This window comes from Lepisma saccharinum, chromosome 7, assembly GCF_977018435.1.
Source record: "Lepisma saccharinum chromosome 7, izLepSacc3.1, whole genome shotgun sequence".
Classification (NCBI taxonomy): Eukaryota; Metazoa; Arthropoda; class Insecta; order Zygentoma; family Lepismatidae; genus Lepisma; species Lepisma saccharinum.
In genome coordinates, this window is record NC_139235.1 from 34,037,390 (window position 1) to 34,109,478 (window position 72,089).

The following is a 72,089-nucleotide window of genomic DNA, read 5'->3' on the forward strand; positions in this document are numbered from 1 at the left end:
ATAATAATATTTGTTGAATATAAGAAAAGGATGTTCGATTCAGTTGAGGAAAAGCAAAGTTGCTGGTGATATTATATGAATGTTACGTTATAAGTAGTAATAAATCTTGCTTAAATCTGCTTTGGTAGTGTCATTCAAAGTCGTATGATCACAATATAATCCTTGCCTTCCAATGAATTTGGCCGAAATAAATAACCCTGGATTAAACAACAAATATATTTTCATTATTTAATTTTAGTTATTTTATTTTTTCATTATTTTCATTATTTAATGTATGCACTTAGTAAATCTTTCAGGAGGTGGAGTCCGGACCCCCTGGACCCCTCCCTTAAATTCGTCCTTGCCCAACAATTAGAAAAGCTACATGACATAAAGAAAATGCCAGCGTGAGTGATCTAAAGTCAGAATTTTTCCGGCCTTGTCTCCGCATAGAGCGGCTCCGGGGCTCACCCAGCCTCAAATCAATGGGTACCTGGGGTGCTGATCACATCACCTCTAAAATTTGCCGAGATCGAGAATGCGTGAGGCTCTACACTCACATCCCTTAGTAGTGTCAATATGTGCCTTTGAGGCCAACCCTGATTTTTTGACCTCTAAGAAAACCGCACCAAAACCTCAAAAACTCACTTTCTCTCCACGTTCCGCGCCTCATTTATTGCGCTGACGATGTTTCACAGCGAAGAAAAACAGTGATGAGTAAATGCACTTTCTCATCCTTGAAGGATGAATGCGCCTTATCGTAATTTTCTAAGTCCGGCCATGTTTATATATCGTGACCTTTGTAAACCTCGGAACGATGTGATATTTCTGCCACACACGCGCGCGCGCCTCTCATTATTTCTGTATTGTGACGTGTTTTTTTTTCAAGCAAACAAACAAATAATAATAATAATAATAATTTATTTTTTTAGGATTCCTGGCCCCTAACCCCGCCAGGGTGCGTGGTGCCCAACCAAAAAAGGTTCTAACGGCTGCGGTTAGATAACCACACCTCTGTAGAGTTTCACGTGTTCTTTTTTTCTCAAAGGTCCTATGGGACACCTCTGTTTGTCAAAAATTCGAGATATTTGCAATTTAACGCAGGATTTGGAAAATTTTCGGAAAATTTTTGGTTCCATGACGACCTATGTTTATTTTGGTATGGGAGGACAGAGGACACCGAGACTCGACCAACGCACTAAACCCGACCTTTCTACGACTATTCGTTCAAAAGTTACGAGTGATCAAAGTTTTGGAGGGTGGGTTAACTTCTTACCCCTTGACCCCAGGACCACCAAAACTTGGTATACGTATTCTACACCTCCAAAATCGACAGGGGGTATCTAACGATACCGGATGGGGGTGTTTTTCGATATATTTTTTCGATAACTCTTACCATTTTCGAGATATTTGCAATTTAAGATTTTTTTAACGCTGGACTTAGAAAATTTTCGATTGATGAAAAATTGGTTCCATGACGACCTATGTTTATTTTGGTATGGGAGGACAGAGGACACCGAGACTCGACCGACACACTAAACCCGACCTCTCTACGCGTACTCTACGTCACCAAAAAAAAAAATCGACAAGGGGAGATTTTTCGATAATTCTCACTGTTTCCAATGTACTTAGGTTTTTGATGGACGACAACGACGGAGTCATCAATGAGTAAACATCTGTGAACTTGGTGAACAAGTCAACTTTTTTCAGTACGTCAATATTTTTTTTTCTTATTTCTTAGTGAATGGGTTAGGTGACTTGCAACGACGAAGGCCTTCTAGCAACACGTACTTAGCTTATGCCGGCGTAATTCGCTAAAATATGTTAACTATTGTCATTTAGGTAGTGTAATTGGTGGTACTACTGGTGCGAGAAATGAAGAGGTTTTTGAGAAATGAAGAGGTATTTTTGACTGTATAGAAATACTTAAAACTATGGCAAAATGTCTATAAAATGTTATTGCTACTGTGTATAACCTACGATTTTTGTAAAAAAAAGCTTCCGATAATGTATGACCCCCCTCAGATTGATGTGGCTAAACTTGAATTTGCCAAATTGTTGTTTATATATTTGTTAAAAATATGTTTTTTTTTCGATATTGTTTTGGCATCACTTAAAACTAATCCAAGATGCTCATATGAGCCACACCCACACACACCCACACACACCTACACCTATATATATATTTACCCACACATACACATACACGTCGACTTCTGGTCTACTTCTATTGCATCATATTGTGCAACAAATTATTATTCAATATTATGCAACAAATTATTAGACGTGTGTTGTTTTCTGATTGGTTGGTTATGATGTAATGGGTGTTTTCTGATTGGCTCACTGTTTCAGATGCGATCTGCGCTTAGGCTATTTAAAGAGTTCTTGCATTACAGATCAGTTAATATTGTGAGAATAGTTGAAGAGTACAGATGTGTTGTTCCAGTGCTCCTCAGTAGTCAGAGAAGGGGGTATGAGTAAACACCCCTCCCAAAATCTAACAATTTCATAGTGAGCTCTCTTAGTGTAATTTAACTGAAAATCATGATTTTAGCTGATTTTACAAGTATAAAAACTGAAAATTTGTTTTACGCAAGAGTTCAAATTCCAATTTTATTGTATAAGAATTTTTTATAGTTGCAGAAGTTCAAAAAACACAGTTCTACTACACTTGCCTGGCGCTGGGATGCACCTGCACTCCACAATATGTCTAAAAGTGTATCGAACTAGACGGGGCTAATAATTTCTTAATTGCAATTATTTTTCCAAAAAAAAACTTCTGCAACACAGAAATGTTGGCAAGAATTGTCATGTAACCTAGTTGTTTTTACTCAGACAAAATCAATAGTTTTGCATTCCGAACATTCCTCGAGTGTGCGTGCGTGTGTGTATATGTGACGTCGACCTGTTAAGAATGTCACGTCAATAATACTAGCTTGGATATGTCATGACCTTCTTTTTTTTATAGAGAAAAGAGAGAGAGAGAGGGTTATGTAACTGGTGATTTGCTTGGCTAAGGGGAATTTTCTGAGAATTTTTTCTATTCCAAATATTCCTGTATATGTGTGTGTGTGTGTGGTTGTGTAGAGATTGATTGATAGAACATTTTAAAATATATCCTACCATATTCTACATATTCAACGAATTCATTTGATTACAATGCAACAACATTTTATTATTACGTCATATGTTTCAATATTTTCATAGTCATCCAAACGTTTGACAAAACTTTTTTTTAGTTACGAAGATAGGAAGAGCAAAAAAGTGGTTGAATAATTTCGAGAAGTATTTCCAAATAGGGGACAGTGTTTTAATTTTTTTTCTTTCTTTCTTTCGTGTAACCACTATGTTATCGATGGGAACAAGGCAAAACCAACATTATCACTATGTTATTGTGTTGAAAGGGATTTTTCCGTTATCAATTGTGTCCACACACAAAACTTAGTACCTGTCTGCATCCATAGCTAGATCAAAAAAAATTGAACCATGTCTCACCCCCTTGTAACTTACTTAATTATTTACGCTTGTGCTTGTATTTGCTCTCTTCGGGTTTAAAAAGCCTAGAGAGTTAGTTAGTTGATTGTTTCCCACTGCACTATTTCAATTTTTGAATAATCACATGTTAGTTATGAATGCATTGTTGACATCCTGTCTGATCATATATGTGTTTGGGTTGAGGCTCCGTATCTACCTGCAACATTTCTTTTCTTCTTTTTCTTGTTATCTGCTTTCTATATTGAACATTAGAAACAACACATTCCCATTAACAGTATTTCATGTTATGGAAACATTTAAGTCTATACGCCATCAGGGTGTGGGATTGCAACAACGTTACCACTACGTCATCCGACAAAAAGCCAGAATCGGTATTGTTATATTTTATTGCTCAGGTCATTTCTTTTTTAATAGGTAAACATAGTAACTTAAGCCCTCAGAGTCGTAAACCAACAAAAATACACCTCTGTTAACTGCCTTGTATGGGGGTAGGGGGTAGCTGTTGGTGCAATACACTTTGAAGTTTTGTTTTCTAAGTGCCACACATCAATTTCATCATAATTATCATTATTCATCCTCATTGTTGCTATTAGCCAAAATTGCCTCTTCCTTTTTACAAATTTTCGTACTGATATCGCCTTAGCAGATTAACAGAAATCGTCTGAAGTTTGAACTCGTGACCCCTCCCAATACCGTTGCAAGCTTATTTGTGATTGTTCTCCTCAATTATTCAAAGTACCTCACTTTCATATTCAAATACACTCAAGTAAAAAGGTTCATATCACATTAGTGATTTTAAATTGTATTCTGGGGGGCCACTTTCTAACATTGTTGCCTGATATTAAAATAAGCGAAAACACACTGCTATGCTTAATAATAATAAAAAAAAAACATCCATTCATTGCCAGATTGTACACTTGTATAGGTCGAGGTTCATAAGCCTCGTCCATCTCATTCCAGGGACTGCATATTTTGTATACAGTTTATAGTTACACAGGTTATAACTTATTATTAGGTTGTTAAGAATATCGTCAGTAAATATGAGAATTCTTGCTGTGAAATTTCTATGCTGTTTAACCTAATAGAATTCGAATCCCTGAGAGAGCCAAGTACTGAGCTTTAGCATTCCATATTAGCAAAACCTTTATACGAACGTATTTATAACCTCAATTTACTAATGAGGAAATCCCTCTTAGCCAACCAATTAGCACATTTATATGACCTTCTATAGAGGAAGAGGACATGACATTTCCGAGCCGGTATTATTGATGTGACATTCTTAACAGGTTAATGCATCAATCTTTACGCAAACACTTAGGAATGTTTGGAATGCAAACAATTCTTGTGACAAAACAAGTAATTGGGAAATTCTTTTTAACCAAGCAATCAACACAAATCTCTCTTTTTTATAGAAAAAAAGGAAGGGCATAACATTCCCAAGACAGTATTATCGATGTAACATTCTTAACAGGTCAATGCCTTAATGTTTACACACATACATAAGCGCATCAATCTCTACACAACCACACACACACACATATACAGGAATATTTGGAATAGAAAAAATTCTCAGAAAATTTCCCTTAGCCAAGCAAATCACCAGTTACATACACATCAATCTGAGGGGGGTCATACTTTCTCGGAAGCTTTTTTTTACAAAAATCGTAGGTTATACACAGTAGCAATAACATTTTATAGACATTTTGCCTTAGTTTTAAGTATTTCTATACAGTCAAAAATACCTCTTCATTTCTCAAAAACCTCTTCATTTCTCGCACCAGTAGTACCACCAATTACACTACCTAAATGACAATAGTTAAAAACATATTTTAGCGAATTACGCCGGCATAAGCTAAGTACGTGTTGCTAGAAGGCCTTCGTCGTTGCAAGTCACCTAACCCATTCACTAAGAAATAAGAAAAAAAAATATTGACGTACTGAAAAAAGTTGACTTGTTCACCAAGTTCACAGATGTTTACTCATTGATGACTCCGTCGTTGTCGTCCATCAAAAACCTAAGTACATTGGAAACAGTGAGAATTATCGAAAAATCTCCCCTTGTCGATTTTTTTTTTTTGGTGACGTAGAGTACGCGTAGAGAGGTCGGGTTTAGTGTGTCGGTCGAGTCTCGGTGTCCTCTGTCCTCCCATACCAAAATAAACATAGGTCGTCATGGAACCAATTTTTCATCAATCGAAAATTTTCTAAGTCCAGCGTTAAAAAAATCTTAAATTGCAAATATCTCGAAAATGGTAAGAGTTATCGAAAAAATATATCGAAAAACACCCCCATCCGGTATCGTTAGATACCCCCTGTCGATTTTGGAGGTGTAGAATACGTATACCAAGTTTTGGTGGTCCTGGGGTCAAGGGGTAAGAAGTTAACCCACCCTCCAAAACTTTGATCACTCGTAACTTTTGAACGAATAGTCGTAGAAAGGTCGGGTTTAGTGCGTTGGTCGAGTCTCGGTGTCCTCTGTCCTCCCATACCAAAATAAACATAGGTCGTCATGGAACCAAAAATTTTCCGAAAATTTTCCAAATCCTGCGTTAAATTGCAAATATCTCGAATTTTTGACAAACAGAGGTGTCCCATAGGACCTTTGAGAAAAAAAGAACACGTGAAACTCTACAGAGGTGTGGTTATCTAACCGCAGCCGTTAGAACCTTTTTTGGTTGGGCACCACGCACCCTGGCGGGGTTAGGGGCCAGGAATCCTAAAAAAAAAATATTATTATTATTATTATTTGTTTGTTTGCTTGAAAAAAAAACACGTCACAATACAGAAATAATGAGAGGCGCGCGCGCGTGTGTGGCAGAAATATCACATCGTTCCGAGGTTTACAAAGGTCACGACATATAAACATGGCCGGACTTAGAAAATTACGATAAGGCGCATTCATCCTTCAAGGATGAGAAAGTGCATTTACTCATCACTGCTTTTCTTCGCTGTGAAACATCGTCAGCGCAATAAATGAGGCGCGGAACGTGGAGAGAAAGTGAGTTTTTGAGGTTTTGGTGCGGTTTTCTTAGAGGTCAAAAAATCAGGTTTGGCCTCAAAGGCACATATTGACACTACTTCCCTTACATGTGCCTTCATGGCATGCTGCTAATGCACAGAGAACTTTATCTTTACCTTATATTTAGTAAAGTATGTTTGAAGTCAAAACAAATTGCTTATCTTTGTTGCTACAACACAAACTCTTCCCCACAAAAGAATTTGATTGGGAAGGGGGTGGTTTTAGAACAAACTCGTTGGTGAGAAGGTGGGAAAACCCCTTTCCCCCATGGGAATTCGTAACCTGGATGTGGGGGCCTGCCTCCCCGATGGCGCAGTGGTAACGTCGTCGCCTTGTAATCAAGGGATCCCGGGTTCGATACCCGGTGGAGGCACATGGCACAGTGGTTCGGATCCCACTTTAAACCGTAAGTCCAGTCCCGATTAGCTTTACTGTGCATAAAGTGGACTTCAAACGCCAACTCAAGCTAAAAAAACGTGGATGTGACCTCCAATGCAATGCTAGTGTTGCAGCTGGGCGTACAATTGGAGTGTTGCAATATCATGGTCCGAAATAACCTCCCCTCTCCCTGACCCGACAATCAACAGTACAGTCGCTTACAGAGAAAGGGTGTCACACGGCGTACAGCTTGCTTACATTCAATTCTCAAAATTATTCTCACAGTACAGTATTCCAAATGAACGATGTTTTCAATTTTCCTTTGATTGTTTTGTACCAGCACCACTGAACAGCCATGATTTGATTTGATTTATAATAATGATAATCTATGTTTACAAAATAATATAAGTATTTTTAAGTTAAATAATTCGCATTAGAAATTATTCTTACAATGACGAATATGTCTGAATGTGAATTTACCAAAAAAATGACATTTTCTCGTCAAGACTGCAGTTCGAAAAAAGTCAGGCCAGGGATTAAAAATAGTGAACAGTCCCGACCAAATTGGGACGTTTGCTAGCTTTGCATCAATGGTTATAAAAGCAAAATTACTACCCCCCCCCCTTCTTGGGTGCGGGCCTAGTGTCATTTTAATAGAGCCGACGGACCACAAAAACGTATAGAGGACATCAAAACAAACAATTTTTCTCAGTAAAATTTTTCTCGTTGGTGCGTCATTTTGGTGCTACAGTCGTTCAAAAAGGCCGTTTTGCCGCCTGTATGCTGGCAACCCAACACAACATTTCATCGCATTTGTGACGTTATTTCCTGTCGTGAAGCGGTGCGTGCCACGGTTGCAAGGAACACACATATTCTGTGAAAAATGACATTATACCCTGTCACAGCTAACTGTAGAACAGGGCCGCACATATCGGCAGAGGAGGAGGAGGAAAATCGAGTGGTGAAAGCGCAGCGTTGCCAACCGCACGGTCCTGACCGTATGTACGAATGTACGGTCCAGACCATAGTCCGTACGGTAAATGCACGGTTTGTCAAAATTTGCTCTTGCGGTTTTATCCCTAACATTACCTAAGAGATTCTTAAACCAATCGTACGGACCTGGAGACAAAAATACGGTTCGCTTGCCATGTGCGTTCGGTATTATCCTTTTCAAACGTTTGCAACGCTCCACAGCGAAGAATGAAATCGGGAAAACTCCCGTCGCCCATTACACAATCCGTTTCTCTCACTGTTCATTGGTGGAGCCGTCTCGCGTCACTACTTGCGCAGAGACTTGTTCTCGTTCGCCTGGTTTACAGTTAGGTGGTATGGATAATATGTACTCTAAAGTGAAGAACGCGTTTAGTAACCCAACGGGAAGTAAACCAGCGATGCAAGACACGGTGAGAAAACAACGTATTCAAAAGGAAGCGATTATATCGGATTTCGTCTCTTAAAAAATTAAGAAACCTTAAATTCCAAAGATAAGTTACACGCAACTGTGCTTTTTTTAAACTTCTGTAGCGCCGAAATGACACACCAACGAGAAAAATTACTGAGAAAAGTTGTTTGTTTTGATGTCCTAAATACGTTTTTGTGGTACGTGGGTGCCCTTAAAATGACATCCTATATATTGTTATTTAACGCACCAACTCTCAACAATAGGTGGGTTTCATGTGACGTCAGGATGCGAATAGCCGCCATGTTAACGGCCAATTTTATTTGTCGTTTGCAAAGAAATATCCACCACGTAGCGTTCGTTACATCTGCACTAACTGTTGTTTTAAATCACGAATGCGTATCCCCCCGCCTGCTTGAATTCCGTATGCTTACAAAGAATGGCCTCAGTCATGTCTGCTCTATCCCACAATGCAACAGTTTGTGACGTAGGTGAAACACACTTATAAAACAAATAAGTAACGTAAGGCAGTACGTTTGATTCGATTGAATTCGATTTTTGTTATTTAACGTCGCTTTTCTGCCACATTTGGCTAATCGCGAAAATGAGGATGAGTTATGATGTGATGAATGGACATCACAAAGAACACCCATGCCCAGGACAGGATTTGAGCACGGGACCCCTGCCGCCGTAGCCTTCTGTGCTAACCACTCTGCCACGGAGTTTGGCTAGTAACGTACTTAAATATTTTGTACGTATTATTATTATTTTATTTTAGTTTAGATATTAGCGATAATGGTTTCTATTATTCCATTTCTTGTTTTAAATCGTTAATTATCAATTATCGTGCTGCAGTGTCATTTCTCAAGTTATAATAAAACGTGTAATTTAATGTAATAACAGCATGTCAAGCGTCGAGATGGCCATTTATTTAAATGTGAGAGATAACTTAAGTGCTGCCATCTGTAATCAGATTTTCCTGAACTGCTCCATTACAACCATCTATCCACATACACAACATCAAAGAACCGTATTGAACAACAACAAACTAATAATGTCCTTCGAAAGCAGTGCGTGACCAAAGACCATATCGTTGAATAGTGGCAAATTGCGTAAACAATATCTTCTTGTTTCTTTTCTGTATAAATCCTTAGACATACACGGCACTTACAAATTAGTCAATATTTCTAATAGTGTTGAGTCAATTCATACGTGTAGGTTGCTCCTGAGAGAACAGCATTCTGATATGAAGATATACTTCTTGCTACAAATCTTAGCAATGTGTGACGTCACCAATGCTGAACGTAATATTAACGACAGCACGATAATTACAGGATCACGTATTCTCCAATATGAGGAAGTAGTTTTTGATTTTGTAAGAAACTCCTATATTGATGGCATCATATTTCTTCATGAAACTTCACTAAATGGTGAGTCAAATTCTTACAGCTTACTTATATACAGAGCTCTTTCTTATCTGATAATCTGTTCAATATTTCGAACTTGGAGATTTCTTTCAAAGTGATGTAATTTTCCCAGAAACGAACGGCTTATGTGATACTTCAGAAGTGAAACTTTTTCAATGTAACAAAAGGACCATTGTATTTAAGAAAGGGGGCTGTCGAGATGGATTTGGTTACAATAGTAATCTGCACAACTAGATAAATAAACCCTCGAAATGAACTATTTTCAAATTGAAGAAAATGTGCAAGGGGAAAGATTCATCACACTCTCTTTTCGGTCTCAGATACGTAATACAGGGTGATTCAGTAAAATCATGCAAAAATGAAACAGGAAATATGTGATTCACTACTGAAGAATTTGAGATAGGAGTCATTCCATGCCAAATCAACACAGATATGTGCAATTTTTAACCTGACCATCTCCGATTTTCATGAAATTTGGGGAGTTGAAACTATGCATAGAACTTAGTAACTATAAAAGTTTTTAGTCTCGTGCGTCTTGTAATTGTTAAATTATTCAAGGTCAAAGTTTGCAGAAATTGCCTTTTTTGATCCCGCTTAGCTATACTAAATCTGCTGTAACTCCGCCACTATTTTGCCTAGGAAGCTCAAATAAAGCTTATTGTACAGGGAATTGAACAAGCTTTCCAGTGATATATAACAAGCATACCTTTGGATAAAAATATAATTTTGTCACGTGACCTTGATTTTTGACCTTGAATATCTCAAAACATGTTATCACCAAAAATCGTGAAAAAAATATATTTGATCCCTCATACCATACTCTAAAACATACCAAAAAATCATTCTGAGACTGCAATGGGATCAGAAGATACAAAATACTATGTGTAACTATGTGACTGATAAAAGCCCCATTACATGAACTATGAAGAGTCAAATGTCCCTTAACACCCCCTACAAAATGTGAAGGAGTTATCCTGGGTATAATTGGTCATAAAAGAAATAGGTTAGGCACAGGGAGATCCCTAGCCGTGTGTGTCAAGCGCAGGTCCGGCAAATTGTTTACCGCCATATTGAATTCAACGCAAAAATTTCAAAGGAAATGGGGTGATGTGATATATCAAATGAGGCTAGAATTTCACGAGAAATGATGTGACGAAGGTTTATCCAACATATGTTTAAGAAGCAAAAATTTATTACTGCATGCTTGTAACCATTTTCTCCTTTTCGAGGTGTTAAAAACAAAGCATTGGAATGCTCCTAACGTGTTAGGAAATCATCGAGATCACTCTAACATCTTGGGAGAGAAAGAAGTATACGCACCATTGCATATGATTTTAATCAGCTACATTCACCAAATAGTTGAATAGTGAAGAATATTGGGAAACGTATCTCAAACAATTACGTGACACTTCCTTTGGAATGAAAAATTCTTCAGTGACGTGGCAAATTTTTATGTTCACGGTGAAGTTAATAAAAATAATATGAAATAACTGTGATTTGCTCAGTCGAATGGTTGTTGCTGGTAAGCTAATTATGTTGTATAATGTATGGCGAACGGAAATGATTGGTCCATATTCAACAACGGAACCTTAAATGGTGAGGGCTTCTTGGATTTGTTAAGTGAACAGGTTTTTTCACCCTTGCTTACGGGATATGGCACTTTTCGAGAGTTTTGAAACAGGACAGAGTGTGACCACACTATGTGGATATTTTCGCAATTTCTTCACGGTAATTTTCTAGGTAGATTGATGGGCACACGGGGATCTATTAAAAAGCCTGCACATTCCCCAGATATAACATCTTAGGAGGACTTTTACCTTCAGAAAGATTTGAAGAGAATGGTGCATGCACTAAAAGTCCCTGATATCGACCATCTGAGAGAAGGCATAGTTGCTGCTTCCGATGTTGTTGCACATGCTACATTACCAAATGTTGTATGCGAGTGTGAGAGACGTCAACGAGTGTGCTCACAGGAACATTGACAACATTATAATGTGCATATATCGTAAGTGAAAGATATGTGTATAACTTTTTGCTGGCGTAAGATACGTTGGAAAATCCTTCGTCACTTCATTTCTCGTGAAATTCTAGCCTCATTTGATATATCACATCACCCCATTTCCTTTGAAATTTTTGCGTTGAATTCAATATGGCGGTCAACAATATGCCGGACCTGCGCTTGACACACACGGCTAGGGATCTCCCTGTGCCTAACCTATTTCTTTCATGACCAATTATACCCAGGATAACTCCTTCACATTTTGTAGGGAGTGTTAAGGGACATTTGACTCTTCATAGTTCATGTAATGGGGCTTTTATCAGTCACATAGTTACACATATTATTTTGTATCTTCTGATCCCATTGCAGTCCCAAAATGATTTTTTGATATGTTTTATAGTATGGTATGAGGGAACCAAATATATTTTTTTTACGATTTTTGGTGATAACATGTTTTGAGATATTCAAGGTCAAAAATCAAGGTCACGTGACAAAATTATATTTTTATCCAAAGGTATGCTTGTTATATATCACTGGAAAGCTTGTTCAATTCCCTGTAGTACAATAAGCTTTATTTGAGCTTCCTAGGCAAAACAGGGGCGGAGTTACAGCAGATTTAGTATAGCTAAGCGGACTCAAAAAGGGCAATTTATGCTAATTTTGACCTTGAATAATTTAAGAATTACAAGACGCACGAAACTAAAAATTTTTATACTTACTAAGTTCCATGCATAGTTTCAACTCCCCAAATTTCATGAAAATCGGAGATGGTCAGGTCAAGGGCTGTGTTGATTTCGCATGGAATGACTCATAGGGAACCTAGGGTTGGAAAAGTCAGCGTAACGAAATATGGGCTGAAACATGTCGAGCTCCAGCATGTATTATAACTATGGTCTGTAGGAATGACAAATAAGTGGCATGTTTGGACTCGTAGTGACACTGCTGACGTACAAGGAGTAGCGACTTTTATTGACATTAATTTACGCGTATGATTTACACACTATACATGCTTATCATTTGGACACTAATTCCAAAGCATTGACAAACAGGTGTTAGCAATGTACAAATAACAATAGTTGTTGAAAATGACGGCAACCAACCCGAATGCAAGTATGACAGAAATGCACGAGATTCTGCCGCGTCCTTTAAAATGTCCCTGGTGTGTTACGAATCACATCGCAAGCGATCCCAATCCTGGAAATTAATTCCATGTCAATGTTTAGTGAGATAGATTAATTTGAGATGTCGCCATACCAAAAATCGAGTAGATTCAGGTCAGTTTACCACGCAGGCCAATGAATAAAATGCCCCCATCTAATCTAGTGAGGAGAAAAGGTAAAATCCAGATCGTTGCGGACATCCAAACTGAAGTGAGGCGGTGCTCCGTTATCTCTGTACGCTGGCTTCTCCGAACGTAGGTTCCCTATCTCAAATTGTTCAGTGGTGCATCACCAATTTCCTGTTTAATTTTTCAACGCATTTATTGAATCACCCTGTATACTCCACATGTAAGTAATAATTGCCACGTTCTATTTGACACGAGCCAGCTTAGCTCAGGGTAGAAACAAAAGATACCTAGGGCTATTAGGATTGAGTAATAACGTTTGTGCTTGAAAGAAAACACAAGGTTTACCCACTACGGAAGGTCTAAATCGAAAATATATTCTGGAGAAACATTTATAGAATTTATATGCTGAATAGTATTCTTTTTATTAATAAGTTTATCTTTCCTTCTACGTTGTAATGATTCTATGTATTATGCTGCTTCTTCTCACATTCCACAGTCTTTGCGATTCTGAAAGGCTTCTTCTTCTTTCAATCAATAATTGGAAACTTCTTCTTCTATTGTGAAATGTTTCTTCTTTTAATCAATCATTGGAAACTTCTTCTTCTATTGTGAAAGGCTTCTTCTTCTTTCAATCAATATTTGGAAACTTCTTCTTCTATTGTGGAAGGCTTCTTCTTCTTTCAATCAATCATTGGAAACTTCTTCTTCTATTGTGAAAGGCTTCTTCTTCTTTCAATCAATATTTGGAAACTTCTCATAATCAATCATTATAAACTTCTTCTTATAATGTTGAAAGGCTTCTTCTTCTTTCAATCAATCGTTGGAAACTTTTCTTCTTAATTTCTATTTACAATCAATCATTGGAAATTTCTCCTTTCTATTTACAATCAATCATTGGAAAATTTCTGTTAAGGGCATATAACTTGCAATCATGTCATCTTTATATTATCTGTTAAAGATGAGTATCTTTTCTTTCTTTTCTTCTTGGGTCTTCATCATTGCTTCCTTTACTATTGTCATAAATGCCCTGTGCTGACGTTGATTCTTCTATAGCTACAAGCTTAAACTCCTTCTCTCTCCTTGATATGTCATATTGGAGACCTAGCGAATCTCGGTTAATAACAGGAGGTTGAATCGTCTCTCCTCCTTCTTGTCATCGGCGTTCCAAGATGAATTCACGTACTCTTTTGCCAGCTCTCTTCCCTCTTTTCTTTGGCATAACGACCTAGTCAAAGAACTATACTCGAAAAAGTTAATTTTAGGGGCGTCTAATCTTAGAACTAGCGCCGCCTCCTAGGCCAAACCAAAGGGAATATATCACGGATCGCTAACATGAAGCGCTCACATTGGCCCAGTTCTACTAACAGAAAGCGCAGCCGGAAAGTGCTTCGGGGCGACTAACTTATAATAGCGCCTCCGGAGACAGACAACCAATAACAAAAACTGAAAACTTTCACCTTGTCAGAGGTAAGTATAACGATTCTGATTCTCAAATCAGAAAGGGACTCATTTTCATAAACGTTTCCTCAGTTATCAACTTCTTCAATTTCATTCATGTTAATATATACTTTATCTTAATAGTTTATCATTTACAATCTGTCTATTCTTTAAGATACATAATTTTGTATTATTCATTCATTCGTTTCCTAATTATTATTATATATACACAATCATCTTCCTTCTCATCTCTACAATCTGTTTCCGTTTTCATACTACAGCGCGCTGACATCTATTGTCGCTCCCGCGAACTACTTCATCTTGCGACTTGATTGTGTTTGCCGTTCTGGCACGTAACACAATATACATAGTCAATTGAGGACTAAAAGTGGTAAACGTTGTAAGTGCCAAAAGCGAAAGTGTTGGGAAATAGCGTTCCGCACATCAGCCCGTAAGAACGTTCACACTAGTGACCTCTTTACACGCCCTTTGAACTACTTACAGGGCTACCAGCCACTTTTCACGTTTACCACATTATAAAGCATGACACTTTTCACAGTTTAACGTGAAAAACGGTGTTTGAATTATTGTGGCACTTACAGCGTTTACCAATTTTAGTCCTCAATTATAGAAGTGCTTAGTTTGAGGGACGCTATATGGCTTGAGCTCAGTGTTTTATTTCAGGCACATGTGTAAAAGTCAGTACATCCAGTAGCGTACCAAGGGTTTCATTTGGGGGCGAGGAGCTGCACCTTGGGTCTTATGTACAGTAATCAGATCACTGTCCTATCCAATGGCGGCAGCAGACATTCTGCTGTGGGTGGCAGTCAAAGATTTGGGTGGACCACGTCTTCAAATAAAATGCAAGCCTATATTGGTATTCGCATCATCACGTGATCCAATAATAGGAAGATTAAATATTGGAGTAAAAATTATAGAAGTTCAATGTTACACTGACAATGTGACACCTTTTACGTTTAGAACTCCATGATCAAGGGATTAGTAGACATCGGAAACAAGACATTCCCGGTTCGAATTTTATTCATCATTATATTGTTGTTTTATTCTTATCACGAAATCTACCAATTGTTTTTTGACAGAATGGGTCATGGGCCGCATTTTGTACTTATTTTGATTCCTATAAATTCTTCATACATGTACGAGTATATTTTTTAAACTGGTGCATTTTTACGTCACTGGAACCTCATCAGCCAACCCTTTCGTTACGCCCTTGCATACATCATTTTAAGATATGCATTTGTACATATATCTAAGTATTTCTAGATTTTTAAAATTATTTTTTGTGTCACTTTGTTACCTGTTTAACCAAATCTACAAGATGATGCAGGGGTGTACTAGCATATACGGCGAGGTGACAGTTGCTGGTTATCTGCTGTAGGAACGTAAGCGAAAATCGTATTTGCTTTTTGTGCGTGTGACCTTTTTTTAAAACGGAATTCGTTGTGCATTATAGAGATACGTATGACTCTTCCTAAAATTAACATTTAATTATATTTCTGTTTTTGGTGTTTTACGTCGCTTTTCTTGAGCCTTAATCGCAGCGATGATAATGAATGATGAATATAATGAAACCGTGCATGCCTTGATTGAAAGCTGGGACGTTTTACACTGGCCATGGAGGTTAGCGAAAATATTCGCGGGTAAAAAATCAGGCTTGTTTCACTTCAGTGCGAAAATTTTGCTGATGATTCTTATGTTCTTACATCAAATAAACGACGAATTTCCTCGTGGGTCACATACAATTATAATATTTTGACCTTCCTTGAACTTCACATCACAAAGAAAATAACAGGAAAAGAGTATGCGCTGCATTCTTTGGTCTGCGGTAACAGAGTTGTCTTCGAGAAACCATCACGATATTCCAAATTGTGAAAAATTATATCGGTTTAGAATTCCATGTAGAACATTCAAGTGAGTCTTCGTGTGGTTTGGATTCCGTGTTCTCTAGATATCGATTACAGTCGTGGTTCAGTAAGCCTTTTCTTTTAATCACAGATATCTATTAATGTAGACTCCTCTCGCAGTCACGGGAGACGAAAATGTTTCCCTTCGCTTGTGTCAGTGTCTCCCTGTTTAGCTATTTTCATAATTTCTCTCCCTTGCCCCCTCGTCAAAAAATTCAAGTGCGTCTATATTTTCACTGTGTACGGCTTTCCCCTTCGTGATGATGAGTGACGTGCGGTGACCTCGGCACTTAGGGTCGCAACTGATTATGGGTAATCCTTAAATTATCCTTTCTTTATGTTCTTGTAATTACAATCCTTACTGGAGAAAAAGGAAATGTTTCCAGTAATTTGTCCGCCTCAAAATACTTACTTTCTCGAAGCCATATGCTATTATACATAAATATAACGTGTAAAATTTGTGGTGTAAATATTGGAAATACTCCTCCGAATTTCTCAGAAGAAGTGAAAGGGAATCGGGGGAAAACTATCCTCTATCAGTCGATATACGTGATGGACTGGTGTGCCTGAAACCATGAGCTTTCAACCAATGCACTGACCGGCGGGTTGAAGGCGTGGGGAGGGGTGAGTAGACACAGAAATCTTCCCTTTCCCTTTCCGCGGCAGCCTTAACCTGAAACTCGAAAAGCCTGCCTGCAAGGAAATTGGAGCAAGAGGCAGGTGAGAAAAATATTGCATATGAACTGTGGCTTCGAGAAGACAATAAATATTGCGATTTGAAAATGATTAGATGCGTGAGATCATTGATCTATCACTGCTAGACTCGCTCAATGCAAGTCACTGGTGATGATACAAACTCTGATAGAAATCAGGAGCTGGCCCAGAGTGGTGCAACAATGAAAGATGCCCACAAGAACACTGCACCCTGCATTTAGTGCAGTACACCTCAGTGTTGGATCTTTTCTGTTTGAGCAGATTCAAAGGGTCATTTTTCACGGCTCGCTGCTGAAAGAATCTGCACAATATAGCAGTGGGGCATTAACCACTTCTCTTGAGCTGGAGGGCAGGATTGATTTCCTCACCCTTTAACTGAGATTGAATGAAGTTAAAATTAGTGCTGAAATAATGACCATAAAATAGGTTCTTATGAAAATTTGAGAAGTGTAGTAAAAATTTGGGGTGTAGAGGAGGGATGTTGGATAAACCACTCATCCATGTAAATAAAACAACTGCTGCAATTGGAGGGAAAATGTTATATTTTCCACATGAACAGCTTCAGGAATTAATATCATACAGTTACATTCCCGGTTTTTAAATTTCATACATTACACATTAAATCTTCATAATCCAAACAGAGGAAAATGCTGTAACACATTCTGAGTTTTTTAACCTTATTCCCTTAAAAAAACCAACGTAAAATTGAGTTTCCTCTGTATATGCCACAATGAGAGAGAGAACTGTGATAGGATATTACAACTGTAATATTTAGTATCACCATGACCTCATGTACCCCGGTCCTCCCCCAAACTATTATTTTTCTCATTATTAGGGAGGACTCCCCTTTATGTTACTACTTCTAAGGCCATGGACATCGGGAGGGGGGGGGGGGGTCGAACGGGTCGGTTAACCCCCCGGGAAATGGACATCGTTCATTTAAAGATACAAGAAAGCCGAAAGTTTGTTACTCTTATTGTTAAGAACAGAAATAAAGTTAATTTAGTTAATATTTGAACGGAATAATCAAAGTAAAATTGCATTGGATGGAAAACATTGAGTGAAAAATAAAGCAACAAGGTCATATTCTACCATTTCTTTCTTCCAAAGAACAAATGGTTCCACAGTTTTCAAAATTCTAATAATTACAGTTGTAGGTGAGAGGTCACACAACAAACTTTATGAAAAACAATTCCCCCTAACATTTAAAGCCTTGTCTTGAACGAGACATGCAAAAGTTAATATCAAAATGCATTTCAGATACTAACTGCATAAATTGCAAAGGAAATAATGGAAAATAGTTGTTCCGTTATTCACTTGTTTGGTGGATAGAGTCTCCCATTTATATAATAATAATAATAATAATAATAATAATAATAATAATAATTATTATTATTATTATTATTATTATCTATTATTATCATTATTTTAAATACAATTTATTTTTGTTAGTTCATTATATTTATTATGGTAATAATACTTACTTATTATTTTTCTACTAGTCAACATTTATCATTTGCCCGACCCCCTTGCAAAAATTTCTGGCGACGCCCATGTTTAAGTCCCATGTTTTTACCATAACACACAAGCTGGTATGTGTAAAATGAGAGCTAGCATCCTTATTTGAAAATATCTGGCATCAAACCATTTTGTGAAATGAAAAATAAATGTAAAATGCTTGTTTTGTAACAGTTTTCTGTGGCTTCAAACTAAAGATTCTCATAGTAAAAATATGAAAATTATTATGTTCAGTTCTCTGCATATATGATCCCATGTACCATAGCCAAAAGTGGTGGAAACAAACTTAAAATAACAAAAAAATGCAATGTGGTATTAACATGTCTGTGATGATGAAAATTTCTATGCATATTTTTTTTAAGTATATGGTAAGGCATTTTGTACATTTCTTTCATGATTTCCTTCTAACAGTTATTATTTTTTTCTTCAGCAGGAGGTGATATCCATAAATTTCATCGGTTAGTAAAAATACTATCTACTTTTTGGAAACAGAGCTTATGCATCAAGGTTTCATTACACAAGGAATATTTCAAATCACTGAGATCGCATGACCTGGTAGTTAATGTAGTTGAAAATAAAGAATCAACAACTTCCTTGCAAAAGGTAACTAAGTGAGTATTTACATATTAAGAATATTTAGTATAATGTCATGTTATTAGAAATTGATTTGGATTTTTTTCCTATTTAAACTTAGCTTTTGTGTTTGGGTGTAATAAAATTCTACTAGTTAGCAATTTGGAAAATTGCTTAGCTTAGAGATTTCTTTCATTATGTTTAGTACTGCATGTAATACAAAGTTTCTTGTTGTCTTTTTTAAACTCAGAAACTGTATTCATTGGTAATTTACATTGCCATATTGGATGTAATAACCTGGTTGGATTGGTGGAAGCAATTTAACTGGTATTGTTTTCGGAGTTGAAATTTTCCTGCATTATACAGGTTGGCTCAAAAAGTCACTTAACACCCCTTGTACAAGGCCACTGCAGCGCGCAACATGGAAATGGTGATGACCAATCGTTATCAGGCCAAGGGAGAACCACATTGATGCCACCCGTTCGGTCGGCGGCCATCTTGATGTCCACCATCTTGAATTCAACTTCAGAATTTGAAATGGGAAGGGGGTGATATGTTGTATCAGATCAGGCTAGAATTTCACGAGAAATGCAATGGTGAAGGTTTTTTCGACGTATCTTTAACCAGTAAAAAGTTATGACTGAATTCTTGTACCAATTTGCTCCTTTTCGAGGTTTTACAAAAATGCCTTAAAATTTGTTTAGCGAATCGGTAATGCATCGAGATCAAAGTGATGTCTAGGGAGAGAAGTTCGCATGCCATTGCACACGATTTTAATCGGATACATCCACGAAGAGCTGCGCATTATGAATGGTTGTCGCGAACAATTTACAGTGTGACGCTTCCATTGAATTAAAAGTCCTTCACAGTGAGAAGGCTAATGTTTATGTTCATAAGGAAGTTCATAAATAGAATATGCGACCCTTGTCATCTGATAACTAACTTTGGACAGAAACTGCTTCACAACGTTCCCATAGTGTTCTGGTGTTCCTCCCTATTGAAAAAAAACCTCTGTAAAAAGTACCTTCTTCCACAAGCAAGGATGCATTTTTCATGAAAATACCTGTTTATTTAACAAATCCAAGTATCCCTAAGCATTTACGGTTCCTTTGATCGAAAATTGACTAACCAATCGTGTTCCACACAGAACGCCACACCATTAACTTACCAGAACTAACCATTCAGCTTTGATCTGTCGAAAATCAGTTATCAGATAAAAAGCATCGAATATTTTGTTTATGAACTTCCTTATGAACATAAACATTAGCCTTGTCACTGTGAAGGACTTTTCATTTAATGGAAGCGTCACACTGTAATTGTTCGCGACAACTATTCATAATGCACAGCTCTTCATGTATGTATCCGATTAAAATCTTGTGCAATGGCATGCGAACTTCTCTCCCCAGACGTCACTTTGATCTTGATGCATTACCGATGCGCTAAACAAATTTTAAGGCATTTTTGTAAAACCTCGAAAAGGAGCAAATTGGTACAAGAATTCAGTCATAACGTTTTACTGGTTAAAGATAAGTCGAAAAATCCTTCACCATTGCATTTCTTGTGAAATTCTAGCCTGATTTGATATATCATATCACCCCCTTCCCATTTAAAATTCTAAAGTTGAACTCAAGATGGCGGACACCAAGATGGCCAATAGAGCAAAAACCAGTAAACTTTTCCTAGATTTTATATTTTCCTGAATTTTAATTTTTTCGCCTTGTTTCCTTGAAAAACATAACATCGAGTTTCCACTGTAAGACTGTTAAGTATAGCATCAGATCAATTATGGGTGCCCGAAAGTTTTTCTGTCTACGACCATGTAACAAAGCAGTACTTCTAATAATCTTAAGTGGAGCTACGTTTTGGCAAGTGAGAGGAGCATTTATGTCACCAGGTGGCTGTGTATGAAGATTTCCATTTCTGTTGGTGGTTCAACAGTGGCTTCACTTGGTGGCTTCATGTGAAAGAAATGCACCTACGTGCCAATGAAGTATCTGAAAGAAATATATATGTTCTGTGGCATAAGCATATGTAAAATATACTTCTATAACAAACAAAGAAGCTCTTCATTGTACAAATTTTCCTTGTTTTCCTTATTCTTTTGTGAGACTGACATTCCAGGGGATAGCCCTTCCCAATGATTGGTTACAAAGTCTGTCTGTAGCTTGATTGGATAAATTCAAATGGAAAGGAGAAGTTGTACAAATCTAATATACAAATCTATTTTTACTTCCATGCATTTAGGTGCTTATTATCACTCACTTTATTTGAAATTTACAATGGCTGTTACAATTCATAACAAATCCTTCCACAGTGGAGCAAAGATGTTTCTCATGAAACCTGCTTCTCCTTCTTCCTTCCACTTACAACTGTTACCTGCAATTTGCTACTGGGTTCATCGAGTTAGTGCCTGCGCACTTTGCATTGATAATCACAACTAAATATTTTTGCATTTATTGCAGAAGTACAGGATAAAAATGCAGGATTTTGAGATGTGCTGAAACAAGGCCCAACTAGTGTGTCAGTGTTATGTGAAGACACCATGTGTATATACTTATTGCAATAAATATGTATTTTTCTTTCAGATGTTGTTACAGAAAAGTCAATTAATAAACCTACTGGTTTTTGAGCAGAAAGAACATCTAGTTGAATATATGTCTCATGTATTCTTACCAATATCTAGTCAAGTGTACTGTACAGGGTTTCAGAATGACTTGAAACTCTTTGAAGTATACCACTTGGAACAAAATGGATCTCTACAGCTGAAACTTGTGACAAAGGGAATGGATTATGTGTCTAGAGCAAATGTATGGAGGCGTCGCAGAAATTTACAAGGAACTCATCTGCAAGTTACTGTAGCAAATGCAAGTAATCAGTAATTACTATAAACTGAATAGCTGGTTGTAATATTAAGAAGATTTATTTTAGAAATGAATGAAAAGAAGAAATGTTGCACTCACACAAAGGGATGGTAATTTAGATTGAGACTCTTATGTATTGAATAGTTACCACTCTCACCATTGGTGAGAGCAGTCCTGGGTTCAATTACAGGTGAGATATTCAAATTTCCATATTGTTCCAGCATTGTGAGAATAACTGGGGAGCTACTTGAAACAGAAGGAAGTAAACTCCAAGTCTAGAAACGAAAGTAACAACAGCGACGAAGCTTACTGTAGTGAACACATCATCTGATGAAAAGCTACTTCATCTTAACCCCAAAAGTATGGCACACCATGGAGTTCCGTTACATGATATAAATTAGACGCTAGTTTCATGGCAGTGTGAAAAGCAAGGAACAAAGGATAAATATTGGCAGTTCGAGTGTCAAAGATTGACAATACTGCAAAATTTAACAAAATATTGTTTTCTCATATTTGTTTTTCATGCACAAGAATTTGAAGGTGGTGATCGTGTAAGATTTATTTTACTTGTATTTTGTAAATTAGTAAACAATTAATTCTTTCAGTCATCAAATCTTTCCCTTAATTCTTTCAAGCAAAAATACTTGTAAAATTTTACAAAATAGAAAATATTTATAGCTCTACATAAAAACAAAATTTAACGATAAGTCATAATTAATTCAAATGCATTAAAAATGAGTTTGCTTTATGATTTTTTAAAAGAAATAATATTAGAACTCTCGGATGGACTAGGATAGAAAATGAACGACAGCGAAATCTTCATGAAGATTTTATGCCAATAAACTATTTTTTTTAAAAAAATATAATTGTTCCAAATCTACTTGTCTCACATTCATACTCAAATCGCAAATGGATTTAAGTTACAATTGAAAATAAGTTATTATAAAGAATATAAATACCATTATCTGCTAACACTTGTTACTAATCACAATCCCAACTTATTTTGCAGGAGTTTCCCCTAGTTTACTGGGAGAAAAAAGATAATGAAGAATACGTAATCGGTGGATATGTTGGCGATGTCTGGGCTACTTTGAAAGACACATTAAATTTTAGGCAAGTCAAAACAAATAAAATTGAACTCCATTTTTAAATTCTTAGATTATATTTTTTTTCTGCACAATACCTTTAAACTTCGCAGTCACAGTGCAGTAAAATGTCAAGATGCTTTGCCAGATTCAAGTTTTCTAATCAACATTAGACATAACTCTGTGATCTTCTGCCTCTGAATGATATGTCACTTTAAAAATGTTGCCGATACACTCCGGGCACAAGCAAGAAAGAAAGCTCTGGCATGACAGCATGGGGAAAAACCCATAACATCAGTGATTTATCCAACCCCTTCCAAAAATATTTTCTCAACACTCCTAAAATTTTTCACAACACCCAACTTGATGTGATTTTCGGTATAAATTTACCCTTACACTCCCCCCCATGAACATTTCTGGAAAATCCCCGCATAACTTACAGAAGTCCTTAACAGGTGTGTAGCAATGTTTGGCAACTGTGCTGGTCAATTCTCTTAGGTGGTTGGTTTTTATCAGAAATTCCCCTCTCTCGGTACTGTCATCTGCAGCTGTGGCTGGGAACACTAGAGTTATGCTACCTACCCTACAGGTAGGTTCACTGTATTTGGTTCAAATGTACAGATCTAAATATGGTGCTGTGTTTCGGGGAGTTTGCAAAATACTAGAGAAGTCTAGACTTTACAATAACCATCAAATCAGGGTCATCAGGAAGTGCTGAAGTCTGTCATTTGCTTTATTCTGTGCATATCACTACCCAAGCCCAGCCACGGTATCACACTTGAAGACAAACTGAACATGTGTGCTATGGGGTTTTCTTTTCCCCCCTCCATCCCTCACAATTAATAGTGGTGAAGAATTGACAATAGGAGTTGACCGGTATTTGCTGGATTTTCGCATGTTTGGCCAGAACCTTTCTGTTAACTGCCTTCCTAGTTGCCATTTCATCTATAGATCATAGTCTTTTTCTTTTCTTTATTTTACAGTGACCCATTTTTCCATGGTTATTGATATCGTCAGATACATGTGAATATGAAGTCAAAATTTTGTTTTCGCGAAAGGAAATTCTGCATGTGGATCTGGATGGTATTTTGCATATAAGTCTAACAGCCCTTTTCTGTAGTGTAAATACTCTTTTTGTACGTACGTGAGCTGCTCCTGCCCAAGCTGTATTACAGTACTCTAAGTGAGGATAGATAAGACCATAATGTAAATTCATGTTGATTTCGTTGATATGAATACTGCGAAAGGATTTTTAACAGGTATAGGTTTTGGGTGACTTTATCAGAGAAATAGTCAGTATGACATGCCCAATTTAGTTTATCATCGATAATCAATCCTAGAAATTTTACCTGGTTAACATACTCTATTTCATTTTCATCTAAATAGACCGTCAAGTTATCGAAGTTCTTCTTGTTGCCATGGTTTAAAATCATGAAGTTTGTTTCTTGATGGTTCACATTTAGGCTATTAGTGTTTAAGTACTGGGTTATTGATTAATTAAGATGTAAGTTTGGATTTCTAATTGTTCTTTTGTTTTTCTCCTACATATATTAGTGTCATCGATGTGCATAGGTGATAGTTTGAGTCATATTGTTTTTTGGTATGCCATTGATATAATGGAAGAATAATAACGAACCAAGCATAGATCCTTGAGGGACACCTATCTTTGACTATTTAAAACTGGAGTAAAATGTTTTGATAGATGTATTATCTATGTGCTAAATTTGAGCGCATACCCAGAAATTTCATAAAAGGAGACCTCGTGTCAAATCATTAGTACTTTATCTGCATTCTGTGGTGGTGTTTTCTATTTCCTCAATGCTTGGATGCCACAAACATGCATTTTCAAGATATGTTTCCATAAACATAAATAAATAAATATGTTCGCAACAGAAGAAACGTTGTTTATATACAAATCAAAGCACACAAATAAACACTGTGCAGTAGGGTGTATCGAAATTTTTTCTTTCGACATGTTAAGGTGGGTAGTGCGGAAAAGTGGCCATTTGTGACCAAAAAGATGTCTCATTTTTTTCAGATTTTTGGAGGTCGTTTAGGTGGCGCGCATCGATCTTGAAGTTTTGATAGTGATTTGGTTATGCAACACGCACAACAATTTCACAAAAATGTCATTATTTGGCCATTTTATGTCTTTTTTTCTGCATTATTGTCGTATATTGTTTTGTTTATGGCAAATATGTTACATTAGTGCCTCAGGGGTGGTTTCCTATGCTGTTTACGTATGCTTTTGGTCAAACATTGTCAATTTGAGGCTAAAAATTCCTTTTCTTCTATTGATGTTTTCCAATTGGTTTCGACTTTGTGTTTTATTCGAAAGTTTTTCGATATAAAAGACTAAATAAAAGATTTTGGCTTTATAATTGCTAACAGTTACTCAATTACTGTCCAGCGCTTCGCTTATTTTCATAGCTTATTATGCTTTGAAAATAACCCAGAGCTCACCACGAGGAGGTGGCTGGACTGCGAGCTCCACCCACCCACTTACCCTAATTATGTTGGCAAACATAATTTTACTAAGGGGCAGGCCAAGATTTTCTTCTAGTTTTCTCCTTGAACTGTATAGTCTCTTTTTGTTCGAAATGGCGGCATATGTTCTCTAGATTCCAATTTCGCTTTGATGTAGCCATCACGTGCGCTGGCGCCGAAAACGGAAGAAGCAGCCTCTGTGATGATTTTCACAAGTCGCTTCACTCCTTGTGTGTGGCAGGGCAAGTCTTGAATTTCCGCTATTCTTTTGCCTTTTTTCAATCCTCTTGCTTCCTTAATTGTTTGCCAACCAATACTTCTTATTTCTGGGTTTTGGTCGGTTATTAAAGCCAGCAGGAGATTTTCAGGATGGGCGAAGAATGCGTTTTGTTGAATGACCCTATCAATCAGATCTCTCAAGTGATGTGGGAGAAATCGGGACAAGTGGATCATATTCCAGAGGTGTCGGGCACCGTCAGTTATCGATGGTTCCTTCTTGATCCCAAACCACACCGGTGCGTACAACTTCATTATGTACGTTGCAATGAGCTGCAGTTTTTCAGAGGGGTGGGGCATGCCGTCGTTAACCACCGCGACTGGACAAGTGGCCCGGGCTATTTCCTCGCTAGACTGCGCAGACAAGCATCGCTCGAAACAGCTGAACATATCCAAAAGATATTGTTTGTCCGTGCTTAAATCTGTTATGCCTGACATTTGTTCCATCCAACGGACTGTGATAGGCTCAAACGTACAAATCGGAAGATTTTCACAGGTTTGTATAGCTGTTCCAATCGGTCCTGAAAGTTTTGATGGACCTTCCGTGGCACCATCTAATGTTGTTAGTAAATGGCGAAACGGCAATTCGTTTAAGTGAAGAAGACAAACTGCGTGTTGGAGTGGCTTGCCGACTTTTTCTTCAATCAAACGCACGACACCACCTTTCTACCCTACGTTTACCGGTGTGCCGTCACACCCGATCACTTGTAGATCAGACAAGTCGATGTTGTTCTCTTCAATGAAATGGAAAATACTATTTTTAATCATCTCGGCAGTTCCAGATAAGGGCGTTGTGTGGCCTAAATAAATGGATCCCGGTTCTTCTACCAAACACACATGTTCTTCAAAGATATCTTTGCGGCAAAAACGATCATCTTTTTGCTCCTTCGCTAAAGTTTTATCTTTACGTCCATCAAAGTAAAGTCCACTGATACGTTTTTGTTCTGACTTTTATGTAGACTGAATTTGAGCTCGAAGATTTTGCATTTCTCGCGTCACTTTGCTTTTATCAACAACACTGTATTTATTGTCAGGTGAAATTAATCCCACACCTTCCAAAGTAGCAGATACTATAAGAGGAACTTGTCTCCTCGAAGACCCTGTTCTATAGGCAGCTGAAGCAACGTTTTTTAGATCGAGGCGGGTCTGTGTTTCTACTGGTTTTGAGGTTGATGCCACGGGCTCAAAATCTGCATCATTTTCGCTAGTTCCAGAAATTTCAGTTGTACTCGAAGATTCTACCGTCGCCAAGGATCCCGTCCTCCTTCTCTTCATACTGGTATCCGTAACTTTTGTCTTGGACGCAGAGAGTTTCTCCCTTCTTTCAGCCTTTTTTCGAATTTCTTCTGTCATTTCAGAATCCACCTTTCCAATTATCATTTTCCTATTCGTTCGCTGATCCATAAGAAGTGCTTCTGACACTTTGTTCACTCTTTCACAGTTGCATAACTTTCCTGGGTCGGCACACTTGCACGAGCAAATATCAAAGAGTTTTTGTCCACTTTCCTTAAAACGTCTCACCTTTTCTTCAACCGAGGCACGTTTTCCAGATTTACGCAAATTCATTGAAGATTTGTTATAATCCAGAATTATGTCCAGCACTCGTTTTTTTAGACACTGTAGCAGGCCCGTAGCTAGAGGGGGGCAGGGGGGGCAAGTGCCCCCCCTGAGAGGCTGCTCTGCCCCCTCCCTGTGAAAAATACATAACACATTCCTACCTGGAATTCTCACTAATCTTTACAATTATATCATGTGTTACTCTAGCAACATTACAAAGACACACTTATTGATTTTGTGATTTATTAGGGTGTATGGGATTCCGTATAATGACGTATCAGGATTGGGGGAAAAATTCCCTTCCAGATTAGACTTCGGGAAATTATTTCACAATTTTCAGTATCTAGAGCAGTTGTGACATTTTGAGTAATATTGTATTAAAGGTGTTTGGATGTTTTTCTTGGATGTGTTGCTATGAACTTTCAATTGCTTAAATTTTTGTTTCCCAAGTCTATCTTTTGGTAATAGTGTGGTAGAGAGAGGGAATGGATATTTGATTTTTGTTACTTAGCGTTGCTTTTCTGCCACTTATAGGTAATCGCAACAATTAGTGATGACGTGAAATTAATGAAGAGACACTCATAAACAGTGCCGCAACCACAGGGAGGCAGGGGGCATTGTCCCCTCCCCCTGACCTTGGACAGAAGTCCATTCTAGGGGAAGCAAACATTTAAGGAAAAAAAAACAAGACTAGGAGAATCTAAGAATAGCAGGACAATTGGATACTCATGATGGAATTAGTTTTGACGTGTTCCTTGCATTTTTCTACCAGACGGCCAAAGGCACTTGCAGGGGGCACAGAGGTACAATTGCCCCCCTCGATTTCAAATTTTATACAAATAAAAAACATTTCGTAAAATTTTCTAGCTCGCTTCGCTCGCATTGTCTCCTGTTTTTATAGTCCAAGTTCAGAGCTATAGCTATGGGGCGGCAGGAGTAGGCCCTGGGAGCCAAACGAGATATATGAAAAAAAAAATGTTAAAGAGAATGCCATGGTGCCCCGTAAAATTATTGCACCCTATTAAAACAATTTCTTTCTACTATGAAACTTATATGAAATATTAATGATGACACTGTAATCCGAGAAGTCATTGATCAATTAAGGGATTTATATTTGTTTGTCACGTGTCAAAACATGTATTTCAACTATAATATAATACAATTCAAACAATATTTTTCCAAATGGTTAACGTAACCAGTAGGCAAACGTTGTCTGTAGTGATGCAAGAGTCTCCCCTTTGAAAGAAATAGAGTCCGTGGTGGAATAAGGGACCCATGTTTTAATGTTTTAGCAAGTATATAAAATATGTATTAGCTACAAATTTTTACACAATTCATCACAGTGTAGGTAATATGTAAGCATTATTATTTAATTAATTCTATTTTTCTTGCATAACACAATACAATGGTGTTGTTGGATTCTCGTTTGATTCCTTTGTGCGTAAGAATCTTGCATACTGGAAACTAGAGGGAATCATTATGAAGCATGATTTATAAAGGGCTCCCTTAATCAGTTCTGCAGAGAGGCCCAAAGTTGTTGGTGCATATTAATCATCTATTAACATTATCCACCTGTAAATATCAAGTAGATACAGTCCCTATTAGCCTATTTATGTTAAACTTTATATTCTTTGGCAATCTGGAAAGGTCATTACCGAAATATTGCTATTTGATGTTGCTCGAAGTTCTTTTGTTCGTTGCAGCTTCAAGATATCATCCCTTTTCTGTTACTTATCTCTTTTTGGGGGAAGGGGCAAGTGCCTCTGTGTACCCTGTTATATGTGCCAATGCGACACAATATATTAAAAATTTGCCCCCTCTAGGATTGACTTCGCCCCCCCTACAAAGATTTTCTGGCTACGGGCCTGCACTGTAGGAATCGAAGCCTTTGTCCAGATTTGCATCGTCTTATTCGCGGTAGCGTTCGCCAAATCTCTGAGGCGGGGATTTTCGCCTCTTGAATCTTTTCTGCAATTTTTTATCCCAAAGAAAATGTTTCATAACATCACAATAACTTGGAAGTCTATTGTCCGAAAGCTCTTCTGGCCACCCAAATAAGAAGTCCTTGTCAGTTTGACGCAACACTTTCTAACAATTTCAAAATGGTAGTAACTGCGCAGTAAACAACGACAAAAATGCACGCAAGCAAGTAATATTCAATTATCGACACACAAGCGCAACACGCCAAGCAGTTTACAGCCGCAAAGAACAAGGCAGACTAAGCGTCTCATATTCAAAACAAACAAACCCCTCCGCTCCGGCAACTCCCTCCCCTCCTCTTTCCACTCCAAGAGCACCAATGATTGCCGACTGTCTGCCGCTCTCAACCCCTTCTCCCCCCTCTCCCTCTGCCATAACACCGAGAACACATCCCCTTCCCCACCTAGTTCTGTTTGGTTCGCTTCAGTTTCTTCTTCTTTTGTTTTCTCCACTCTCCAGCAAGAGCATACGTAAACAGCATAGAAAACCACCCCTGAGGCACGAATTGAACATATTTGCCATAAACAAGACAATAAACGACCATAGTGCAGAGAAAAGACATAAAATAGCCAAATAATGACATTTTTGTAAAATTGTGGTGCGTGTTGCATAACCAAATCACTATCAAAACTTCAAGGTCGATGCCCGCCACCTAAATGACCTCCAAAAAATCTGAAAAAATCAGGCGTTTTTTTGGTCACAAATGGCCACTTTTCCGCACTACCCACCTTAACATTTCGAAAAAAAGTTTTATCGATACACCCTACTGTGCAGCTAGATATTTCTAGAAATTCATAAATTCACATTTTCGGAATTCAGAAACTCACAAATGTCCTGGTTCTCACTTATTTTTCCAACTACATTTCTGCTATCTTCTTTCAGCTTCATGGTAACTCCTAATCATGAAAATATTTGGGGCAAAGTGAAAAAGACTGGAAAGGCCTCCGGAATGATCGGAATGTTCCAGAGAAATGAGATTGACATGGCAGTTGTACATTTCTCCATAACAAGAAACAGGAAAAAAGTTGTGGATTACACTCATCCATTTCTTTTAGTAAGGTAAATGTTTTATGTAATGTAATTTCACTAAAATATTGTCTCTGCAAATTTGTAGTTGAGATTAGTTTAATGAATATCAGCCTTTATGGAAAACCTAAATCGTCAAGAAGCAAGTTTTGTACACAAACACAGCAGAAAATGAATTCAAGTTTTAATACTTGATCAGACAGGGTTAGAGCTCACCTGCAAAAAAATCTTAGCCCATCCATCCTGCTCATCCAAATATTCTGGAAACTGTGAAACAACAGAAAGACAAATTAAGGGCATGGGGAAGAAAAAGGGAATGAGAAAGAAAATAGAAATAAGAGAGAAAAGGAAAAATATAATAGAACAGGGAAAGAATTGGAGAGAGAAAAAGAGGGGGAAAGAAAGAGTGAAAGGGAGCAGGGGTGGCTCAAGATAAAATTTTCACCCTGGTAAGGTGAATTTTTGGCGCCCCTTACTTTCCACCCTGCTCCCTCATCTTTGTACCCTGATCCTCCCAGTTTCCTTCCTCCAATAAAAACCTTCACCATCAGGCCCGTACCGAGGGGGCCAAGAGGGCCGGGCCCCCCTTCAGCCATGAAATATTTTGATGGAAAACCTACGAAAATAACATCGATAATTTTTAAGCTTTTGCAAGAATTTAGATTTTCTTCTTGCATAAATGAATGGGTTGTCTCTGGAGAGAGGCAGACACCAGAAATCTTAATCTACTATATTTAGTAATTTTAGTTTTATAACCATTTATGCGAAGCTACTAAATGTTCCAATTTGGTCGGGACAGTTCACCATATTTACTCCCTGTTTTGACTTTTTTCGAACTGCAGTCTTGATGAGCAAATGTCTTTTTTTTTGTGGTTAATTCACATTCAGACATGTTCTTCATTATAAGGATAATTCCATAGCGTTGGTGGTCACATTCACGGTACGAATTCCCATGGCGGAATTCTCTTCCACCTTGCCACCAACAATCTTGTTCTATTAAAATTTTTCCCGCATTAAAATTTACCGAGGGTAAGAGTTTGTGTTATAACAACAAAGATAAGCAATTAGTTTGGACTTCAAAGATACTTTACTAAGAATAACATCATAAACACATACAAAGAAGGAATAACAAAGAATGATGTCAGCCTGTGTGTGAATGTTGCATACATCTCATGTTCTCTCTCTCTCTCTCTCTCTCTCTCTTTAGGGCATGTAACAGCATTGGGTTAAAACGTACTTCTACAGTCATTGATAAGATTTTAAAATTATATCAAATTGGACTAGTAAGAAATGGAACCGTAGCTGCGAAGGTGGTTGTCATTGTCACCCTAGGCCCCTGGAACGTAGGAATTAGACCGACCTGTACCTGTCATTTCTTCTCACCTCCTATCGTCGGGAATAAAACATAGCACTTGCATGTTAATTTAATAAGAAACTAATGTCTTCTTAAACTTTCTTATTTTTTGTCCCTCCACCTAGTTATCTTTAATTTGCAATCGATTTTGCAGATGTGAACAATAACACACACTTATTTAAAAATAAATAATTAAATAATATCTAACACTTATTAAAAACATTTCACCTATTTTCTAATTTCTTGACAATTATATATATAAAAGATATTTCGGGCTTGGCCCCCCTAAAAAAACCTGGGTACGGGCCTGATCACCATGTTACATATTTATGGTTTTAATGACGAGAAATACTAGCCTTACTTTGAAAATATTTTAAGGATTACTGTTAAAGAACACGTTTATTGTAGGCATGTGTTGATTCAATAACTACATAATGACATCAAGATAACAGTAATCTGTTGGCTTAAATTGCGACATGATTTAGCTATCTGCTTAATGTTATGCAGGTTTAGAGTACGTGGAACATGTGTTCAAGAAAAAATCGTGAACTTCCAGCACAGAGTAAGAGTTAGAAGGGAGAAAGGACTAACACCTGCGATGTGGAAAGTGGCAGATGCCGTGGCATTTGTGAACGTAGCAAATAATGGAGTGAGCAGAACGATGTTTTCAAAACGTAAAGATGTAAGAAACGTGCTAGAGAAGAAAGGCTGATCCAATTCAAAAATGTACAAGGATAAAATGAATGTGGTCACGATTGAGGATTCGATCATGTAGCTAGTGTTACAACTTACGATCGAGTGAAATCCGGACTTCATATGATTAGAATGAAGACCCTTGGTACATTGCAATATCCTCCAATAACTGTAGATGTTGTGTTTCTGGATTCATTGTTTGGACTGAATAATGGTACCAGTTTTCTGCAGATTGATGACTGTACCAAAGACAGAATCCTGATTTTTGGAGTTTTATATGGATGGAACCTTCGAAAGTCGCCCAAGACAATTTAAACAACTGTACACTATACACGCTGATACAGGATGAACTCAGAATGTAACAGCTGTTGCTCCTCTGGTGTACGCTTTATTGCCGGACAAGACCAAGAGTACGTACGAATGCCTTTTGAAATTGTTAAAAGAATGGGCACCTAAGAGTGATCTTGAAGTTATCAGGGTTGATTTCAAAGCGGGTGCAATCAATGCCCTCAGACAGTTTGTGAAAGTTCGGCCTCCCAGTCCCTTGTTTTATTCCGGCCCTCTGGATTACTTCCTGCTTTAATCCTTCAAATCTCTCCTTTCACCTCACCCTGGGTGCCAAGAGAGCAGATTATATTTGCGCCGGAATTACGAAAGGGGGGTTTCACATAACAATTTATATTTTTTAGTCCCTGGTTCGTTTACACATGTACAGAAAGTGAATATACAACTGGTTTAAAATGGACAGTACAGTATTTCTTGGAATCATAACATTTCTAGTAGGATATATTGGTTTATTATACGTAGTTATATATATACATATTTACAAAGCGTTTCCATGTGTGTCTTGCATAGACCAAATTAACAAATCTATAAATCAACATAATTGCGCACCTATTGCATACACCATCGGCCCTTCCCTTACCGCAGAGTTAGCATAACTATCTCTGCGGGCCTACTCTCAGCTTAAATGATATTCCGTCCATTACCAATGCGTTTCCTTACGCCTTCACTCTTTCTTTTGGGCAACAATTATTCAATACGGATATATCCACATATTCAAAGCTTTTTCTAAAAGGGGACTTGGGACAGCAACAGGGGTTGGCTTACACCAAATGCTACATTATTATAACCAGTCTAGCCACCATAAGTGGACTAAACTTCAGAAGGCGTTCCTCTTTCGTCGATCAATGGGGAAAAACTGTTTTTTGCTAAAGCCCACTGACCTTTTTTATAGTCAGGGTAAACGTCCGTGGATGTGGACCCCGTAGCGTTGGAAAAATTCCACTGCCAACGGTCTTTTGAAAGACAGCTCGCTCCCCCACCCGGGGAGATAAAAAACAGGGGAATCTAATATCCAGTAAAGCACAATCCAATAAGCACATACACTTACATGCAATAATAACATAAAAGTACACTCATGGAAACATATTACTTAACCCTCCACCTTGTAGCTGGCCAGCAATTAATTATTACAATATCAAAAACCAGTAATGGTCAATCCGACCATTACAAGGTATGGAAATTTCACATCACCTGCTACTTTCATCAAGGCAAATGTTAACTCCAGCCGTATTGTCTCTCTTCTGCACTTGAAATCCATGAATTTTGCTTGTACTCATATTCCATGAACGCAATGTACCTGATAGTGGCGTAGCATTCTAGTACGGCCAGCGTTCCCTGATTTAAAATTTTTAAAAAATGTGTAAATACTGTAAATATAAAGTAAAACTTGACTAATTATATATATGTTTGATATTTATGGCATTATAATAGCTATTTTTCACGACCTGCCTACAACGCTCCACTAACAACTCTCGTTTTTCTAATGCCTTTGCTGGCCGGATGCCGGCTAGGTTTGGAGTACAGGACTCTGCCTGTCTTCTCTACAGTACGCGAGAAAGGCTCTTTTTGACGCCGGCATACAGAGCACCTGATTGTGCTCATGTGACCCTTCTTGCCTTCCGATGCAGACGACAGCGGTAGAATTCCTACCCGTTTCTTCACGTTCGTGCTGTGTGATGCTACAATATTGACTGGCGTAACTTTACCAAAATCAAATATACCACTTCTTAATGCCCACTGCATTGTACAATTTATTGCACAAACAGCGATGTGCATTAAAGACTAAAAGAACAACACAGTTTTTGTCAAACAAGTTAGTTAAGTTCTTGTGGTAGAAGTTTAGCCTGCTCTACCACCTAAAACGCAAAACTAATTTTAATTTCTTTTTTTCGTTAGTATCTAACTGCTTTATATTGTACCAATGGAAATGTTTAGCATTCGTTTCAAAACTCTTGGTCTCTGAGCAAAATTATTTAAAAATGTTTATCAGCATTCTCAAGATGCAATAAACAGTGGTCTGAATTACTAATCGGCACCGTTACGTCAGTAGAGTGTACTATATTTGAATCATCCACCCACCTCCGTGTCATAATGTTTTGCACAGCATTCTACTACACCAGAGATCCCTGGTTTGAATCCCAGCCTGTGCACAGGTGTTCCTTCATCAAATTCATCAGTATCATCACTTATATTCATATTTGCCATTGGCCAAAAGTTGTAGAAAAGTCAAGTCAAGTCAACCAATTCAATCAATAGTTGGATCATCCACAACAATGACGTCTACTGTTGTTCTAGAGGTGATGGTTTTTTTAATGACTCATGTCATGCCGAAAGGTTCCCTTGATTGTAAAAGAGCTGTAAAACACCAGAGTTCCAAACATTTTTTGCATAATGAAGCATTTCATTTTCTAGCTAAAACACGCATGGGACATGCTTTATCGGAACCCGACTGACTTCAAACAAATAGACAATACCCATAGAGACTAATTCCATAAGTATACTATTAAGCAAAACCTTTTTTTGGACTTGGCGTTCCCACCCAAAATGCCCATGCTACGCCACTGGTACCTGACGCCATAATGCAGCAGTAACTTCAATTAATTCTTGTAAACAATAAATCCAACTCTTAAAAACAAATCCAAAAAAAGGAGTAAAATATAGAGAAAGAAAGAAAGGGGGAACAAAGAAGGGGCGGGGGGAGAATCTCATGATCCTCAAAGTAGAGATCACCTGCCATCCTTCAGACCACCTAAACAAAGTTCTCTGGAAACGTCACTTACATAGTATGAATGTCATCTTGGTTATCTCAACTAAAAACGAATAAAGAATGCATTTTGAATCATTAAACATACCTCGCACATGTACAAGTATGTTAAGGGCATATATTTAAGTTCATAACATTTCTAGGTGTTAGAAGAAGGTTCACAAAATTGCCTGCAAGTACACTTTGCTACAGCCAAGCTAATCAGAACAGGACCTACTGATTAAAGTCCGATCTGAACCAACAAAAATATGACCCCAGAGCTATCTACTCTAAGCTTCAGGTGTTAAACTAATACACTTTGACACTATGAGCGGGACTTTTGTGCACAGACAGGCTAATGGGACAACGTAAGAAGTGCATGCATCATGAATCAAATCCAGAAACGGGTGTTCAAAATTAGAGTCTGCAAGTTGCAAAACCATATCCATCAGGTTACAATTTTTAGTGACTGTACAATTCTACGATGGAGACTAGCACATATTTTTGATTTTAATGACCACAGTGTGGTGGACTATCAATAAAACTAGAAGTCCATGATGCTACAAAAAAAACAAGAAAACATACACTCCGTAACTCATTTAGCATTAGAGAAATACAATTATGTACATGTAATGTAATGTAATGTAATTAAGGCATTGTAACATCCCAGAATTCAAACAAGACATCGTGTGCTGTATTGGTACAATATCAGATAGGTAAGTAGTAGGAAACGGGGGTCGAGCGATCACCCCCCTCCCAAAATCTAACAATTTCATAGTGAGCTCTCTTAGTGTAATTTAACTGAAAATCATGATTTTAGCTGATTTTCCAAGTGTAAGAAACTGAAAATTAGTTTTATGCAAGAGCTTAAATTTCAATTTTATTGTATAAAAATTCTAAGATTTAGATAATTTCCCCTATAACATCCAATTTTTTAAAATTTCACTTTTTTTCAAATAACTAAAGCGAAATATATTACTTTTTAAACTGTAAAAAATAATTGTCTGTCATGAGTCAATTTTAAATTATTTTGCAAAATACCCCAGTATACATTCGGTCCATTTATATCTGAACCGAAGATACCGTACTTGCATATTCTCATATCCTCCAAGTGTTATGACATTGTTATTCACACTGTTTGTGCTTATAACTAATCAGTAACATCATGGCGGTACAAGAAATATACAAGTTTAAGATATTCTAGTATTGCGGGCCCACAAACGTAGCTACGTCAACTTAAGAGCTCTCTATTATGGTCTTCAGCTAAATCCCGTTACTGCTTGATCATGTTATAAAACATTAGGTAATGAAACTTGTGTCTGACAAGTACATTTTTGCAACTAGATGGCGAGCACTTACACACACATACTTCTATTTGTTAGTAACCCCCTTTTTTTCCTTCTCTCTCTCTTCTCGAAAAGTGTAATATGCAAGTGTATGTACAAACATTGAGGTATTGCTAAATGTTACTAGCTCGGAGAAAGTTACGCATGCTCAGTTATGAAAGCTATATTAGTACTCTCTATTGCAACTAGATGGCGAGCGCTTACATATATACACACACGCACACGCATGCTTCTATTCTGTTTTCATGTTTCTCCAAGTACAATTATTTGCTACTAGATGGCAATACTGTGTAAAAAATAACCTTTTTCTCTTCGGAGGCTCTGTAATATGCAGGTATATGTAGAAACAACGAGGCAATGCCCTGTTAGAAATATTATTGATTTGCAAAACAGTGTTGTTCGGAAAATCCAAAGGTTCCCGAGGGAAGCATGTTTTTGTTTGTGCAGCTTGCTTAAGGTTACATGATTTATTGCAAGGCGAAGATATTGGCTAGTTAGGGAAAGTTATGTTAATAAATATTGTCTTGGGGGGAATGTTAACCCCTCCCTCTCCCTCTTTTTTTTCTCCTTCTAAAAATCAGAGACATAAAAGCTGAATAAATACTTGAATGGCGAGGTCATGTTGTGCGAAAGAGAAATCAATATTAGCGTGTAACACAGACATATGTGGTGTGCGAAGAGGGGATCGATGACAGTTTGTGACATGACACGCTAAACAGATTGAACTTGGAATAAAGATTGTTATCTGTTTTTTTGCGTGTAATAAAGAAAGATAATAAGTAATAGATTTTGTCTTACAGTTTTCTTAACCCAGTCTTCACTTGCAAATTATTAAAACACTCATATATCGAAAACTATACAACGTAGAATGGTGCGGTTTTTTTATTCGCTTCCTCTCAACGTACTCTTTAAAATGAGACCAAAGTCGACATAGCTTATCATAAATAATATTCTATGTTTTAAGACTTAGTAAAAATATAATATATTAAAATGATAAAAATATCCCAAAAGAAAAAAAAATGCCAATGAATGTATTTGGCTATAAGAAGCGACATATTCCCCAAATAGAGAGAAGTTCAGACAGCAGCATGCAAGTGATTTCCGATCTTCATCGTAAATTGAGACGGTTGGTCATTATTCAAATTAATAGTATATGGTACGAAGTTGATGAGAATACCGGAAAGCAACTATATGTTTTTAACAACAACCATCCATCATACGAAATCCCTGTGACAGGAAAGACCCAAATAAGTATCTCTCCATCCAATGCAGCAGTTGTACACATAGGTCGAAATTTGTACAGGATTAAACACAATAATATGATTCCCAACACAATATATGATGTGGAAGCAGGTGATTTTCTTTATGCTGAAATAATTGGCGATTATGATAAACTAATTCCTCTTTTTATCGAAATAAGAATAATATATCTTCTTATGAATATATAAATACCAAAATAAAAATAAAATAATAAATAAAAAAATAAAACATAAACAAATAAACAAAACAAAATGGACATATTTGGAAACAGAAGACGACAGGAAATACCAGATAATTCCAGCGACATTGCCAGATTAGACGAACATCTTAAGAAACTTAAATCTGATTTATTAATATTACAAAATTCTTTGAATGTAAGCTTACATGCTGAAATTACCAATCTACAGTCTGAATTAATTAATCCCATAGTAAAATTTGATGTAGAACTCAAGTCTTTTCTTCAAAAACATACTAATTTACCGTTTCTCGATAATGTTGAAAATTTAAAAGAGAATTTAGCTAAATTAAAAATGATCTTGAGAAATTCCGTCAAATTCAAACAACTACTTCGGAACATCTAAAGCAAGAATTAAATAACCAAGCGAATACTATTCGTACCGAACTACTTTCCATAATTAAAACTATCAAGACTCAAGAGCAATATGAACTGCTTAATGCAAGCATTCTTGAATTACGGGACCAATTTTTATCTTTCGAAATTCCCTCACTGGAAAATATTAAATCCGAACTGCAAACAGACCAATTACATGCTGCCATAACAGAAGTTCAATCCAAACTACAAATATTAGAAGACTTTATTAATAATTTACCTTCATCTTCCGAATTAAATGCCATCGCTCGCAGTGTTGCAATCATCAAATTGCAATTAGAGACTTACGAACATTTTGGAAAGATACAGGGTACCATAGCTCATGTTGAAGATACTTTGACAACCATGAGAAACGAATTGACGAATGTACAGGAAACTCTGGAATTTAAGTTGCCAAGCATAACCGAACCTTTAAATGTAATTCAACGACAGATCACAAAATTAGAGAATCTCAACACTGAATCTGAACTATCTCATTTTCACCATCTCATAGACGACATACAGAACAAATTGCAAATACTGCAACAGTCTACCCCTACGCATGATGACAAACAGCAACTTAAAAATGCCTTAACCAGTGTAGCATCTGCTACAGAATTAGATGTAGTTAAGCAAGCTTTAACCTCACTTCAAAACACAGTATCCAATTTACCCACTTCTCAGGAGATGAGATCTGTAAAAAGAGCAGTAAATATAATATTGAAGTCGGAGGACATTAAGAATATTTAAGCGGAAATTGCCATAATTCAAGATACTATTGCTACTTTGCCTACCAATCAGATTGTGAATAAATTACATGCATTGTTTGTAGAAATTAGAAGGCAGGTATTAGATCTTACAAACCAGAGCACTAAATTGAAACTTGTAGAAAGTTTACTGGAGATTACTTCCAACCCAGCTACGATGAAGTGGTACGCACCATAAACGAATATCAAGAAACGGTATTAAGCAGATTAGACGATCTCGAATTACGTCAATTTTTCATTGTTGAGATAGTTAGACTTGAGAGCGTACCAAATGTACGACGGCACTGGACTTATATTAATGCAGGAAATGTTTACAAAATGTACTCTTACAGTCAGTCTCATGAATTTTTCCTTATGGCGAAATTAAATTTTTAAAATTTGGCTATGCGAAAAAGGGAAAGCATGTGGAAGTACCAAATTTCACCGTACAGAGAAAAGATGGCTTCTACAGAGCACTACAGATACCTGTTGCATATTGGGACGAATCTGGAAATAAATATAAAATACATGAGGATCAAGAATTATCTGTTTTCCCTGTGCAAACTAATGACAAATTATTATTTGAAGTGAAACAAATATACCCCGAGGATAATGCATTTTATGTCATATTTTCTTATAGAATCCGATGTCAAGACAAGATATAGTTAATGAATTACACAGACCAGCTCGTCGTAACTACAAACGACTGAGTGTGGTAACAAAAGGTGTGAATGATTTGTTTCAGGCTGATCTGATTGAGATGGCTACAGGAACTTTAAAAAATTTGAATTAGATAAATCATGGTTACAAATATATGCTTACAGTTATTGATACATTTAACAAATATGCATGGGCTGTTCCCGTAAAATCCAAGACTGGTACTTGTGTTACCGAGGCTTTTAAGTCAATATTTAGTGAGGGAAGGATACCAAAATATTTACAGACAGACAGAGGGAAAGAATTTTACAATTCTACATTTGCTAAGTTAATGCAACAACATAATATTAAACATTATTCTACATACAGTGATCTGAAAGCTAGCATAGTGGAACGATTCAACAGAACATTAAAAAATCGCATGTGGAGACAATTCACTCTACAGGGCAATTATAAGTGGGTGCAAATTTTACCCGAGCTAGTGCATGATTATAACAATACAGTACACAGTACTATCCACATGAAACCTGCTGAGGTAACCAAATCTGATGAGCAACGATTGATTTCTACTGTTTATTGTAAAAAATATACATACACTACCAAGAAGCCAAAGTTTAAAATAGGGGATCAGGTAAGGGTTAGTAAATATAAACAGTTATTCGAGAAGTGATTCACTAAAAATTGAAGTACGGAGTTATTCTCAGTGGTTCAAGTTTTACCAGGGAATAGAAATACATATATCATAAAAGATAATCATAACAAAATATTGAAAGGGAGATTTTATGAAGAGGAACTTAGTAAAACAAAATATCGAGATACATATCTAATCGAGAAAATGTTGAAGAAGAAAAATAATAAATTGTATGTGAAATGGTTAGGTCTGCCAGACAAAAGTTGGATAGAAGCAAACCAGGTGATTCTTTGACACCAACATGGAGTGTGGTACAGCGTTTACCAGATGTAGTGGAAACTTATAAAAAATTGGAGAGTTGTTACCTAATAACATAAGATGCCTCATTGCAGGCCCATCAGGTTGTAGAAAAAACACTCTGCTGGTTGATAATTTCTTGCTTGCCCCCAATTGGCTAGATTGGAAAAATAGACACTTGTATGTATTCTCAAAGAGTTTAGAACAACCGAAATACCAACAACTCATGAAGCTGTACGACGGACTGGGCATAGCTACATTTGCATCAACAATAAAACCTCTCGACCAATGTTTGAAAAATTCTGTTGTGGTATTCGCAGATGTTATTCTGGAAAATCAGAATGGAAATGGAAATCAGAAATTTTTTTTACACAGGGTCGTCACAAAGAAATAGACTGCTTTTATTTAGCTCAAACTTATTCCAAAATTCCCAAACAATTACTACGAGATAATACAAACTTAATCTGTTTGTTTCTTCAAGATCATACTAGTTTGAAACATGTATACGATAATTATGTGGGAGGGGATATAAATTACAACCAATTTTCAAAATTCTGTTCATCTTGTTGGAACAGCGACGATTTTGGATTTGTTACTATGGACATGACTCGGAAACCTAACAATGGTAAGTTTAGAAATAAAATCAACGACTTTTTAAACGTTGAAACGATATAAAATAACCATTAATCAAAAAATAAATATGACGAAACATAAAATAGAAGATAATTCGAAATTACGAGAGTACTTGTCCAAACGTTTCAAAGGTTGGAAATCAGAGAATGGAGGTTTTTACGAACAACACAAGCGTCAAGACCAACCTATTATCGATGCAATCAGTGGTCTTGGTAAAGAGATTAAGGGTGTGACAGAACAAAATAAAAACCTCATCAATGAATTGGTACCTCTTACTGCTAAAAATTATGCAGATTTCCCTCCTACGCCATTATCTAGTATCCACACTCCTCTGGTACTTAAGGAACCACCTGTTAAAGCAGCTATAGAAGAATCAGAGAAAATCGAGTTGGGTCCCCTGGCAAGGTATTATTTGAGTACTGGAAAATTCGAAAAAGATGAAGTATTTGGATTGTATCCAACTATGGAGAGAAATGAAGGCGTAATATGGAAAATTGGCAAGTCTAAAGTTACATTCGAAGGGGATAACATAAAAATTAATTTGGGTGGGAGAAACAGCTGGTCCAGATATCCTGGTACCGTAGGGCTATGGGAGCTCATTACCAAAAAACAACCAAAAATTTTTACAGAAGATGATTATCAAAGTTACTCTGAAATTTTGACACTCTCTGATGCGTTGTACCAAAATAACGATGCCATGCCAGTCAAAAGCGTGTGAAATCGAGCAGCGGGGATAAATACAAAAACCTATCTGGAATCAACTAAATACCGGCAGTGATATAAAACAATACAATACTCTACCTAAGGAATTTGTATGGGTAAACGATGTGAGAAAACTTATAGATAGGTTGCTGGTTATAGCAGGGGAGGAAAATGCTGGGAACAATAATTTCCATCATGAGAAAATGGGTGGGTGAGGCCGCGGTGGCTCAGTCGGTAACGCGTCTGACTACCATGCTCAAGGTCCCGGGTTCGATCCCCGGCCGGTTCAAATCCGGGAACTTTTCTAACGGTGGAAGCGGCCCCGGCGCCTACCCAGCGTCGAATAACATGGGGGAAACCCTGGGGGGTAAAGGCGGTCAGGGGCGTGATGCTGATCACCCCCACTCACGACCGGATCAAGAAAGTGTGGGGCGTTACCCCCACACCCCCTATACGCCTTCATGGCGTGGTGCTATGCACAGGGGAACACTTTACCTTTTTTACCTTTTTTTTACCTTTTAGAAAATGGGTATTGTAAACATATTGTAAATAATTATTTTTGTTTTCGAATGTTAACATTAATTTTGTTTCTTCTGTACCTGGAACCTTTTGAGATAGTGGTGCCATAGCTAATCCATGGTGTTTCTCATGACACCAAGGTGGGTATAGCATATCAACTTCCAATAAACAACCTTTTGGATGATCTTCAGGCCATTTAAAGAAATCCCTGTCTTCAAGTTCTTCCTGAGTCATCCGTTCGTAATTACCAATGGGGAGTGATTGAGTCATAACATACGCATATAAATTGTTCATATCAATATAGTGAATATATTTAGATTTTTTATTAGCATGATAATCAGATAAATATTTATTGTTTGCTTTTATATATCTCAAAGGACACTGTAATATACCGCCACGTATAGCAGATTCAACAAATGTAAACTGTTCACTATCTTCGAGAAGACCAATTTCAACTCCAGTATTTAAAAGCATAGCTTGCCAAGATAAACCAGGTGTTGTACACATAAAAACAGGATCCAAATTATATTTTTCAAAACAATTTTTTCGAAAAGTGTCGAACACATCAGCCAACAAGAGAACATCTAATTTCAAATAATAATCATGATAATCTCCCATTGTTTCGAAACCTAGCATGTCCCAAATTGTGTGTGCAAGTTGATAATCCTCCTCCCTACATTCTTTATCTTGAAAATGGTTATAAAATGCTTCTCTTCAAATTTTTCAAAATCATCCATGTATTGATAGGGGTAAACTCCTTTTCTCATTAGCAAATTTATATCATATTGCCCAAATTCTTTTTTTGTATAAATAAATTTGTCTTCGGTTAATTGTTTGACCAGAGTAGCTAAACTACTGGAAAGAAACAGATATGAATCAAAAATTTAAGAACAACTGTTCTTTTATTTTCTAATCTGATAGTTTTCTCTACAATAATATATTTTTCTTTAGTCTGTGATATAATATTAATATTCTCTGCATCATAATCTAATTCTTTAATAAATAAATGTGCATCAAAATTTTTTGAATTGTGAATAATTATTGGAATAAAAAATGCTTTTTGTATTTTCAAGTTACATGAATTACAAATCGTATGGATATATTCTCCATTAAAATGGTTATGGTGTAAAAATTTTCGATTATCTAAATCAAAATTACTTTTACAGTACACACATTGTATGGCATTATTATATTCCCGTTGTTGTTCTGATGTAAGATCCTTCATTGGTTTTTCTGTATGTAAGAATGGAGCAAGAATTTTTACCCACTCTCGAAGTGTTTCAATAAATTTTTTGGCTGCATCTTCACCTCGATATATAAACGGTTTTCTTAAGTTATCTGGTATCTGGATCCCATAAGTATTTATTAATTTTAGTCCAAAACTACAAGCTTCATGCTTAGCTATATGTCTTGTATGTGATGTACTTGAATCTTGGTTAAAGTTGTTTGCTATTAGCTTTTATATTGTTTCCAAATCAGCAGAGATTATAAATGGATGTTTTAGCAGTGCCCTAAACATAGAAAATTTTATACTTTTCTTTGGAAATTTGTAAGTTACATGAGGATGAGTATTACAATTTCTAATATGTTGCTCTAATTGTTGTTCAGTTGATATTTTACCCCTTCCATAAAATATTTTCAGACATCTATCACATATAGTAATTTTTCCACGATGTGGTGTTACTTGACTTTTTGTCAATTTTTGGAGATCCTGTATGAGACAGTCGTGTTTTTTGTTATTTTTTTAACATATAATAAATTTATAATATGTATATCATGTGATGAATAATTTTGTTTGAGTACATAAATATCATAATTTTTTTCATTATAACCATAAACATGAACAGCTATCGATCGATTATTGTGTTTTTTGTATTGTTTTTCAAATTGCACAATAGCTTAAATGTCTACTGGATATTTTATTCCTTTCATAGCTTTTTTAAATTCCATTTCAAATTTTTTATATTGGGAAACTGGATGAAAATGTGCTATGAGGCACCAAAGAAAACATTTATTGTCATTAATTTGAACATTCAATACACCTTTTTTGTTTCTGATCTGTTCTGGTAATGTAAAATAACTAGATCCACTTCCCCCTCCAAGAGGGTGATATTTTGCTATTTTCAATTCAAGCTTATGGTCTGTATCACAAAGTGACCATCCTGAATTTCTTTTTTCAAAATTTTCAAGTTCTTCACAAAAGCTATCATAAATATCATCTAATTGATGTTTGTTACTATAGTGCAGAATTTTTGTAAGAGTATAATGATAAAAAATGTCTTCTTGATTATTAGAAGAATTTCTATAGTTTGATGATAAAATAAAATTTATTTTGAGAGAACATATTGTAATTTGACTATTTATTTTATTTATAATTTGGGGTTTAAGTTTAGTTAGAAAATGGGGAATATCTAATGCTTCAATTTATATCAGTTGTATCATATATAATATGATCTAAAAAATGTTGATTATTCATTTTTTTATAATTAAGTTTCTGGAATTAGTTTTAAATATACAAAAATTATTATTTCTGATTTCTTAAATTAATTTTAAAAATTTATAAAATTTGAGATTGGTTTTATATATACAAAAAACATTTTTTAAGATGACATATTTTTAATTAAAATAATTTAAAAAATATGTGATTTAAAAAACACAAAAATATAAAAATATACTATATACTGTATTAAATATTGATTTTTTATATATTAGTATACAAAACTATATATTTTTTGGTAATTAACAAACCTCTTCTCTGTTCACTTTGATCAAAAATCTGTTTTAAAGTTTTAACAACTGGAGGATATGAGAATATGCAAGTACGGTATCTTCGGTTCAGATATAAATGGACCGAATGTATACTGGGGTATTTTGCAAACATTTTTAAAATTGACTCATGAGGGACAGTTAAAAAAGTAATAGATTTCGCTTTAGTTATTTGGAAAAAGTGAAATTTTAAAAAATTGGATGTTATAGGGGAAATTATCTAAATCTTAGAATTTTTATACAATAAAATTGAAATTTAAGCTCTTGCGTAAAACTAATTTTCAGTTTTTTACACTTGGAAAATCAGCTAAAATCATGATTTTCAGTTAAATTACACTAAGAGAGCTCACTATGAAATTGTTAGATTTTGGGGGGGTGATCGCTCGACCACCGTTTCCTACTACTTAGGTACACACTTTTTTTTAGCAGTGAAAATTTCATTTTGGAACATCCTTAATAAATGATCATCATTTTGATTAAACATATTAAACATTTTCAGATTTTGCAAACTTTGCATGCAGAATTAAATCTATTTTGTTATTGTTGCATTATTTTATTTCTGAAAGGAAACGGTTCTACTTGCGGCAACCCGAGGCCGAAGTTAGGTGGGATGTTCTCCTGTTTCCATTTTCTACTCCACTTTGGATGAACTTATGCCTAACAATCGTTGGCATTTTTGCATGCCACTTGATTGCAAGCTATTTTAATTCGGAATGGCATCAAGATGAATATTTTTCATTTCCTTGGAGTTTCATCTGCATTATTGGAATTTTCTCCTCTCAAGGTAAGTTTGAATATTATTAATGCTCGCTACATTGGAACCTGTTTATAATGATGTTAAGCGTATGTAACTAATAAAATATTGGATTGAAGGAAAAGAGGGAACAGCAGATAAACAAGCTAATGGTTGTATTATTGCCACGTATCAACATGTTTATATAAAAAAGAAAAATTCTATTTAACTATGTCTTTTTATTTTGGTTCAAAATTTTGCAACATTCACATCATTCTGCTTTCGTAGTTCCAATCACTTCCTCTGTAACTTTACAATCTTATGAAAAAAGGAACACATTTTAGTTTAGAGATTGCCTCGAGAGCTGACAGATCCTTGTCTATTATGATACTCACTCGCTCACGGCCCCAGATTTTTGCTTATATAAATCAAAGAAATTGTTGTAATTTAATAAAATTTGCTACGAAAACGGACATACCTTGGTGTGTGAGAAGCATGGTGAAACCATGAGAATGAGCGCTACAGTCATTCTAGGCATGCGCATGCGTGAGTCGGCCATTTGATGCACTCTTACGGACGCATGCTTGTCGCTGTGTTACAGTTGTGAGATTGTGGGCGTGTGCTCTTGTTGTGAAGCGCCTGATACAGAGTACAGTGTGGTTTGTGTTTGTGTTTGTGTTTGCAGTACAGTACAGAAGAGTATGGTTCAGTATACAGTGAAACAGCGTTGGATGACGAGGAACTTCGTACTGGCTGTTTTCAGCAGGATGGCGCCACATGTGATACTTCCATCATCATGAATGAAACTGAGTCGTTCTTTGAAAATCGCGTCATTTCAAAGGGACTTTGGTCACCAAGGTCGTCCGATCTTACCCCACCGAACTTTTTCTTATGGGGAATGCTGAAAGGAAAAGTGTATCACAACAAGCCACGGACACTTATGCAACTGAAAGACAACATTCGGCAGGAAATTGATGCCGTGCCTCTCGATGTGTTGGCAGCACTCTTCCGTAACATGGAGAGACGTGTGCAGGCGTGCCTTGATGCTCATGGCTATAACTTCAAACATTTTCTTTGATGTCACCATTCTTCACACAGACCAAGGTATGTCCGTAGCAAATATTGTTACATTACTACCATTATTTTGTATATGCGAAAATCTGCGGCCAAGAGTGAGACACCCTGTACAATGCAAAATAGAATAAAAGTTATTTCAAATACGAAAACAGTTATATGTTAGGCTTACTTTCAAAATACAAGATAGGGCTCCCCGATGGTGCAGTGCTTGCGTCGTCGCCTTGTAATCAAGGGGTCCCGGGTTCGATACCCGGTGGAGGCACATAGTGGTTCGGATCCCACTTTAAACTGTACGTCTAGTCCCGATTAGCCTTACTGTGCATAAAGTGGACTCAAAACACCAACTAAAAAAAGAAAAGAAGAAAGACAAGATATCAAGGAGGGAATACAGTATTTAAAGTTGTTCAAAATACAGGGTGGCTCAATAAGTCACTTAACACCCACAGTACATGGCCACTGCGGCATGGAACGTGAAAATGGCGATGACCAATCGTTGCCTGGCCAAGGGGGAACCACATTGACGTCACCCGCATGGTCGGCAGCCATCTTGATGTCCGCCATCTTGAAATCAACTTCAGAAATTTAAATGGGAAGGGGGTCGTGCGACATATCAAAATGGGCTAGAATTTCACCAGGAAAACTACTGTGACATTTGTTTTCACCTAACTTTAATTGTTGCAGAGTTAACAATACCACAAAGTTATAACACATGCTCAATATGACGTCCCTCTTGCGCAACACACACGTGTAATCGTCTCTCCCATGACCTTAGAGCATTCTGAAGAACCTCAGGAGTTATTGCAGTACAGGCATCTACAATGCGTGTGCGCAAATGGCCCAGATCCCTGATTTTCGTAGCATACACCATGGCTTTCAGGTGTCCCCAGAGGTAAAAGTCCAATGGTGTCAGGTCAGGTGAGCGTGCAGGCCATTCCACAGTCTCTCGGTGACCAATCCAGTGGTGAGGGAATTGTTGATCCAGGTACTGACGGACGATCATCCCATAGTGCGGTGGAGCACCATCTTGTTGGAACCATTCAGGATAGCTCCCATCCTCGGACAGTAAGGATGGTAAGATCTGCTCCCGTAGCAGAAACAAGTAGCCCTCTCCATTTAAGTTGCCCTCAATGAAAAATGGACCAACAAGTCGGGAACCCCAAGTACCACACCACACCATTAGCTTCCTGCCTCCCGTCACCTTGCTGGGATCTGTCCAATGTGGATTTTCTGGTGACCAGTACCGCAGATTTTGCTTATTCACCTCCCCCGACACATAAAAATTAGCCTCATCACTGAACAGAATCTTGCTACCGACGGCAGGGTCACGTTGCAGTTGTGCTATAGCCCACCCACAAAACTGCAAACGCCTGTCTGGATCGTCCTCACTAAGGTGTTGCTGCAGCTGTATCTTTTACGGATGCCAGTGGTGGTCACGTACAATCCTTTGAATTGAACCCCTGCTGACACCGCTTTCCAGCGCCAGTCTCCGTGTGCTATGGGTTGGGGACTTTGCAAATGATGCCAACACCGCTACAGCAGTACTCTCATCCGTGGCTGTTTTCGGGCGTCCATGTCGTGGCTTGTCGTCTACAGATCCAGTATCTTGAAACTTTGCCAGCAAAGGGCTGACGGCCACATGTGACACCGGTTGTCTTGCAGGATGGCGGTGATTGAAGTCTGCGGCAATGTCACGCGTACTTCTCTCCCCTGACATCAATATGATGGCAATCCGTTCCTCACGTGTTAGTGGCATTTTCGTTCAGATCAGTGAAAAAGGAAATGTGCTACTCTTGACACGATCAATTCACATCATCATTCTTTTAAACTTTTATGTAAAGACAAAACACAATCGTAATTCCCATGTCAACCAATACTACAAGATATGTACATACCGATAAGTCAATATCCGGACATTTTCAGTGATTGGTCTAAACAATAAATACCACATAATCATATACTAACGATAATTTGAACGATAAACATTTAAGCAAGAAGGAAAGAACGTGTCACTCTCCCATGCGGGAATCGCCCTTAAATTTAAAGTTAGGTGAAAACAAATGTCACAGTTGTTTTCCTGGTGAAATTCTAGCCCATTTTGATATGTCGCACGACCTCCCTTCCCATTTAAATTTCTGAAGTTGATTTCAAGATGGCTCCTTGGCCAGGCAACGATTGGTCATCGCCATTTTCACGTTCCATGCCGCAGTGGCCTTGTACTGGGGGTGTTAAGTGACTTATTGAGCCACCCTGTATATTTTAGATTTAGTATGTAACTATTCCACACTTATTATAATTATGTACATCAATTTACCAAGATTTTCCCCTTGTGCATGAGAATATTAAATTACATGTTATGTTATCACAAAATTAAGTTTTTTTGACACAAAACTGGTGCAAAGTTAAAGAATCTGGAATTTTTCATTACTTCCAGGATAATTACGCTCGTCGACAGTGCCACACGTCATTTTTGAGGACTCGTGAAAGGCCAAAATGTCAGAAAAGTGTCGGCAAATAAACTCCGACCGATACTTTCCAATACTGAGACATTGTCATCGGTATTGGCTCAGCCCTAATATACGTACATGAGCCAGTGAAATGTGAACTTCAGATATATATATTCGCATGTTTAGCCAGAGAAGACATTAGAAAACGAAGCTGAGGCTGATATGTTTCAAGGAATAGAATTAATGCGATTTTTGTAATATAAGGGCTGTTCATTATACATATATGGAAACAAGACCTGTCACTTGTCACCTTCTTTTTACATCCCTCATATTTTATAATCTGATCTTTTTACATAAAAGTGACATGATGTAATATATTGATAAAGATAAAGAACACATTTTCCCCAATATCAATGTAAACCTAATCACATTACTGCTTCATTAACCATGCTTTAAGGTCAATCAAATTACATTTTATACTTGAAAGCAGTAATTGATTTTTTAACACATTTTGCATTTTGCTTTCAAGGATTTCCAGAGGATCCAAGATCAACATCATGTAAGATAATACTCCTTACAGCTTTGATATTCTCAATGGTAATGCACATTGCATATGAAAGCATGCTTCTATCGTATATTGCTATTCAGAGAATACATCTTCCTTTTGAATCTTTGGAAGACATGCTATTAAAGAAAACCTACCAACCACTTGTTGAAAGAGACTCGGCGACTCAAGATATGTTCCAGGTAAGATGTCCATTTTGTTGTTACAGTAGATTGCCCTGAAGAAAGACACTGATAGATTTTTCAGGAGTTCAAGAATATTTTCATGTATTTGTTGCTTTCTGAATACTCTATGAAGGGATAAAGTGTTCTCAAAATCTGAAGCCACGGCTCTGCTCCACTTAGACTGTTTTTGTGTTTCATTTTCAACTCTTCTAGTTGAAGAGAGAAGCAATCCTCTGTTCACGTTTGCCAGGCCTTCTGCCAGCCACAATGCAATCATGAAATCACATTTTTCGGGTGTCTGCAAGAGTTGCAAGCTCTACTCTCTAGTTCATCTATCTTATAAGAAATAAAGCCATCTATGCATGAATACAACTTTCTTCGCTTCCATTAATGATAGGGAAGATCAGGGAGAAAACCGTAAGCTTTGGAGTGATTTTACTTTCATTTTTCTTTCTCTTGTTTTAAAAATAGGCTAATGCTACAAACGTCGACGGACCTTGCTACAAACTTGCAACGCCTAACACAAATACAGTTGACATGCATGAAACACCACTGTTTGCAGTGGTAAAAGAAAATTACAGTTCCTAGACAAATATTATGATGAAAAAAGCGCTATATGCTTTCATTAAATCTAACAGTTAAGGACGCAGTTGCAATTCAGTTTTATGCTTGAGCAATGCAGTTCATTAAGCGGTGTATATAGGAGGTCCAGGGAGAGCCACCTACTACACTGGTTTGGGTCGCTTTTGAAACTAAAAGTGCAGTACCTATTAGCACATTTGAGCATAAAGTGGACTAAAAATTGTATAAAGTGAGAGGAGGGTACCTTAATATAATGAGAATTTGTACTTTCCTAGTTTTGCATCGCTGTTCTGCCACTGGTGTTGTCCTAATTCCGAACAGTCCTATTTTCAAACACTTGCTGCCTGAACAGCAATAACACTATATTACTCGAAGGACTGTGTTCTAATTGTGAACACATTTTTCTCCCTTGGGACCTGCAACTTTTCACACTTCTTGTATATCTTTTTAACAAAGGTTTTAAATAGACTCAGTTCCACACTTGAGACTGGTCAGTGGCTTGCGGGTCACAGTTCGATCATAGAAAATCAGCATTATTAAAATTGTAAAATATATATAATTTAATAACAAAAGTGCAACCTATTTTTTAATACGTCTACATACTGCAGAATTCTTAAGTGAAATGAGCCAATTTATAATGCAATTATTAACTTTACCTAAATTTCAAAATATATGTCACTGTTCTTAAAAATTAGGAATATCACCAGCCTTCTTCTACTTGTTAGTGCTCCTCGCAATCCTTTTGTCCAATAAAAGAGATTTCTTCTTCCGCTTTACACCTTTGAGGTTCATTTCCATCAAAGAATCATGTTATTAGATTTTTCTGTTTCAGCTTTTAAGTTTTTATGAGGTCTTTGATATATATTATAACATGTATTATTGTACATGGTAAACTGGCGGCTATGGCAAATGTAATAGTTTGTGCATAGTAACGATTATGCACCTTGTTTATGTGTCTTATGTATGATTTGAAGTTTTAAAAATCTATTCCACCTTGTTATAAGTTTGAATATACCTATTTATGAAGTTCCACTCTTGAGATGTATAATTCTGTTTATGTCATAAATATAAGGACATAACAGTCTTCCTTCCACTCTTGGATGTGGCTTATCTAGCTCACTGTTGATTTTGTGGTTCTATCCCTCAACTGTATTATTGGTCCGGTGCCTCCTGTTGAAGCAGTTCTACATCTCTTTTGGCACTAAGTTTTTTTTGAGACATTAACAAACAAATGAAAGTCTGATTACGTCGATATACCGAAAGGGTGAAGTGACTTTAGAGGAATTTACAAAACAGAAGGCCATGATAAGTCAATCAGGCTGGAGTGGTGTTTCCAGCATTTTCGAAAGGGAGGGGTTACGTACACACACACACACACACACACACACACACACACACACATATATATATATATATATATATATATATATATATATATATATATATATATTGTAGTCAGCCTTCATTTACCCATCTTTTCCAACCTTTGACGTTCTTCTTCTTCTTTTTATTTTTTTTATTTTTTTTAGGAATACTGGACCAAAGGGGGATTATATGATCCCCACTTTGGGTACTCCATTGTTGGCTTTTGTTGCTAGTCAAACCAGCTGTCTCTTTGAGTCACTACCCTTATTTGCTTTTGAAAATAGGTTTTCAAGTTTCATGTATTTGCAATTAGGATATGTAATTATTTCTCACTTCTATGTGTACGAAACTATGACCATTTAAGCATTGTTCGCAATTAGGAATGTTCGAAATTAGGACACAACTATGCCACTCAGGCAGTGTCCACTGTGAAATGGTAATTACGTGAAATTGATAAGTAACATTCATGCCCAGACAAGAAACGACCAGGACCCTTCATTAGTGAATGCTTTGACACCAAGGCAGCACCTTATTAATAATGTAGCATAACTCTTTCAGAGAAAATTGTGGAAGGGTGGCCATATTTGACTCTGACATAGGGATTTTAAATTAGGCCTTGATGATATCTATCTCTATTGACGTGAGCATTCAGTATGTGTGTACAAATACAATATCATACTCTTGATCTGAATTCCAACATTTCATCAACATATTGCTGCAGATCATATGGTATAAATTATAGAAACATACAAATAAATTTGAACCTTCATGTGACATATTTCATTATTTTTTCATGTGCATTTTGTCACTACATATGCTTAATCTTGCATACTAGCACAACCATTTCTTGTTGTATGTCATAAACCATATATTTTTTTTATTTTTCATTAGGAACTTACAAGCATAAAAGAGAACAATTTATTCCACACATTAGAAGAGGCAATGGAAAAAGCTTGCCTGGAAAAATATGCATTTGTCAATAATTATGAAGTCATGGTTGTAACTAAGAAGACTGCTCCATGTCAGCTGGTAGATGTAAAGCAAAACTATCTGAAGACTCAAAAAGCATTTCCTGTGAGGAAGAAATTCCCATACACGGAATTGTTCGACTATTAGTAAGTATTTCAAACAATGCACCTGATATTGAATTAGAAATGCTGTATGAAGAAGACCCTGAATAATTCGTTCATTTCATGCTTGTAATCATCTGACTCGAATGGGCTTTATGTGGAAACATGAGCATTGGCAGAAATTTTTGTAAAGGATATCCAACTATTAGTAAAAACTTGAACAGTAAAAATAATAATAATTATTACGGTTAAGATTAATAAAATAAACCATATTTCTTCCAATTTGATATGATTATTATTAATGCACCAGATGAGTGAATATTCAGCAAAACTGATTCTCATTATGCCTTCGTTTCCAGGGAGGTTGACAAAAGGGTGGGATTCGAACCCCCTCCAGATCCCCATGCTTGGAAAAAGAAATAGCCTAATTTGAAACTTAGTTACTTTAAAACACCAGGGTGAATCAGTGGCTTATTCTGAAAATTTGATCTGGCTTACCACAACAAATCTTATTTATTGTACATATTTTTATACCCCATCGAGATTAAATAAAAGTAATAAATAATAAGACACCAATGCAGGCGTCCAAGTAAAACAAAAAAGAAGTTCGACAACTTCAAATTTTCCTAGTATTTCTAAATTTTTCAAGAAATCTCCCTTTTTACCTAAAATTGTACCTGGATTTCCCTACACCGAGGGAAATTTCCCTTCATGTAGCAACACTGTTACTGCCAAGTGCAGCACAGAGAGCAAGAAGGAAAAAGCAGTGTTCTCCCGACAATGCTGTTTGGAGCAGTGGCAATGGCCTTGCAGGCTGCGTGTTTTTAAATAGCCATTCGCCCTCCCTGTGTACAATCGGGGAGGAAACCCGGTCATCAGCAGAGCGCAATGGAGAACGATCAGTGGTGTATGCAAACCAGTCTTTAAATTCTTTAAATAAGTTAATTCATTTCTAGTTTACAAGCTTATTTTAATAGTTTCTATAATATATAATGAGCAATTACCTATATAAAAGAGCTAAATGTATAAAAATACACGAAGAAGTTAGTTACTGGCAATAAGTGCGGTAACATGGGGAAAACGCCACCGAGATATACATGAATTATACATATGCATTCACAACAACAATGCCTAAGAGAATGGCAAAACTTTAGACTCAATTAGACTACATACTATTTTATAGATATACCAAATTGATGAAATTACTGGAAGTGCCACTTTATCTGTCTCATCCCTACTACATAGACTCTCCATTACATCCCTAAGCATCATGGGTGCCCATCCCCCCCCCCCCCAAGGCCAATGGTGCATCCCTTCAAAATCATGCCATGTGCCCTTCAAATCACATCATGCATCCCACCCAAATCATATCACTTGTGCCCTCAAACTATGTCGTAATCCCCCAAAAGTATTTATAGGTAATTACGACAGCGTGTCTGCCGAAAGTAACTTTTCCTTAGCATACTGGATCTGCCCCTCCTCCATAAACAGGGGGCCCATCGCTGAAGACCACACATAAAATCGTTCATCATAATCCCCCCCAATATAGTTTGGATGAATACGTAATAATTTATGTCTATTTGAATGAAATACCTTGTTAAACTCTCGATATTTTTAAATTGTTTGATTTTCGAAAAAAATTTAAAGCTAGCACATTGAATGGTTAAATGTAGTAAATGAAATTATGTAAATATGCATATAAATAGTGTTTGTAAGTGGGTTTATAAAACTCACAATTTGAGTATTTAACACTAATTGTTACACAACTTAAGATAGAATGATATAAAATTCAACCTTGGCAAACCAAATAACATGGTCCAGCCATATGACTGGTTCAATTATTGTTTCACGAGACATTACAGAACCCTATACAGAAATTCTTAAGCTCAGGTCGATAATATAATACTGTTCCTCTTTCAAAGAACTCACCCCCAGCCCCCATTTTTTGTTCCAAATGACGCACTTGCTTTGAATTAAGCAGTATACCAGCACTAAGCATTATGTTTTAAGTAGTGATGTTATTAATGAATATCAAGAATATCGCTTATGCCTTATAATGCAGCTATAGTTTAAATCTTCTCATTCACCTAAGTAAAGTGATAAACACGCATTCTCGCAACACAATATTGTGAGCAAAGCGAGCAAGAAAATTTTTACATCCATTTCTTTTCAGGCTTTCAATAATATCAATTTAATAGGGTGTCAATACTTTCTTAGGATCCCGAGATATTTATTCTCTTTTGACACGCTCGGGGTCGAAAATGTGGGAATACCATGTCGCTAAATACAGTCTCTAAATTTTAATGTTCGAACTCTCTCTCCACTACAGAAATCCCTTGGCAATCTTAAGATTTAACACATTATCAAGAGCTTCCTTCTCCCCCTTGAAATTTAATACTCAATACTACCACCAAAATTTCCATACCAATTTTAGACTTACTGTGGATATTGCCTCTTCCAAAAATTTAATTCTGTCTCCACACCAGAATTTCCGCAACAGTCGATGACAATAGTCATACACAAGAATTAGATACCCCCTCAATTTAATGCTCAATCCCCCTCTAACTAAAATACCGCCATAATCTAAGACCTAAAGTTCGATACTGTCTCCCGAAAGTTTCATTCAGAATCCCCCCTGAACCCACCTGTCAGTTAAGACCTAATATGTAATATCCCCCCCTCGTTAATACCCTTAGACACTTTCTTTTCTTCATCTAATGGATTAAATATGATGCATTAAGGTGTAAAATTTGACACGCACCTTCTGCCTTTAGGGCTTTTTTATGTTAGTCAGTTACAACCCTTTATCGGACTTCTCAAAGGCTTCTAAGGGCTAGTAGGACCAAGCCCTTGCGAGGTCTGTGGTGCAGGATTTATTTTTTAATTATCACCTATGTAGGTTTGAAATGAAACATCTTTAAGACCTTTTATTCGAAGGTTTATTTAAACTTCTGATGTTATACAAACACTTTTCCAAACAGACAATTCACCCGGTATAACTTGTAGGCCTAAACCTATTAGTTATACCGAAGTTTATAACCCTGGTCTTTTGATGATGCAAGAGAACGCCTTATTCAGAGTTGGGTTTGTGGAATATCTGCCAAATGGAGTACAAGTACACCAGCCAATCCGAAGATTGAAGCAAGATATTACCCAACGTCCCCTGAACCATCAGCCTTTCGGCAACCAGGAGAATGTCCCGTAGACTTACAAAAGCCTATACTACACATCACAAACCCTGACACCTTCTGTAAACAAAACCACCTGCATGCAGAAAGCATTGCAAACTCATAGAAGTAAAATAATCCACACGAAAATCCAGCGATGTTACAGGATTCATTACGTAAGGTAAAACAATGGCAAATTTGTAGTATGGGATACGCTGCCGCAAATGACGTCTCACTTTAAACCCAATGCTCTTTCTTTTTTTACTTATTGCTTCACCTTTATGGTTAACTCTTTGCACCAGTAATCATTTCCCATAAATTTGGCTTCTTTCTTTGAATATATTTTACTTGAATTTTTTAGACAAAATGATATAACATGGTAATGTATATTTCTAAGGATGATATAGATAGGAGTGTATTTGAAATTTGTTTGTACATTTTATGTAAATTGTATCTTATGTAAATAAAATATATAATGGGCATAAACAGCCATATGCATTGCTGTAAGTCCAATAAATATATTGATGATGATCAAAACAAGACAAAAAGTTCGTAAATTTATTGCGGTTGGAAATTTTGACAAGCATCCTAATAACGATTTTTGTTCCGCCAAATATAGTGCACTTCGTAAAATAACTTGGTGACATGGCAAGGCAAGATAAGTTTGAACATTTTGTAGTAATATAACTTTCAATGAGCTTAGAGACTTGTGTACATAATGATATTTCATAACATTGGTTATTTTCTAAAAATAATCATGTGAACAGCAAGGAAATAGTGCAACTTAGTAATATTGCCTGACTTAGCCTTAGAAAAATAACATGCCGAGTTCTATGCGTGAGGGAAAGTCTCCGTGTTCTCCTAGCTTGTTTTCAAAACACCAGCAAGGACAGCCTTTGAAAAGGGGTGAGAAACAGATTCTACTCAATATTTATGTAACGTTCTGTCAGTATTATCCTGAGAAACCAGTAAATGAAGTGGTTAAGTTGGTATCCCAGTGCAGTGGTGTGTCAGTGTCTGCAGTTTTAAGGGTTATGAAAGAGAGAATGACCGGGAGAGTAACAATGTATGCGGCTGCATATTCGTCTGATGTTTTGAGAACGGGTTCTCACATTCAGAGGCTCTTATATAAAATGAATAGGTGCGGCGAACTATGAGTGTAACAGCAGATGATTGCGGTCATGGATCAGCTGACGCGGAGTGATACATCGAATCGGTCAGACCGTTTGTTTACAGAAGGTCTTAGGGATGGTGATTTAGACCTTAGCTCTTTTATATCACAATTTTGTTTACAATTTACCAAGGTTACTACATAGTTGTTTAATATTTCTATAGTTTCAACATTTTTTCCTGATTTAAGTTAAACAATTCATTACCTATTGTAACATTAACAATAACACATTTTTAAAGAAAAGATTTCAACATAGATTAATATAATACAGATTGAATAGTTTTTTGCTTGAAAAAGCATGTGTTGACAGGGGCGACACAAATTTTTACATGTATTTTAGAAAAATATATAAATGTTGAATTTAATGTTATTTCAAGGGAAAAAATTCCCCCCCAAAATCTCGATGGCGCAACCTGCACCATGCTAAGCAGTGTATTAATCACATAGACCTATTTTAGTTTATTTGTTTCATAACACTATACGCTATGGTCCAACAGCTCTCTGAAGGCCAAGACCTATCAACTGGAACCGGCCCCTGTGGCGGAGTGGTTAGCACATTGCACTCCGATGCCAGGGGTCCCAGGTTCGAATCCTGGCCTGGGCATGGATGTTCGTGAGTGTCCATTTGTCAATTTCATCATATCATCACTCATCCCCATCTTCGCAAAAAATTTTGCCAAAAGTGGCACAAAAGGCGAAGTAAAATAAAGCAAATCCAATCAAATTTATCAAATGGCTTTTCATTGCTTGGGTGGTGAGCACGTAAAAGTCTCATTGCCATCGTTTTCTGGCTTTTGATATATAGTCAGGTCAGTTACCGTTGTTTTGGGTCAACATGGAAATTTTGCAAGTTCCTTCCAGGAATCAAACCATTGATCATATGTAGTACCAAATGCATGAGTGTCTAACACCTGGTGGAAGCTCTTATTTATTTGTTTCTTTATGGTGATTTAGTCCCGCATTGTGACCATGTGGTGTAAGGCATCACGCTTTGGGCTAGGGCCCCAACAAAAATATATGCCACTTCATCTTCAGAGTCCTGTTTATTGTGTTTCATGTTGTGCAGTTGTATTAATGTATCTTCTTATCTTCCCAGTTTGGATATAATGGCGGAATCTGGAATATTTGTACAACTGAAGAACAAATGGGTCCCAACGCATGTAGAAGAACCAAGCCATGCCCACAATGCCAAAGAAGCTGTGAGATTGGATCAGCTTTTGCTTGCCCATTCAGTGCTGCTCTGTGGAATTATGATTTCAATTTTAATTCTTCTATTTGAAATAACTGCGCACAAAATTAAGAAAAAACTATGCGTGTTTAGACGAAAAATCTTTTTGACGTAAACCAAATGTATGTTATGTGTGAATACAAGGACAAAGTTAACTCAGGAGGAGTGAGGAAAATGCATGTGTTTAAGATTAACCTCCACATCTATACACCAGAACAAACCTTCTTGCCACTTAGTGGTCGGTCTGTCACAGCAAAATGTTGTTGCCAAATGTAGAGTAAGGTGGGGCAAGACTGCGCAGTTTGAGTTCATAATTTTATATTCAAGCTATGAAACTACAGACACACATGAAAAATGCAATACACATTGCACTATCCTTTGCTGACTCACAGTAAATTTCCGAAAGCTGAATGAACAATATTTCTGCATGAAACAATTACAAAACCGTGACCATGCAAATGCGCAGTCTTACCCGCACCGCGGGGTAAGACTGCGATCAAGTTGGGGTAAGAATGCGCACTTTCTACACAGAGTCACATTTGTATAAAAAGAAACACAAATCACCTAAAAAAGTTCTTCTATCATATGGGATACATTTCTCGTGTTCTCGTGGCATTCTCACAGTAGGCACAGTGAATTCCGTCCTTCGCTTGGGTTAGGAATCGCTAACACAAATCACAAATAAAGGTTCCTGTTTCATACGAGGTGCAATTTTCATGCCACCACTCGTCACATGTGGAACACTGGATCCAATCCTCTACTGGAGGATCGCTGTACTTCTCATTACAACCTGGGCAATTGTACTCTTTCTTCTGGCGTTTTCTGCTTGCTACATTGTTTCAACAATGATGTTCCGTTTCTGTTTCCCCTGAACTTTCTTCTTACTCTTCTCAGCCAAGGAGGCTTCCAAGTTGACTTTGAATGGAGATCCAGTTAACACCTGAGACTGCCTTCCCTTTCGTCGGCGGTGCTAAATATGCTCTGCACGTGGAAGTGGTGATATCTGGTTAACGGAAATGTGCCCGTATGATCCAGTATTGTTAACCCCACTTGTTGAAGGCTGCTCAAATGGAGTTGGAGCTGATACATTTGTCACAGTAGAGGGAAGAAACTCGTCCTCAGTGAAGATGTCTTGATTGAATGGGCATAATTCAGTCACTTCAAAGCCCTTCATGGCATTCCCAACTGTAGCTGCCTTCCCATATTCCTTTGTAAAAATGGATGCCACTTGGAAAACTGTGATTGGGCGACCCGGATGGTTACTCATCCACTTATCACACTCAGATGAATGAAACGACTTCAGTGGACCAAAAAATGATCTAATGGCTGGGCCTTGCAAGCCACACACTTGTGGGGTAAAATTGTGCACGTGCGCAGTCTTGCCCCGTGCAGCTTTCCTGAACAAATCACGTGATGCTGCCCAGCCATAGCACAAAGCAATGGAAACTAATACGCAGGTGGGCTCGGCATTAACACAGCTTCTTCTATCCATGAAAATCGTAATATTATATACATTCACAGTGACGTAGTACTCAAAACACGAAGTACCAAAATAAATAGCAAACACCCTCAAAATCTTTTCACTTACCTCTCTCAGCACAACGAATTTCAAACGTATCTTCACCACTGTCCACAGCTAGCTACCATCTTGGACGAAGTAACGGTGGCGCAGTGGTGCCAACTGTGTGTGATTTTCACCTCGAAAAACCGGTGCGCAGTCTTACCCGCCGCGCAGTCTTACCCCACCTTACTTTATGTTTCGTGCAAACATGATAACTAGAGCTGAGAAGTTGATGAAAAATCACCTTTTTTCCCTGAGCCTTGGAAACAATGCTAAACATGATATTAGTCCATTTCCATTAAGTTAGAACCAGAAAACACTGTTTTTATTTTGCATTTTTGGCAATTTTGGCTTTTACATCATATTTAAGTATTTTTTGCCATATTTATTGCAATTTTTATTTCTGAGGTTTCTTTTTCTTGTCCCCTGTTGTTTCATGAAGCAAATGAGGGATTGAAATACTCGCTTGTGGCATCAGGTTATTTCTTCAGTTTCTCGAATAAGAAAGCTCAACGATTGCGTTCATAACATTTTCAGAAGTGTTAGAAAAACTATGTTTAATTGTATATATAGATAGATTTTGTTGATAATAAGGATGACATTTGACAAATCTGTTTCCTATTAAATTTCGAGATGGGACCGTCTTCTAAAATTCGAAGCGAGAATGAGACCCTAGGTCATTCGAGAGTTGTTGAAAATAGACTGAGATGAATCTCTATAAAATAAGGAGACGATGCTTGATATCCAAGACACTGGATCTCTTTCGAAACTTTGGTATTTGAAAAATTCACTTAAAATAAATTTGCATTACCTAGCAACTTATTCAGATACACCAAGCGGATATCTTGTTGATGTTTCTAAATAAGTCGTATATTTCCTTTATTGGAATTGAAATTGTGAGCCTGTGGTACCTCGTTTTGTATATTCAGAATAAAATCCCATATTTCGAGGCTTCGCAGCATTAAAATAAGATATTTTCTGCAAAACTTTGTATGTATATGTTTCCTGTACAGAAATTATAGCTCTGATATTTCATTGATTACCTATTAAACAAATGTATCCTATACAACATTTTCCTTCAAAATTGAAAAAGAAAAAACAGTCAGTTTTGACCCTAAATTTCAGCAATTTGCATTAGATGTGGTGGAAAGAGTACTGAACATAAAATGTAGTCTGAAATGTACTGAAAACAATGCTTTGTACCCCAGATTTCTATACGTTTTCTTAGCTGAGTTATCATAATTATCGCAACTGTCTGCAAAGGCCAAAAATGTCGCAAGTCATGAAACAAAAATGGCCGCCATTTTAAAACGGAGTCTAGTTTTAGAAAAATAATGCCTGTTTTGAACTACTCTTGTACGCACAGGGGTTACAACGACAAACAAATGAACATTTTTAAAAATGGTCGAGCGACCAGTGCTGAACCATTTGGTACGGATTGGATTGACCCTGAAATTTTACGCAATGTCCACAAAACGTAGTTTTTTTGTCAGAAGGAGTAAAAAAAACAAATTTCATTCTTTGTAGAGAAAGAGCATGTCTTTGCAATGATTTTCAACATCATTAGGCTACAAGACCATTATTAATCTTTCTATAGGCTTATGCAAAAAAAAATGAGTGCAGATGTATTTTTTTTCTGAAATCCTTATTATTTCACCCAACACGGGTTTCTTCCAGGTAGCTCTTGCTTGACTAATCTTTCAGTTCTCCTTTCACATGCCACTAGGGCTATTTCCAAAAATTCCCAGCTAGATGTGATATACTTGGATATTTCAAAAGCCTTTGACAAAATAAACCATGCTCTTCTTATTCACAAATTACGAACTAGATTTAACATACATGGCAAATTTCTCTCCTTAATCCAGGATTATTTACACTCACGGACACAGCGTGTCACCCTTTCAGGCGCCTCTTCTGATTTTCTTCCTGTCCTGTCTGGGGTACCACAAGGGAGCGTCTTGGGCCCTCTTTTGTTCATCCTATACATGGACGATCTCCCTCAAAGACTTTCCTCATTTCCTGTCAATTTACTCATGTTTGCTGACGACTGTAAACTTTTCAAAGAAATCTCAACCACGCAAGATCCTGTGATTCTCCAGAATGCTCTTTCCGAACTTGTCACATGGTGTAACCAGTGGAATCTACAACTTAACCCACAGAAATGTTCCTCCCTCACAGTCTCTTTAAAAAAGAAAAAAATACATTCTCATTATGTTCTTGAAAACAATTATATTACTACAGTTGCGGCCCAAAAGATCTAGGTGTTATCATAGATGAAAAGCTGAACTTTAAGGAACACATCGCAGCTACAACTAAAAGTGCAATGCGCCTCTTAGGCCTCCTGTACAGATTCACTGAAATTGATACTCCAACTTCTCTTAGCCTGTTTTTCAAGTCATTCATTTCTCCGATTCTCGAATACTGTTCTCCAGTCTGGGCCATGGCTTCCAATACAAATCTTTCTGGCATGGATTCCGTCCTCAGCTTCTTTACCGCCATTGTTCGTCATAGAATTCCTTCTTTGCGGCATCTTCAGAAACCTGACATCCTGACTACTTTGAACATTCAGTTACTGCAGACCCGACGCGATATGGCCGATATGATTTTTTTCTATAAAATCATCAATGGGAAATTAAGATCTGAATCTCTTCTTACAGAATTCAACTTCAGAGTTCCCTCTCGATCGACCCGAAACACTGAATTGTTCCACACCTCCACGGCTAGGCTTTCTCTTATACAGCGCGCTCTATTCCACAGGCTGCCCCAGTTCTACAATAATTTACCCATAAACATAGACATTTTTGCCCCTGAAAGCATTTTCCGATCTTCCCTAAAAATGAATATGTAAATCTTTGTTTCCTTGTTTATGCCTTATGTTTATATTTAACTTTTCTTGTTTTTACCTTAAACCACCTTGACTTGTTCTTGTTATTTGTTAGAGTTTTCAGTGTAAAATGGCCTTAAAAGTGCTGTATCTGAAACTTTGAATAAATAAATAAATAAATAAATAAACTTTTTGTAAAATTTCAAAGAGACCTGATCATTGGTTAAGGAGGGGGAAAAAATGAAAGCAAGGTTATCTTGTGTCGAGGGTATCAAGAGTGACAGACAACACTGATTTAATGACATTTCAAAGTGCTGTAAAATGAAAACCGTTTTATAATTTAAAAAAAGGGGGTTTCTTTCAACCATAAGGGAAGGCTGTATACCAAATTCCATCGAAATCGGAGATGCTGGGTGACAAAATCTTAGTTTTTTGCGTTCATTTGATGTGGAATGACCAAAAAAGAAAATTTCTATTCGGCATGCTCCTGTGTCCACCACAATAGACCAAAGTGAACGAAACAAAAATATATGTAGTGGTATAGTCCTACAACCATACCAAGTTGCACTGAATGAAAATAGACTGATACTTCTTGAGGAAAAAAATATAATGTATAAGAGTGGCAGTGTTGCCACCTATGGGGGGAACATTCCAAAATTTCACTTCTAGCATCAGCCCTGTGGATGCTGAATTAACCAAATTTGCAGGGAAGCATTTCCCCTGGCCTCTTAATTACCGTACTGGTTCTCATTATTAATCATACAAGTTAAATTTATCAGCAAAAGACACTGGTTGAAGAGTTGTAACCCATTTTTAAGATATATCCCACATTACTCACAAAAGAAAGAAACCCTGTCATTTTCAATTTTGCACTTGTTAATAATAGTAACAATGAATATATTGTTTTGAAATTTGAGAATGTCATACCTTCATATGTATACAAAATAAGAAGAAAAAAGGCAGAACTGAAATATCATGTGTAGTTTTAAGGAAATGTTGCGTTAATTGCTCACACGTGGAGGTGCTAAATACAGTGGAACCTCAATTTTACGTTTTTCAGAGGACCAAGGTGGAAAAACTTAAAATGTAGGAATGTGCAAAATTTTCAAAATGATCTGTATTGAGACCATCACGATTGAATGCATAATGTGGAAAAATATAAAATTTGGAAACATGAAATCGGGGTTCCACTGTATAGCCACCACTTGTCAGTGGAATAATGACTGTGGTAACATAGCTATCGCTCGTTGACTAAAGGTTAGTGTAATGGACGTGCTCCAAACTGATGCCTAGGGTGTCTACTACAGGTAGTCTTTTCCTGGCCTTTCCTCATTTTCTGTCCTTGTTCCCCGTGGAGCTTGTCACGTCATTCTGGTAGAAGAGGTTGCATTAATTTCCAAAGGTGTCTTTCCAGATGGCAAGTGTCACCAGTCATTTCCCTCTGAAAACGTCGTTAGGAAGAAGAACTTTTCTAAATGGAGCTTGACCAATTAAGGGAAAGGTTACAACATAGTCAAAGGCTATGACAACCTTCCAAATCAAAAATACCTCTGATATGCAGACTATGCAGCTCTCATGCAGGGCTGTGCGATATTCATTTTTCGATATCGAGTTGAAACTTGTCTGTTTAACTACCTGACTAGTGTCTCAAAAACTATAAAAGCATGAGCGTAACGTGGGGCCTAACTTTTGGGGAAGGAAGGGTGTCAGAATTGAAAAGTTTTCCATTCCATAAAAAGTGCATCCAGGATAATTTTGCTAAATAACTCTTCGAGACATCATAAAATTACTGTTTCTTTTCCCTCAGGTCCTAGTATGTTCACAAAAATATCTTAAACTTGTAAAATTTTTAAAAGCCTGAAAATTTAGGGGTGGGGATCAAGTGCCCTCATTACATCCAGTAAATATAGTTCCAGCTTGTTTCCATGCTACATTGTCATTATTTATTTTATGATATAAGAGGAAAGGATTTAACCCCACAGCATCACGAATGATTAGTAATATTCAACACATCAATTATATTTTTTATACACAATATTATAAAGCACACATACAGGCACAATTTTTTTTCAATCACTCCTGGCAACTAATAGTAGTGCAGCATAATTTCACCAAATATCTCATTTCCCAAAATTTATTGCTCAGAATATGAAATGATACATGTGTTTCTCTGAATTCCAGCATGAATTGGTTTCAGAATGGCATATTTAAAACTTTACATATTTATACTAATAACCATATGTGTATAGAATATATTTTTTAAAAATTAGTATTCCTTACAAGCATAATTTGGTACAAGATATGTCATTAATTCTTCTCAGTATAAAGTTTAAATTAACATGTCAAAGTACAATGTTAAATCCATTATGTTTGTGCATAAAGAATATAGTTCTTACATTTTGACAGTTTAAAAATCAATTTTTCCACAAATTAAAAGATACGATTTTTAAAAAGTAGGAGCAGAAGGGCTCAGTTATGAAACAATTCTACAATGTAATTTTTTCCAGAACAGGCCATTTCTATTTTGCTTTGTAGACAAAATTTCAGTCTTATTTTAAATGCCATGTACTGTTTAAATTAATATTTTCATAGCCTTTTTATAATGGTTTAGAATCATATTTCTTCGCACAATAATCACTTTCGAAACCTCAGGTATTTTTGTGTTCCATTCACTCTATGGATTCATACTTTCTTCAGTCCTCTTCTGCACTTTCAAACTCAGGTTGATATATATATATATATATTCAATGAACTCCCTGCTAGAGGACTTTCTTGTCTTGTTGCCGACGATAGGAGAGAATGGATATTCTATGTCGGAAAAGTGACCATATTCTGTGGAGTTGAAGTGCCTCCACACTGAATTTCCTTTTCCAAACTGGAAATTAGGAAAGATGAAAACTTTCCTTTTAGAGAATCACTTATATGCCTTGAACTTCTGCTAGTGCTGGTTTGCAATGTTGCTTCCCTTTTGAAAACCAGAAACCGCGGGAAGCGTCTCTCAGGAGACGAAGCCTTGTTCCAAGCAGAAAAATCAGTAAGCCACCAGGATGATCATGTCAAATTACCAAAATTGTTATTCCCAAGCTCATTCCCAAGTTTGGGAATACCAGTTTTGGGAATTCGACATGATCATCCTGGTGGCTTGCTGATTTTTCTGCTTGGTACAAGGCTATCTGCTCTTCTGTTTGCTGTTTTTTAGTGAGCATGGACATCATCGTTGCACAATTCAAGACTTCTGAGGAATGTTTGACGCTCTTTGATGATTCTTCATCTTCATATGGGTGGTTGTGCTTCCTTACGCTGACACACATATATAAAACATACTCCAATGCATTTTGCAGCTCATCAATTTGATCATGATTACAAAAAGAGTCCAGTTCAAATAATAAGTATGACATTTTCAAGAGTTTCAAGTACAGATTCAAATTTTGCTCAGTTGAACAGTTACATCAGCACTCCTTGAAATTGGTATCATTCAAGTTACAAAAATCAGAAAGAGTGTTATTTTTATTAGTAGTAACAGAAAAAAATAATTATTCGAACAGAGTAATCAACGTAAAAACTGCATTAGATTGTAAAAGTCGTGTACATATTTCTCCCCAACTTTTGTGTGTAAAAGTTAACAAAATAGAATAACTGTGGATTTCAGTAACCTAACTGCATGCAAAGCAGTTAGGGTATAATAATAATAATAATAATAATAATAATAATAATAATAATAATAATAATAATAATAATAATAATGAAAAACAGTTGAGCCAGATATCTGCAAGGATATAATAATAATAATACATTTCTAATAATGTTGGTTTTGTTTCTATTAATTTATAATACTTATTGTATAATAACTAGAGAACGGATTTTTATGAAATTTTATATTCTCTATTTTTTTACCGGACAGCGAAAAAACTTATATATATCTATACGTTCCAATAGGCATGCGCATGAAACAAGAATTCATATTTCATAATATTTTGACAAGAGCTTCATATTTGACCAAATTCTTCATATTTTCTTTATATTTTAATGTTTTATGCCGAAGTTGTCTTAATTATATTAGAAAAATCTTTGTGGAAACACCAACAATATGCTTACGGTATATTGGGTTTTTCCAAGCATTTCTGGAGCAAAATGCTTGCGAAAGCATGTTGCCTTAGGCCATAAATCTATGTTTATCTTAAGTGAGTGCTGAGGATGACTAGTTCTCAAACACTTGGGGGCATTCCAGCCGAAAGCTGGAATTCGAGATTGGTGCTCTGAATTTAAATGTTACCGTACAGATGGGAAAACAGTTTTGTGCACCTACTGTACGAAAGAGGTATGTATATTTTTATCCTTGGAGAAACTTGTCGTTACTTACTGCAATAAATAGGTGTTCTGCGTATGATGTGCAGTATATACTGAGAAAGTAATTTTGTGACCAAAATAGTTTATTCCATTTATATTTGAAACATGTAGAAATACTTCGAAATAAATTTTCATATTTCTTCATATTTTGGCATTTTCTATTTCATATTTTCCTAAAATTTTCTTCATAAAAATCCGTTCTTTAATAATAACAATCATAATCATGATAATATTTCTACTTTTCAAGTTTCATTGATGGCCTGCTGTGAATAAAGTTGACTAAAAACAACAACAGTTTAATTCCTTTTGTGCATTTTTTTACATTGAAGGCCGGCTTTAGACGAAAGCATTTCCTTTATCATTTTTGCTAGCATATATGCTATGTAAGCTTCCAAAAATCTTATAGCAGATAGTACTTTACACGCAAGCATTTCATGTAACGTTTCGGCTAGCTTTTGCGATTACAATGTATAACATATACAGCATGAAAGGCACGTCGAGTTACACCATCTATGGCGAGTGCGCGGTGTTTACAATTACAAAAACTAAAATATTAATCCATACGTGCACAAAAAACGTTGTAAAGTATATATTTAATCAGTGCCATGCTTCTCTACCTAAAACCATTTAATACGAAGCGAAATTTATCTCGGTTGAATAATTATCGCGTTTTAAAAATGTTAAGTGATACCATAGAATAGTTAGGGTATAGAAGGGGAACCTACATTTAAACCTCGCTGCGCTTGGAAATTGCAGTTCCATCGGTGGTCAATAGATGGCGCGGCCGTCTTCTTTTGCTGCTCCCAGTAAATAGGGGGCGAGATCATTGACCCACTGGAGTTCCCTTCACCACAGAAAGGACGGGAGTGGTTGAGAAACCGGTTTTCTGAAAACGAGGGGTAAATATATTTCGTTTTCTGATTTCATGCAGATCGTGAATTTACGGAGTGAGGACTTTGCACCAGGGTGCGAAATCATTGAAGATTGATGTTTTTTTTTGGGGGGGGGGGGCAGGAAGATTGTGGTCTACACAGACACACACAAATTATACATAGGGACGGGTTTTTTTGGTGTTAATTTTTCAAAAATTTCGTGAAAAATATATAAAATATAATGTTTATAGTTAAAAATATGGCAGTAATTTCGTGAAAATTTCGTGGTAATTTTTAATGCCATGCACTTATACACAATGTTACTAAATCAATGAATGATTTTATACAAGGCATATTATTTGCAACATTTATCGGAAAATAAGCATAAAAATAGTAAATAATAAATTTCACCTTCTGGAAATAAGCCTTACTCCGTTATATTTATATTTTAGAAAAAGTGGAATGAATCTTTTGCGTTACTGTGCCTTTCCAAATTATTTCTAATTTCTTTGCAGCCAACATCTTGAAATCAAGTATATTTCTTAAAAATAAATTTGTAAAAAATTCAATTTTTTCGTTTTTATCTTAAAAATGAAAATGTTCGCAGAAACTGTCAATTTTCGCTAAAATTTGTGACAAAAGTACAACCGTAAATCAGTCAATTTTGTGACATTTCGCGTTTATCGCTAATAACAAAAAAACCCAGCCCTGATTATACATATATATTATGTATGTGAATGGAAATTAGAGGATAGTAGAGAAACAGGTTATATTTTCAAATTTTCTACCAAGCAACTGAGAAGAAAGAACCTACATGATTAATATTTATAATTATTAAATATAAAATTAAATTACTAAATATGGAAGAATAAATTAGTATTAAATACATATAAGGGAATTAATTTGATATTTTTTATGTATTAGATATTTGTAATTGCCTTCTCGATGGCACAGTAAACACGTCTTCGCCTTGTAATCAAGGAGTCCCGGGTTCGATACCTGGTGGAGGCACATAGTGATTCGGATCCCACTTTAAACTGAAGGTCAGTGGCGTATTGGCCGCCCCCGCAAGCAGTGTTCTCTGTCTGATGAAATTTTGATTAATACTAGTAGCTCAACAGAAAATGTCGATTTAGACAAAAAAAAAACATTTACAAAACATATGTAACACATCAATGAAGCAATTCAAACTCTTTGAGATGAACACTGACTGCAAGAATCCGTTGTTTTTTTCTGTCGGTAAAGTTAGAACATGTTCGTTGTAACGTACGAGCTAACGAGCTCCATGTTCATCATTATTATTTTTAAAATTCTAGGAATTGATCGAGTGTGCTCTCGGTAGAATTTAGTAATACGATGACTGTGATGATAAGCAGATGCGCCGAGCGACTTCACATGTACGTACGTTCCCTCCGAAATGCTAAATGAATTTACTTGCTAGCAGATGCTCATCAAAAAGGGAGTGAGGGGAGATCTGATCTCATACATTTATACATTGTTTGTCGCAGCGCAGGCAGATTGTAAATGGCATAATTAGAATTATGATTCAGGAACAGTCAGTTGCTCAACTTTTGCCATTCGTGTTATTGGTTTTGCGTGTGGTATTTAGAATGGAGCTTCCCACCAAATATTTCCAAGAGCACCCAAAATTTTTCATATTCAAGTAAAAGGATTGTTACTTAATCCACACCTAACGCATCTTACACGTCATTCTCAATGTTTTGCTGTACTGTGACAATGTTGATTTTTCTTTTAAACGTTCAGGGGCTCAATAACCCAGTAGAAAGTGGTACACAGAGGGCAGTTATTATCTTGTCCTGAGGGCCTGTCGCACAGAGTACATTATTTTGGGGGATTTTGTGAAATTCATTTTCTCCAATATTGAAATTTTTGGGAACATTTCTGTCGAACCGAATATTGTCCAGTGTGTTATGATTTTATTATGATCTACGATGCTCATGTGAAAGTTTTTAACTAGGATAGCGTCCTCCCATTTCGAGCACTGCACTGCCCTTCCGCTAGGCTTTTCACTGAGTAACTTTGTGATACCGACTGAGAGATGCCGACGTTAAGCTGCCGAAGTCAAGGATAGCTTTTGGGGTTGAAGTCCTACCCATCTCAAAATCCAAAATAGAAGTATTAACTATCAAATAAGTAATTCCCACAATATTTTTTTAAAAAAATATCTGAGTATGCAAGAGCCTATTTGTTTTGTTAATTATCAAGCAAGAAATACGTAAAATAGTTGATGAACTAAATATTTGGCCGCATGAAGTCCTCCTTCCTCCAAGAAATAATCCTGTCTGCACCACCGTGTTGAAGTAAAAGCAAATGTTTTCAATATTCTCTCCCAGTTATTATCAGAGATTCATATCCTAATTTTGTTTCCAGAATCTACTACACTTATGTATATGTCTGTAATATAAATTGGAAAGGAAGGGTATTTGCAGGGAAAAAAATCACCTGACGGCAAAAGAAACAATAAACAAATTGTCCATCATTATTTTCATTCAGTTTGTTTTGCACACCGTGATGATAATGAATTGAAATAAGAATATCAATAAGTTGAGGTCAACACCTGCTTCGAATCAACAATTCCATTCCTTCTAGCGTTGTCAATACGTTTAGTATTCTCGTTACGTATCCACAGGGAGAGACCCCAATATTATACTTGCCGGGGGGGGGGGGGGGGGGGCACAGAAGGCTGCGCTACGCCACTACTCTAGGTCCAGTCACAATTAGCCTTACTGTGCATAAAGTGAACTTAAAACACCAACTCAAACAATATATTTATAACTCCTTTCCTTTACTAACTGGTTCAAGGTGTCAATATATTACAAGCATAGTTAAAATTGTTTTATTGTGAACAAGCTTTTCTTTAGTTTCTGCTTTCTGTTAGAGTAGATCAATTGAATATCATATTGCATTCTGGTTTCACTTTTACTGTGCATATTTTGTTCGTGTAGTGTTAATGATCTCTTGAGAGAGAGAGAGAGAGAGAGAGAGAGAGAGAGAGGGGAATAATCCAACACTCATAACCACGCTACTTTGTGTGTGTTTTCGATATTTTCCTTAGTAAAGTATATTTGAAGTCAAAACTAATTGCGTATGAGTAGTAGAAGAATGAGATAACGTCAGTCGGTGTTTAATATTCATAAATTGTTTGCATGTATTTAGAATTTATTTGCATATAATTAAGAACTCATTTGCATAAT